The sequence below is a fragment of the Lolium perenne genome, chromosome 7 (genome assembly GCF_019359855.2).
Source record: "Lolium perenne isolate Kyuss_39 chromosome 7, Kyuss_2.0, whole genome shotgun sequence".
In the NCBI taxonomy this organism is placed as follows: domain Eukaryota; kingdom Viridiplantae; phylum Streptophyta; class Magnoliopsida; order Poales; family Poaceae; genus Lolium; species Lolium perenne.
In genome coordinates, this window is record NC_067250.2 from 210,837,543 (window position 1) to 210,909,300 (window position 71,758).

Below are 71,758 nucleotides of genomic sequence, written 5' to 3' on the forward strand. Positions count from 1 at the left end.
GATAAACAGCATGTTGGGTGAACGAATTACAGTTGGGCAATTGACAAATAGAGAGGGCATGACCATGCACATACATATTATGATGAGTATAGTAAGATTTAATTGGGCATTACGACAAAGTACATAGACCGCTATCCAGCATGCATCTATGCCTAAAAAGTCCACCTTCAGGTTATCATCCGAACCCCCTCCAGTATTAAGTTGCTAACAACAGACAATTGCATTAAGTATTACGCGTAATGTAATCAATAACTACATCCTCGGACATAGCATCAATGTTTTATCCCTAGTGGCAACAGCACATCCATAACCTTAGAGGTTCTTGTCACTCCTCCAGATTCACGGAGACATGAACCCACTATCGAGCATAAATACTCCCTCTTGGAGTTACTAGCATCAACTTGGCCAGAGCATCTACTAATAACGGAGAGCATGCAAGATCATAAACAACACATAGATATAAATTGATAATCAACATAACATGGTATTCTCTATTCATCGGATCCCAACAAACACAACATATAGAATTATAGATAGATGATCTTGATCATGTTCGACAGCTCACAAGATCCGACAATGAAGCACAATGGGGAGAAGACAACCATCTAGCTACTGCTATGGACCCATAGTCCAGGGGTAGACTACTCACACATCACTCTGGAGGCGACCATGGCGGCGTAGAGTCCTCCGGGAGATGATTCCCCTCTCCGGCAGGGTGCCGGAGGCGATCTCCTGAATCCCCCGAGATGGGATTGGCGGCGGCGGCGTCTCTGGAAGGTTTTCCGTATCGTGGCTCTCGGTGCTTTGGGGTTTCGCGACGAAGGCTATTTGTAGGCGGAAGGGTAGGTCAGGGGGCGTCGCGAGGGGCCCAGGAGACAGGTCGGCGCGGCCAAGGGTGGGGCCGCGCCGCCTACCCTCCTGGCCACCTCGTGGCCCCACTTCGTTGACTCTTTGGTCTTCTGGAAGCTTCGTGGCAAAATAGGACCCTGGGCGTTGATTTCGTCCAATTCCGAGAATATTTCCTTACTAGGATTTCTGAAACCAAGAACAGCAGAAAACAGCAACTCGCATTTCGGCATCTTGTTAATAGGTTAGTTCCAGAAAATGCACAAATATGACATAAAGTGTGCATAAAACATGTAGATATCATCAATAATGTGGCATGGAACATAAGAAATTATCGATACGTCGGAGACGTATCAGCATCCCCAAGCTTAGTTTCTGCTCGTCCCGAGCAGGTAAACGATAAACAAAGATAATTTCTGGAGTGACATGCCATCATAACCTTGATCATACTATTGTAAGCATATGTAATGAATGCAGCGATCAAAACAATGTAATTGACATGAGTAAACAAATGAATCATAAAGCAAAGACTTTTCATGAATAGTACTTCAAGACAAGCATCAATAAGTCTTGCATAAGAGTTAACTCATAAAGCAATAATTCAAAGTAGAGGTATTGAAGCAACACAAAGGAAGATGAAGTTTCAGCGGTTGCTTTCAACTTGTAACATGTATATCTCATGGATAGTTGTCAATGTAAAGTAGTATAACAAGTGCAATATGCAAGTATGTAGGAATCAATGCAAAGTTCACACAAGTGTTTGCTTCTTGAGGTGGAGAGAGATAGGTGAACTGACTCAACAATAAAAGTAAAAGAATGGTCCTTCAAAGAGGAAAGCATCGATTGCTATATTTGTGCTAGAGCTTTGGTTTTGAAAACAAGAAACAATTTTGTCAACGGTACTAATAAAGCATATGTGTTATGTAAATTATATCTTACAAGTTGCAAGCCTCATGCATAGTATACTAATAGTGCCCGCACCTTGTCCTAATTAGCTTGGATTACCGGGATTATCGCAATGCACATGTTTTAACCAAGTGTCACAAAGGGGTACCTCTATGCCGCCTGTACAAATGTCTAAGGAGAAAGCTCGCATTGGATTTCTCGCTATTGATTATTCTCAACTTAGACATCCATACCGGGACAACATAGACAACAGATAATGGACTTCTCTTTTATGCATAAGCATGTAGCAACAATTAATTTTCTCATATGAGATTGAGGATATTGTCCAAAACTGAAACTTCCACCATGGATCATGGCTTTAGTTAGCGGCCCAATGTTCTTCTCTAACAATATGCATACTCTAACCATTAGGTGGTAAATCTCCCTTACTTCAGACAAGACGAACATGCATAGCAACTCACATGATATTCAACAAAGAGTAGTTGATGGCGTCCCCAGGAACATGGTTATCGCACAACAAGCAACTTAATAAGAGATAAAGTGCATAAGTACATATTCAATACCACAATAGTTTTTAGGCTACTTGTCCCATGAGCTATATATTGTAAAGGTAGAGGATAGAAATTTAAAGGTAGCACTCAAGCAATTTACTTTGGAATGGCGGAGAAATACCATGTAGTAGGTAGGTATGGTGGACACAAATGGCATAGTGGTTGGCTCAAGTATTTTGGATGCATGAGAAGTATTCCCTCTCGATACAAGGTTTAGGCTAGCAAGGCTATTTGAAACAAACACAAGGATGAAGCGTTGCAGCAAAACTCACATAAAAGACATATTGTAAACATTATAAGACTCTACACCGTCTTCCTTGTTGTTCAAACTCAATACTAGATATTATCTAGACTTTTAGAGAGACCAAATATGCAAACCAAATTTTAGCATGCTCTATGTATTTCTTCATTAATAGGTGCAAAGCATATGATGCATGAGCTTAAACATGAGCACAACAATTGCCAAGTATCACATTATCCAAGACATTATAGAAAATTACTACATGAATCATTTTCCAATTCCAACCATATAACAATTTAACGAAGAAGAAACTTCGCCATGAATATTATGAGTAGAGCCTAAGGACATACTTGTCCATATGCTACAGCGGAGCGTGTCTCTCTACCACACAATGAATGCTAGGATCCATTTTATTCAAACAAAACAAAAACAAAAACAAACCGACGCTCCAAGCAAAGTGCATAAGATGTGACGGAATAAAAATATAGTTTCAGGGGAGGAACCTGATAATGTTGTCGATGAAGAAGGGGATGCCTTGGGCATCCCCAAGCTTAGACGCTTGAGTCTTCTTAATATATGCAGGGGTGAACCACCGGGCATCCCCAAGCTTAGAGCTTTCACTCTCCTTGATCATGTCGTATCATCTCCCTCTCTTGATCCTTGAAAACTTCCTCCACACCAAACTCAAAACAACTCATTAGAGGGTTAGTGCACAATCAAAATATACATGTTCAGAGGTGACATAATCATTCTTAACACTTCTGGACATTGCACAAAGCTACTGAAAGTCAATGGAATCGAAAAATCCATCGAGCATAGCAAAACAGGCAATGCGAAATAAAAGGCAGAATCTGTCAAAACAGAACAGTTCGTAATGACGAATTTTATTGAGGCACCAGACTTGCTCAAATGAAAATGCTCAAATTGAATGAAAGTTGCGTACATATCTGAGGATCACTCACGTAAATTGGCATAATTTTCTGAGTTACCTACAGAGAATTTTGCCTAGATTCGTGACAGCAAAGAAATCTGTTTCTGCGCAGTAATCCAAATCTAGTATGAACCTTACTATCAACGACTTTACTTGGCACAACAAAACACAAAACTAAGAGAAGGAGAGGTTGCTATAGTAGTAAACAACTTCCAAGACTCAAAATAAAAACAAAGTACTGTAGTAAAAAACATGGGTTTTCTCCCATAAGCGCTTTTCTTTAACGCCTTTCAGCTAGGCGCAGAAAGTGTGTATCAAGTATTATCAAGAGACGAAGTGTCAACATCATAATTTGTTCTAATAATAGAATCAAAAGGTAACTTCATTCTCTTTCTAGGGAAGTGTTCCATACCTTTCTTGAGAGGAAATTGATATTTAATATTACCTTCCTTCGTATCAATGATAGCACCAACAGTTCGAAGAAAAGGTCTTCCCAATATAATGGGACAAGATGCATTGCATTCAATATCCAAGACAACAAAATCAACGGGGACAAGGTTATTGTTAACGGTAATGCGAACATTATCAACTTTCCCCAAAGGTTTCTTTGTAGAATGATCAGCAAGATTAACATCCAAATAACAATTTTTCAATGGTGGCAAGTCAAGCATATTATAAATTTTCTTAGGCATAACAGAAATACTTGCACCAAGATCACATAAAGCATTACAATCAAAGTCATTGACATTCATCTTAATGATGGGCTCCCAACCATCCTCAAGCTTCCTAGGAATAGAGGCTTCGCGTTCTAATTTCTCTTCTCTAGCTTTTATGAGAGCTTTTGTAATATGTTTCGTGAAAGCCAAATTTATAGCACTAGCATTAGGACTTTTAGCAAGTTTTTGTAAGAACTTTATAACTTCAGAGATGTGGCAATCATCAAAATTTAAACCATTATAATCTAAAGCAATGGGATCATCATCCCCAATGTTGGAAAAAATTTCAGCAGTTTTATCACAGGCAGTTTCAGCAGTTTTAGCAGTTTCGGGCAGTTTTTCGCGCTTTGCATTTGAAGTGGAAACATTGCCAACACCAATTATTTTACCATTAATAGTAGGAGGTGCAGAAACTTGTGCAGTATTAGCATTACTAGTGCTGGTAATAGTCCAAAATTTAGCTATATTATCTTCTTTTTCATTTTCTTCTCTTTCCCACCTAGCACGCAATTCGGCCATCAATCTTATATTCTCATTAATTCTAACTTGGATGGCATTTGCTGTAGTAACAATTTTATTATGATGATTTTCATTAGGCATAACTTTCGATTTCAAAAGATCAACATCAGCAACAAGACTATCGACTTTAGAAGCAAGTATATCAATTTTCCCAAGCTTTTCTTCAACAGATTTGTTAAAAGCAGTTTGTGTACTAATAAATTCTTTAAGCATGGATTCAAGTCCAGGGGGTGAATTCCTATTATTGTTGTAAGAATTTCCACAAGAATTACCATAGCTGTTGCCATTATTATAAGGATATGGCCTATAGTTATTACTAAAATTGTTCCGGTAAGCATTGTTGTTGAAATTATTATTTTTAATGAAGTTTACATCAACATGTTCTTCTTGAGCAACCAATGAAGCTAACGGAACATTATTAGGATCAACATTAGTCCTATCATTCACAAGCATAGACATAATAGCATCAATCTTATCACTCAAGGAAGAGGTTTCTTCGACAGAATTTACCTTCTTACCTTGTGGAGCTCTTTCCGTGTGCCATTCAGAGTAATTGATCATCATATTATCAAGAAGCTTTGTTGCTTCACCAAGAGTGATGGACATAAAGGTACCTCCAGCAGCTGAATCCAATAGGTTCCGCGAAGAAAAATTCAGTCCTGCATAAAAGGTTTGGATGATCATCCAAGTAGTCAGTCCATGGGTTGGGCAATTTTTAACCAAAGATTTCATTCTTTCCCATGCTTGTGCAACATGCTCAGTATCCAATTGTTTAAAATTCATTATGCTACTCCTCAAAGATATAATTTTAGCAGGGGGATAATATCTACCAATAAAAGCATCCTTGCATTTAGTCCAGGAATCAATACTATTCTTAGGCAGAGATAGCAACCAATCTTTAGCTCTTCCTCTTAATGAGAAAGGGAACAATTTTAATTTTATAATGTCACCATCTACATCTTTATACTTTTGCATTTCACAAAGTTCAACAAAATTATTGAGATGGGCAGCAGCATCATCAGAACTAACACCAGAAAATTGCTCTCGCATAACAAGATTTAGTAAAGCAGGTTTAATTTCAAAGAATTCTGCTGTAGTAGCGGGTGGAGCAATAGGTGTGCATAAGAAATCATTATTATTTGTGGTTGTGAAGTCACACAACTTAGTATTTTCAGGAGTACCCATTTTAGCAACAGTAAATAAAGCAAACTAGATAAAGTAAATGCAAGTAACTAATTTTTTTGTGTTTTTGATATAGCAAACAAGATAGCAAATAAAGTAAAACTAGCAACAAATTTTTTTGTATTTTGATTTAGTGCAGCAAACAAAGTAGTAAATAAAATTAAGCAAGACAAAAACAAAGTAAAGAGATTGGATTGTGGAGACTCCCCTTGCAGCGTGTCTTGATCTCCCCGGCAACGGCGCCAGAAAAAGAGCTTGATACGCGTACAGCACGCGTCCGTTGGGAACCCCAAGAGGAAGGTGTGATGCGTACAGCGGCAAGTTTTCCCTCAGTATGAAACCAAGGTTTATCGAACCAGTAGGAGCCAAGAAGCACGTTGAAGGTTGATGGCGGCGAGATGTAGTGCGACGCAACACCAGGGATTCCGGCGCCAACGTGGAACCTGCACAACACAAACCAAATACTTTGCCCCAACGAAACAGCGAGGTTGTCAATCTCACCGGCTTGCTGTAACAAAGGATTAGATGTATAGTGTGGATGATGATTGTTTGCAGAGAACAGTAGAACAATTGCAGTAGATTGTATTTCAGTATAGAGAATTGGACCGGGGTCCACAGTTCACTAGACGTGTCTCTCCCATAAGATAAACAGCATGTTGGGTGAACGAATTACAGTTGGGCAATTGACAAATAGAGAGGGCATGACCATGCACATACATATTATGATGAGTATAGTGATATTTAATTGGGCATTACGACAAAGTACATAGACCGCTATCCAGCATGCATCTATGCCTAAAAAGTCCACCTTCAGGTTATCATCCGAACCCCCTCCAGTATTAAATTGCTAACAACAGACAATTGCATTAAGTATTACGCGTAATGTAATCAATAACTACATCCTCGGATATAGCATCAATGTTTTATCCCTAGTGGCAACAGCACATCCATAACCTTAGAGGTTCTTGTCACTCCTCCAGATTCACGGAGACATGAACCCACTATCGAGCATAAATACTCCCTCTTGGAGTTACTAGCATCAACTTGGCCAGAGCATCTACTAATAACGGAGAGCATGCAAGATCATAAACAACACATAGATATAAATTGATAATCAACATAACATGGTATTCTCTATTCATCGGATCCCAACAAACACAACATATAGAATTACAGATAGATGATCTTGATCATGTTCGGCAGCTCACAAGATCCGACAATGAAGCATAATGGGGAGAAGACAACCATCTAGCTACTGCTATGGACCCATAGTCCAGGGGTAGACTACTCACACATCACTCCGGAGGCGACCATGGCGGCGTAGAGTCCTCTGGGAGATGATTCCCCTCTCCGGCAGGGTGCCGGAGGCGATCTCCTGAATCCCCCGAGATGGGATTGGCGGCGGCGTCTCTGGAAGGTTTTCCGTATCGTGGCTCTCGGTACTGGGGGTTTCGCGACGAAGGCTATTTGTAGGCGGAGGGTAGGTCAGGGGGCGTCGCGAGGGGCCCAGGAGACAGGTCGGCGCGGCCAAGGGGGGGGGGGCGCTGCCTACCCTCCTGGCCACCTCGTGGCCCCACTTCGTTGACTCTTCGGTCTTCTGGAAGCTTCGTGGCAAAATAGGACCCTGGGCGTTGATTTTGTCCAATTCCGAGAATATTTCCTTACTAGGATTTCTGAAACCAAAAACAGCAGAAAACAGCAACTGGCACTTCGGCATCTTGTTAATAGGTTAGTTCCAGAAAATGCACAAATATGACATAAAGTGTGCATAAAACATGTAGATATCATCAATAATATGGCATGGAACATAAGAAATTATCGATACGTCGGAGACGTATCAAGTACCGAGTTTTCCGAGTCACGTAAACATTCTTTACTTCATCGGTTTCAGTTTCTGCAGGAGGGTCACCTAGCGGTGCATCAAGCACATATTGCAGATTTTCGCCAGCGAGGAAGATCCTCACATGACGAAACCAGTCGGTGAAGTTGCTACCGTTGCTCTTAAGCTTTTCTTTCTCTAGGAACTGGTTAAAATTGATTGGGGACGCCATCTCTACAACATATATTTGCAAAAGTTTAGACTAAGTTTATGACAAATTGAGTTCAAATTTTAATTCAACATAATTAAAAATCTAGGTGAACTCCCACTCAAAACAATATCCCTCGCATTGTCTTAGTGATCACATGAACCAAATCCACCACACCTAAGTCCGATCATCACGAGACAAGGTGTAATTTCAATGGCGAACACTCAAAGTGTTCATCATATCAACCATATGATTCATGCTCTACCTTTCGGTATCACGTGTTCCGAGACCATGTCTGTACATGCTAGGCTCGTCAGGGCCACCTTAGTATCCGCATGTGCAAAACTGGCTTGCACCCGTTGTATGCACTTGTTGATTCTATCACACCCGATCATCACGAGATGCTTCAAAACGACAAGTCTTGGCAACGGTGCTACTAAGGATGAACACTTTATTATCTTGATATTTTAGTGAGGGATCATCTTATAATGCTACCGTCGCGATCTAAGCAAAATAAGATGCATAAAAGGATTAACATCACATGTAGTTCATATGTGATATGATATGGCCCTTTTGTCTTTGCGCCTTTGATCTTCATCTCCAAAGCACGGACATGATCTCCATCATCTTCGGGCATCATCTCCATCATCGTCGGCGTAGCGTCAAGGTCCATGGCGCCGTCTTCATGGTTGTTCACCTCATGTAGCAACTATTACAACTACTTTGAAATACTACTCAACATGAAATTTAAAGACAACCATAAGGCTCCTGCCGGTTGCCACAATACAATAATGATCATCTCATACATATTCATCATCACATTATGGCCATATCACATCACCAAACCCTGCAAAAACAAGTTAGACGTCTCTAATTTGGTTTGCATATTTTACGTGGTTTAGGGTTTTCGAGAGAGATCTAATCTACCTACGAACATGAACCACAACGGTGATACTAGTGTTGTCAATAGAAGAGTAAATTGAATCTTCACTATAGTAGGAGAGACAGACACCCGCAAAGCCTCTTATGCAATACAAGTTGCATGTCGAACGAGGAACAAGTCTCATGAACGCGGTCATGTAAAGTTAGTCCGAGCCGCTTCATCCCACTATGGCACAAAGATGCAAAGTACTCAAACTAAAGACAACAAGAGCATCAACGCCCACAAAACCATTGTGTTCTACTCGTGCAACCATCTATGCATAGACACGGCTCTGATACCACTGTAGGGATTCGTTGCATAGAAAACAAAAATTTTCCTACCGCGAGAACGCAATCCAAGCCAAGATGCAATCTAGAAGACGGTAGCAACGGGGGGATGATCGAGACTCACCCTTGAAGATTTCCAAATCCTACAAGATGAGGCTCTTGTTGCTGCGGTAGACGATCACTTGCCGCTTGCAAAAGCGCGTAGAAGATCTTGATCACGGTGCCACGATCGGGCAGCACCTCCGTACTCGGTCACACGTTCGGTGTTGATGAAGTCGACGTCCACCTCCCCGTTCCAGCGGGCAGTGGAAGTAGTAGCTTCTCCTTGAATCCGGCAGCACGACGGCGTGGTGGCGGTGGTGGTGGAGAACTCCGGCGGAGCTTCGCTAAGCGTGCGGGAGTGGTGGAGGAGAGAGGGGGCGGCTAGGGTTTGGGAGAGGGGGGCGCCGGCCACTAAGGGGTGCGGCCACCTTGTGGTCTTGGGGTGGCCGGCCCCCTCCCCTTGGCCCCTCATTATATAGGTGGAACCCCCAAGTGTTGGACTACAAGTCTTCGAATAAGACCCCAACCCAAAACCTTCCATGTAGTAGGGAAACCTACCCAAGGTGGGAATCCCACTTGGGGTGGGATTCCCCCTTCCATGAGGGGGGGTGGCCGGCCCCCTTGGTGGAGTCCACCTTGGACTCCCCCCTCTAGGGTTGGCCGGCCATGGGGAGGTGGAGTCCCTCCGGGACTCCTCCTTCCTTAGTGATTCCTTCCGGACTTTTCTAGAACCTTCTAGAACCTTCCGTAAAATCTTCCGGATCATTTTAAATCTTATAAAATGACTTCCTATATATGAATCTTATTCTCCGGACCATTCCGGAACTCCTCGTGATGTCCGGGATCCCATCCGAGACTTCTAACAATACTTCGAACTCCATTCCATATTCAAGTTCTACCATTTCAACATCAAACCTTAAGTGTGTCACCCTATGGTTCGCGAACTATGCGGACATGGTTGAGTACTCTCTCCGACCAATAACCAATAGCGGGATCTGGAGATCCATAATGGCTCCCACATATTCAACGATGACTTTAGTGATCGAATGAACCATTCACATACGATACCAATTCCCTTTGTCACACGATATTTTACTTGTCCGAGGTTTGATCATCGGTATCACTCTATACCTTGTTCAACCTCGTCTCCTGACAAGTACTCTTTACTCGTACCGTGGTATATGGTCTCTTATGAACTTATTCATATGCTTGCAAGACATTAGATGACATTCCACCGAGAGGGCCCAGAGTATATCTATCCGTCATTGGGATGGACAAATCCCACTGTTGATCCATATTCCTCAACTCATACTTTCCGGATACTTAATCCCACCTTTATAACCACCCATTTACGCAGTGGCGTTTGATGTAATCAAAGTACCTTTCCGGTATAAGTGATTTACATGATCTCCTGGTCATAAGGACTAGGTAACTATGTATCGAAAGCTTATAGCAAATAACTTAATGACGTGATCTTATGCTACGCTTAATTGGGTGTGTCCATTACATCATTCATATAATGATATAACCTTGTTATTAATAACATCCAATGTTCATGATTATGAAACTAATCATCCATTAATCAACAAGCTAGTTAAGAGGCATACTAGGGACTCTTTGTTGTTAACATATCACACATGTATCAATGTTTCGGCTAATACAATTATAGCATGGTATATAAACATTTATCATAAACATAAAGATATATAATAACCACTTTTATTATTGCCTCTTGGGCATATCTCCAACAGGTGATTGGTGAGGAAAATTGCAATGTTGATATTGTGCTCAAGAGTGATGATTCTTCATCTCTATCCCATTGCAATGCTTCCTCTTTGGACTTAAACACATCTAGCATTGAAAATAATCTACATGCTTGTGTTGATAGTCCTTGCATATCATGTGTAAATTGCTTACATAGATCTCATGATGATATGCTTACCTTGTCTTGCTCCCATAATCAAAATTCTTCTATTTCCTCTAGTTGTTTGTTGACTAACAATGTAGAGGAAACCGAACACTCTATGGATCAAGACATGTTTTCAAATGAGGATTCAAGAATTTCTTCATCTTCATCCTCCGGTATGCACATGTGCCTTATGGCAAATGGATCAAAGGTATCTCTTACTTTGACTCCTAACACTTCCTCTAATGATGAGAGTGATGATGATGATAATGATGAAGACTATAATACCTTGGTGCATAATATGGCAACGGTATATGCTTCTCTTCATGGTAATAAAGTAGCTCGCGCTAATCTCGAACGGCTCCAACGGCCAATTCGCACTCTCGTTCCAGGACTCCGACACGCACACGGACGGGAGTTGAGCTGTGGGAGGAGCAGGACGCGACGTGGCGACGAGATCATGGTGCGTGAGGTTGTGAGGGAGGGAGGCGGCGGCGGGGCCGTGACCTACCATGATGCTACTCTCATGAAAACGAACTACTCTGGGTCGGCCGTCATCGTGCGTGTGCAGCTCCCGGTATCTGTGAGGCCATCCACACGGGCGAAAAGAAGGTGAGCCGTAAGGGCATCTCCAACGGGGCGACCCATCCCGCGCCCGCGCATCCGGATGGGTCGAGCCGGACAAAAACGCGGCCCAACGCGGGGACGCACCGCATAAGCGGACGGCCGCGGAGTCCGGAACGACGCAAACCCGGCCCAAATCTGGGCCGGGTTTGCGTGGCCGCGGATGGCACGCGGCATCCTCGCGTGTCCGCCTCGTCCGCGTGGCTGGCCCACCTGTCGGTGCCCCAGTCCTATTAAATGTGGACTGGGGAAGGGGACTGTCCCTATCCAGTCCCTACTCTCCACTCCGGCCGCACGCGCGAGCTCGAAGCTTCCGCGCCGCCATGGCCCCGAAGCGTGAGTTCCAGCCGTCCGCCAACGACCACGAGGCCGGCAGCAGCCGGCCAGTCGCCCCGGCGCCGTTTGCCATGGGCCCGCCGGCGACGCCCAGACGCGAGCGGATCTACGTCACCGTAGCGGTGGCGCAGATGTTCTGGGACGCCGGCGTCCCAATGCCGTGGGGGGACGTGCACCTCCCCCACGGCTGGCACCTGAGCCCAGATAGGGTTCCGGTGCCGCCCATCCCGGTCTCCGGCCGCGCCCGCGTCGCGGAGATCCGGAGGCGCCGCGCGCAGCTGCCGGCGGACCTCCGGCGAGACCCCGCTTACGGCGACGCAAGTCCCAAGCGGGACTTGTGGTTCGAGGTGGAGCACGATGCGCGCCGGCACACGTGCTTCACCTCCTCCGCGACGGCGCGGCCTCGCGCGCAGCCACGCACACCTGCAAGGCGGGCTGGCCGCCGCCCGGCGGCCTCTACATCGGCGAGCAGCCCCGGGCCCCGCACCAGCCCCGGGCCCGGGCGGAGGAGGACGACCCGGAGCTGCAGGCGGCGCTCACGGCGTCCCGCGAGCAGAGCGATCTCGACGAGCTGGCCAAATGGCCGCACCTCGCCGAGATGCTGCGCGCCTCCGCGCTGGAGGAGGCGGCCAGGAAGGCCCAGGAGGACGCCCAGGCGGAGGCGTGGGCCTTCCTCGAGCTGGCGCGCCGTCAGGAGGAGGCAACGCGTCAGGCGGCGCTCCGGGAGGAGGAGGAGCGCGCCGGGCCGCGCGCCCGGCGGAGGAGGAGCGCTGGCCACGCTCCGGCTACGGGCGGAGCTGCAGGCCGCAGCGGAGGAGCAGCTCCGGCAGGAGTCCGCGCGGAGGGCACGGCTGCGCAGGCCGGCGAGCCCGCCGAACCCGCACTCCGCCTGGGAAATGGCGCAGTGGTCGCCCTGGCCGGAGTCCCCGGTGCCCTCCGGCGTTTCGAGCCGGAACAGCGCGTCGCCGCCAGGGGGCGTCGTCGTCATCGACGCCGACGACGACGAGTACTACTAGGGGTAGTACTGCTGGCGGCCACCGTGTGCTCGCAAACCCTGTCTAGGGTTTTTTTTTTTGTTTAAAGCCCATATAGGCCTTTCTTTTGCGTAAAAATTGCCCAAAATAGGGCTTAGTTTAACTAACCAGTAGTTTAAATTTATTTTTTGTTGTTTTTATTTTTCATTTTCATTTATGTTTTTTTATTACATGTGCGGTGCGTCCGCGCGTTGTGCGCACCGTGCGACCCAAACGGACACGCGGACGCGGGCCGCTGTCCGGGTGTCCGCTTGGCCACCCAAACGGCCCAAAATGGACGGCCCAGCGCGTCCGTTTGGGTCAGGCGGTTGGAGATGCCCTAAGGACATCTCCGACGCGGATACACAAAACGTCCGCGTGCGTCCTTTTGGGTAAAACGTGTCCCAATGCGTAGATCCAAATGCAAAACGGATGGTCCGTGAGGTCCGGCACGACCCAAACCTCGACCAAATTTGGGAGCAATTTGGGGCGAGCCGGACGCGTTCGGGCGTCTCTGGTCATCCGCGCGTGTCCTCCCAAACCCCACATGGCAGCCACACTACTTAATCCACCCATACCTCACAGCCTTCTCTCTCCTCTGTCCTTCTCTTTCTTTTTCTGCCATGGATGTTGGCTTCGCTCCTCACCGGAATAGGGCTCGCCGGCCAACCGCCGCTGTCGAGCTCGCGTGGAGGCTCCCCGCTAAACACGACCCATTTTTTTTCGTCCATGCCGGAGGTCGCCGCAGCCGAAACGGAGCACATTGAGCCAGGCCGCGCCGCCGCCCGCCTGAGCCAGGCCGCCAGGAAGCTCCGCCGGCCGCGCGAGCACCTGCAAGCCGGGCGCGTCGCGGTAGCTCTCAAATGGCCAGCAGCGGCGGCTCGTCGGAGGCGGAGCTTCAAGACCCTAGCCGTGGCACGCCAGGACCCGGCGGCGGCGGTCTACGAGGTGCGCCTCAACCGCCCGGCCCGGCGCAACGCGCTCAGCCCGGAGGCCTTCGCGGACATCCCACGCGCCATGGCCCTCCTCGACCGCCTCCCCGCCGCGCGCGCCGTCGTGCTCTCGGCCGCCGGCCCGCACTTGCGCGGGCATCGAGCTCGGCGAGCCCGGGGAACCCGCTCGCCGCGCCCCGGCACCGACCCCGTCGCCGCCGCCGACGGGCTCCGCCGTACCATCCTCGACATGCGAGCCGCGCTCACCGCTGTCGAGCTCTGCCGGAAGCCCGTCATCGCCGCCGTGCATGGCGCTGCGTCGGCGGCGGCGTCGACCTCGTCGGACCGCGGCGCCGAGGAGCGGGGACGGAGGCCGCCGGGCCGAGGCGGGGACGGAGGTCGGCCCCGGGGAGAGGAGGAGCGGGACGAGCGGGCGGGGCCGGAGCTGGCCTCGGACGGCACGGGGCGGGCGGGCACGGCCACGGGCGGGGACGGAGGCCACCGGGCGGTGCGGGGACGGAGGCCGGCCGCCGGGCCGGGGCTCGACGGGGATGGCCGGAGCTCACCTGGTTCTTGGACGAACTAGTAGTATAAATAGGAAAGAAGAATAGAAATTTGGGTCTGACACTGCGTTGGGAACAAAAAAAACAACGGACATCCTCCTCTATCCGCGTCTTCGGAGCCCGACGCAAACAACCAAAATCGAACGACCCAACACGTCCGTTTGGGTCGCCCGATTGGAGATGCCCTAAGAGCGGCGCTACGCGTCATCTTGTGCTCCGTACCGCCAGAGGTGGTGTCGGTGTGCTCACACAACGGGAAAGGCTCGCTTTGGGCGAATTACTCGGCAAGACACTGCGAACTCAGTAAAGGCTTTGCGGCAAATCCTACGCGACAAACATCAAATCGGCAAACCTTTGCCGAGTGTACTTGCACCGAAGAGGCCGCAGTTTGCCGTGTGTTTTCTAACACACTCGGCAAAGACTTGTTTTCGCTAAACACGTTCTGAAGGCGATCAAGATGATGCGCGTCAGAGTAGACCGTGTCCACTAGGGGTGCCAATAAAAGCTGCGCAAGGGTTTCAAGAATAAGAACTGGCTACAATCCATTGGTTTGGTATGCACTGACACACTAAGCCAGCCAGGGTTCGAATTACATCGTGATCAACTCTGGCGACCACATGCGCTCCTTCCAGCCGCGGTGGACGCCATCGTCGCGAACGATCTAGCACCCGTGCCATCGGTGGCCCTCGTGGCAAAGGCGGCATCCCTTGTCGCGATGGAGCGCGTGTTTCTGAACGAAGAATGCGTCGTCACCAACTCACCATGTCATCCGTCGACGGTACCTAGCCAGCAACCACATGACCCGAACACACATTATTTTCACCAGCCTCGAGCCCTCGACGAGCGCGTGACAAGTACCGTAACATTTAGTGATGATTCTATATCGTGAAAGCATTGTCATCGATAAATGCAGCATGTCCAGTAAATTCCGAGAAAGCCCCATCTACATTAATCTAGCAGACATACGAGAAAAAACGCCCCCGTCGCTCTCGCCAAGGGCGATCTGGGGCGACCCTCCTCCCCTAATCCTAGCGCCGTCGGGACCTCCCCTCCCCCGAGCTGCTGCCGGGCAAAGCCCGGGTGGCCGACGGTGGCGGCCGGGCGATTCTCGTGGCTCCCTCGTGTCCTAGGCGACGGATCGGGGCGGGACCTGGTGAGACGCTGCCTTGCGCGCGGTTCTCCGAGCGTATGGCATCGCGGCCCGATGAGCGGTGGTGGGCGCCTCCGGCGGCGTGCCTGGCCGGCGGCAAAGGGACGGGTTGGGGCGGGCTGGATGGGGTCAAACCCTAGGCCTTCTCCTCCTTGTCTTCTCCGTGCTGTCGGCGGCCGGCGGTGGAGGGCTGGCTATGGGGCTGCGGCGTTGCCCCGGTGGGTGCGTCGTCTCCGGACTTCGTGTCTCCGGCCGACAACCTTGGCCAGCCTAGGATGGTCGCCGGCGTGGGGCCCGACCTGAATAAAGGCGGCGGTCCTAGGGTCTCTCTTGGGCAAAGATGAAGAACTGCCGGAGGCCTGCCCTTCATGATCTGCCCAGAGTGTTGAGTTCCGGAAGGCGCCGTCGGCGAATGTAACAGTGCTTCTATTGCCTGGAGTTTGCTGGATCAGTGGTATTCTGTCGTGCACACCCATGCTTTTATTCCGACCGTTTGGTTTTAGAGGTTGTTGCGCGAAGTTCTTTTCTGTGTTGACACCAAGTGACAGCTGATCCATGGTGAAGTTTGGAGTCTTACCTTTCAGGGTGAAAACCCAATGTCTGGCCTTAACTGGTTGTGCCTAGCAATGTCCTTGTTGAAGGCATTTTTTGAGAGCGCAGACCATCTTCAGGGTGAAAATCTAAGATATTTGATCGGACGATGACAGCGCTGGTGAACTGTTCCCTTCTTGGAGGCGTTGCTTTTGAAGAGTCTGAATTTCAGGTGTTATCTTGGTGGTGGATATATTACTGTTGCTAAGGCTGGGATACTGTAGCGGGACTTTTATTTCTTAGTTTTTTTTTCTCTTTTTTAGATGTGTGCATCCGTAATGTTATTAGGACATTGCGTTGTTGCAGAGGCTGGATGTAATTGGTATCTTCTGATATTAATATATTCCGTTTATCGGAAAAAAATCTACATTAATCTTCGGGTTACCTTCTGCTTGTGGTTGCCATGTGTTCTTGTTAGCTACCTAACCCCTGTCATCACCAGCTGTGTTAGATACACAAGTTCTAAATCAGCAGTTACCAACATGAGGTGAAATAGAGACGAGCAAGTTCTCTAGGTCCGTATCATAGCTTAGAAGAAACGCCACCGATCTAGCGATGGTTTCTTCACCTCTCCCGTGATTCACAACACAACGCAAGTGCCATGATCTCCACAAGATCATGAGAATTCTTGTACACTAGTTTTTTCCACAGTTTACATCAACTTGTAGCCATTCTGCCTCTGCTTTGTAGAAGCCGTGTTCTAGAGGGAGAACCCACTGAGTTCTCATTGCCCATCTTAAGGCTCCGGCTTTGGTGCAGTTAACAATGGCACGAAAGTTTTCCTATAGCTCTCTACCACAAATACCGCAGGTGCTATCTAATTCAAGGGACCTTCTATATTTGTTTGTTTTAGTTGCCAGATTGTCCGATGCAACTCTTCACCTAAAAATCTTCACTTTGCTTGACACATTTCGCATTTTAAATTGGTTTCCACACATTCCTACTATTTTGCTTGCTTGCACTGGACACATCCTTCCATTTGACTCAATGTTGCAAGTTGTAGGCTAGCCTGTATGCACTCTTGACAAAGAATTCACCAGTTATCTCATCAGCCACCCGCCACCAAAACAGTAGCCCAGCAACAACGACAAGGACCTCATGGAATACGCAGGCCAATAATAGTTTTTAGGTGTTTTTTCAGGGCTTTTTTAGATTTCATTACAAATTATGTAAGCAATCGCTTTTTAAAATAAAATTTGATTAAATTGCAAAGTTTGAATTTTTAGAGGGGGCGGGGGGGGCACTGCCCCCCATTTATGTGTGCTTGCTGACGGATTCTCCATACAGACCAAAAAACAACTGCGTCAGAAGCTATTTAAGGGGCATGAGTGAAGATGGTTTGAGGTTTTTCTTTCTTTTTAGATAAGGTCATCTCTAAGGGCGCGCATTCCAGACCGTTTTTCGGTTCGCCTGGATCCGGATGCGCCGGCCCGTGGACATGAACAAGCCCGTTCTCCGGATCCAGGTGGCACTGACCCCAACAACGGCCCCAGATATCCGCGGTCATTAGATGATTTAATATTTTTTTCCTATATTCTCACATGTAGATTGCTTATAAAAGTAATACATGAAAGCTAAAAAAACAAAGTTTATTATAACAACTAAACATGGTTTTACAACAAAGTACCATAGAACATAGTTTTACACAAATGGTCAAATAAACACTAGAGGACTAGTTGTTACCAAGATGAGTCCACATATGTTGGACCAAAATTTTTTGGAGGCCGTTGTGAGTTGCCTTGTCACGCAACTCATGTTGCACAACTAGAAAATCGACCAAGTTGGTGGTCCGGGCTGGGACGCAACATTCTCACCTTGGGATTCCAAGCCTTGATCAAACAAGCTTCCATCACACCCATCCTTAACGATCATGTTATGCATGATCACACAAGCAGTCATGACCTCCCACATAGTCTCATGTCTCCAAGTCCTACCAGGTTGTTGAACTATGGCCGAACGTGACTGCAACATGCCAAGTGCTCGCTCCATATCCTTCTTGCAGGCCTCTTGCTCTTTAGCAAACCTTGTCTGATCCTCTTTTGCAGGCAAACGGATTGTCTTCACAAGTGTGGACCATGCAAGATATATAACATCAGCTAGATAATATCCTTTGTCATAGAGATGGACATTGACTTCATACTGGTGAAAGTGCATGGACCCCCCATGTGTGGTTTTGGTAATTAATGACAATCCCTATGGACTAATATTTGCATTGAGTCATATTTTGTAGGAGTTGTCCATATGCAATGCTTGAAGCATATATTGGCTTCAAGGTTGCAATAAGAATAAATTGATGAAGAATAAGACTTAAGAAGAAGATTAAGTGATGTCTCATGTATATCTTCAAGACATCAACATGATGAAGAATGAAGAAATGAAGTGCAAGTTCAAGATAAGCATCTATAGGACATCATAGGCTTGAAGATTTCCATTCTTATGGTGGTCATGGATATGTGAAGACATGCCCAAAGAAGAGGCTCTCCCATAGGAGTATGGGGGAGCAATTTGCAAGTCTTCAACAAGCTAGTGTAATCAAGAAAGGTGTTCCATCTTGAGGTGGACAACATCGTCATCATCAACCTCAAGTGGATATGTGCAAGGCACAAGTAGGATCTTGATAGGTTTTGTTTCTTACCGGTTTCGTGGTGTTAGTTGTGAGATCGGGTTGTAGGATAAATAGCCGTACTATCAAGAGGGGCTCTCAAGTGAGTAACTTCATCGTATCGTTCGGAGAGAGCTCAAACCTTTGCATCATTGGAATCATCTTTCTTGGTTCTTGTTTAGTTATTATCCACGAGAGGAATTACAGCTTGTATTAATCTCCATGACAAGATCTAGTTTATCGAAAACGTATTTCATATGCATTCTCTATTGCGTTTTCGATATTGGTGGTTTTACCGGTTTGTCTCTTATAGATAGCTCAAACCTTTCATCATTTTTTTCTATCATCCTTTGTTGTAATATGATGGTTCTCTGCATGATCTTGTATATCTCGTTTGTATCTTCAAAACGATCCCAAGATCATCAAACTCGGAGTCCAGATGCAAAAGTTCTTGAAGTTTTCGTGAAGCAGTTTTTTGGCCGGAAGTTTGCCGGTACTTCCGCCCTACTTCCGGTGAACTTCCGGAAATGCTGTTTTTGCATGCAGAAAGTATACTGCGAGCTTCCCATGTGTGCCCTACTTCACCCGGATGTTCTCCGTAACTACCGGGGGGGGGGGGGGGGGGGAAGTACCGTCCCAAATGACCGGAAGTTCCGGTTTTGACGAGTTATGTGCATAACGGGCAGATTTCTCTTGCCATATTTAAGGCGGTCTTCTTCCCAAAAGTTTCCTATCCATTTGAGCTTGTTTTTCCCCCATTGTTGACCTTCTTTGAGCTTTCTATCTCCCTCTACCTCCAATTAATCTTGCATCTATTTGAGAGAAAATATAGAGAAGATCTAGATCTACACTTCCGCCAATCAACATTCCCTCTTTGTGAGAGAATCCATTTGGATCTAGATCTTGGAGAACTTGGTATTCCCTTCTTAATTTGTTCTTCCTCTCTTATTCCCCCAATAGTTTTAGTAGCTTTGTTGGAAATTGAGAGTGAAGTATTTGGGCATCTTTGTGGTGTTCTTGCCATTGCATTTGGCGCATCGGTTTGACTTCTCTGTATGATACGTGGAGGTAAAAGTTCGTGAGTATATTACTTTGGGAGCTTGTTCCTCTTGGGTATTTGGACCCTAGACGTCTTAGTGGTCTTTGTGGTGTTCTTGTGGACTCCAATTAATTTTTAGAGATTCTTCAAGGAAAAGGCCTTTGTGGCGATTTATTGGGTGTGGAGATAGCCCCAAACTTTTTGCGGTTTCAGTGACCACCCTTAAGGTTCTCAAAATGCTATATTGACATGTGCTAGTCCTATTAATTTATCCACTCATAGTATTACTAAATCTTATGATGAATTATCTTCCTTGCCTTGTCGCTCTAACAATAAAGGTTCTACTTCCTGTAGTATTTTTGTTATTACTAACCATGTAGAGGAAATAAATGAGCTCAAGGCTCAACTCACTCCTTTGAAGAATGACTTGAAAAAGGGTCATGAAGGGAAAAACAAACTTGACAAAATGTTGAGTGTGCAACAATCCCCCAATGACAAGAGTGGACTTGGATTCAACTCCAACAACAAGAACAAGTCCAAGAACAAGAAGAACAACAAGAAGAAGGGACAAGTACAAGTCAAAGACCCGACCAAGATTACTTGCTTCAAGTGCAAAATTGAAGGGCATCATGTTAGATCTTGCCCATCGAAGAAAAAGCCTCTTAGTGAGAAGCAAGAAGGGAAGCGTCCTCAAGTTCAAGGTCATGCCCAACCTCGGGTTGAAGAAAGGCCACTTCCCAAGAACAATCAGGCTAATGCTAGCTCCCATTGTGGATAAATCTAGTGAGAAGAAAGAGAAGATAAGAACTTGCTACATATTCCGTGAGAAGGGCCACATCTCCTCCTTTTGCACTATTGGTACCTCATCCAACCCTATCATCATTAATGATGTTTATTCTCTTCGTAAGGATGAGGCTGGCAATGTGTTTGCCAAATATGTTGGTGCTCAAAGTGATGTCAAGAAAAGAAACATTTGGGTTGCCAAACCTATTGTGACAAACCTCTTAGGACCCAACTTGGTTGGGGACCAACAAGCTAAAACTTGATCAATAGGTGTTGTTGGAGGGCATTGGAAATTTGGCTACATCATGAAGAATTAAGGGATCTTCATCATTTATATTATCTCAAGCCAAGTCATTTGGATAATCTTGCTTCTATCATATATCCAATGTTACTCCTTGCGGTAACATGTTCTCAACTTATTTACATTAAAATTTACTCGACCCTTTGCATGTCTTAGTTTTGTTCCTATCATGTGTTTATATATGTTGTGCTTCGTACTTAATTTATCTTGAGAAATCAAGTGGATGTATGATGGCTTGCACACCATGTATTTGTGTTCGTTTTTAGTCTATTTCATCTTGTTTGTATCTTATATGGATCTTGTGAGTGATTAATGGACTATCCCATTATGGGGTAGTGATATGCCTTTGGGCATGTGAAAGTGCATGGAGCCCCCATGTGTGGTTTTGGTAATTGATGACAATCCCTATGAACTAATTTTTGCATTGAGTTATACTTGTAGGAGTTGTCCATAAGCAATGCTTGAACCATATGTTGGCTTCAAGGTTGCAATAAGAAGAAATTGATGAAGAATATCAAGTGTCAAGTATGTATTGAAGATGAAGATGAAGTGAGCCCTCAAAATTAACTTCAAGACATCAACATGATGAAGAATGAAGAAGTGAAGCGCAAGTTCAAGATGAGCCAACTCGAAGAGATCATATGCTTGAAGCTTGTCATCCATATGGTGATCATGGATATGTAAAGATGCGTCGAAGAAGAATCTCTCCCATGGTGGATTATGGGGGAGCAATCCACAAGACTTCGTCAAGCAAGCACAATCAAGAAAGGTGGTCCATCTTGTTGCGGTCAAGATCGTCATCATCGAGCTCAAGAGGAATGCGCAAGGTTAAAGTTTTCTCTTTATAGGGTTTGTTTCTTACTGGTCTCATGGTGTAGTTGGAGACCGATTTATAGTTTAGTTGCCGCACTATCAAGAGGGCTCTCGAGTGGGTAACTCGATCTTATCCTTCGGAGAGCTCAAACCTTTGTATCCTTGCATCATCTTTCTTGGTTGTTATTTGTATCTTATCAATGAGAGGATTTAGAGCTTGTGTTAATCTCCATGACAAGCTCTAGTTCATCGAAAATGAATTTCATATTCATTCTCTATTGCGTTTTCGAAATTGGTGATTTTACCGGTTTGTCTTTTATAGATAGGTAAAACCTTTACTCATTTGTTTCTATCCTCCCCTGCTACACTATTATGTTTCTATGCATATTTTTGTAGAGCTTGTTATTGTGATTTTAACGATCCCAAGATCATCAAAATCAGAGTCCGGATGCAAAAGTTATTAAGGTTTTCGTATCAGAATATTTTGGGTATTTCCATGGGCAGAAGTGCCGCCCAGAAATGGCAGCACTGCCGCCCTTGGGGGTAGCACTACCACCTAGAAATGATAGCACTGCCGCCGAGACACAATTTTGGCCATAACAGTCAGTTTTCCGGGAACCTATTTAAGGGGTCTTCTTCCCCAAAGGTTCCCCAACTTCTGAGCTCGTTTTTGCCCCCATTGTTGACCTTATTTGAGCTTGCTATCTTCCTCTCCCTCCAATGAATCTTGCATCCATTTGAGAGGAAATATAGAGGAGTCTAGATCTACATCTTTATCAATCAAATCCCTCTCTTTGTGAGAGGAACCACCTAGATCTGGATCTTGGAGAAACTTGGAGTTCTTTTGTGGATTTCATTTGTTCTTCCTCTCTTATTCCCCCCAATAGCTTTAGTAGCTTTTTTGGAATTTGAGAGTGAAGGATTGGAGCATCTTTGTGGTGTTCTTGTCATTGCATTTGGTGCATCAGTTTGAGCTTTCCACGGTGATTCGTGGAAGTGAAAGTGATGAGCTTATTACTCTTGGGTTCTTGGAACCCTAGACGGCTTTTAGGTCATTGTGGTGATTTCTTGGCAGCCTCCAATTAAGTTATGGATGCGTGCCCCAAGCTTTGTGTAACAGTGTAAGGTCCGGTTTCTGCCTTGAAGGAAATCCCTTAGTGGAACCGTGACCTAGGACTTTGCGAAAAGGGTCACCAGAGAATAAGGTGAGACCTTTGTGGTGCTCGGTGTGTGGTGCGACTACCGCATCTTGAGGTGAGGCCTTTATGGAGTTGGTGTGCATCGAGCAGCCACACCTCAAGGTGGGGCCTCTTGTGGCGTTTGGGAGCACTAAGCCACTACACCTCTACAACGGAGATTAGTGCTCGCAAGAGTGTGAACTTTGGGATAAATCATCGTCTCCCGCGTGCCTCGTTATCTCTATACCCGAGCTCTTTACTTATGAACTTTACTTTGTGATAGACTTTGTGCTTGAAATTATATATCTTGCTATCACATAGTTGCTTGTTTTGATTAGCATAAGTTGTTGGTGCACAAAGGTGAACCATAGTATATATGTTTTGGGCTTGACAAAGTAAACGCTATTTTTAGTCCGCATTTGTTAAGCACATCTCGTAAAAGTTTTAAACCTCCTATTCACCCTCCTCTAGGTGACATCCGTGTCCTTTCAGCATGTCACAATCCTAAAAATATGTGTACATGAGAAATGCCACTTAAAATTGATATTGCGAGATTATCTAGTCTCTATGTGGTATGTCATTCTCATGAGAAATTCAAATTCTAATGTCCATTAATTATCTCTTGTTGGATCTTTTTGCCTCTTATGCGAAGAAATGTCTTATCACATTATGGGGGAGTATTATGCTTTGTGCATATTACAATCCATGAAAATATGTATATTTGAGGTGGTGTCACATAGAATTGATGTTGTAAATTATCTTGCTCATATGTGGCATATTTGCTCGAACAAGTTCCAATGTTCTTAAATGGCTTTATTACAAATAGTTTTGTGGATATTGTGTGTGAGATATTTTCTTGGTAAGGTTTTCCTAAAATGTGGAATTCTACATATAAAGTTGGAAAACCGTTTGATTTAAGTTATTCTAATCATTGCTTAGCATGGTTGTGTAAATATTTGAGACCATCAAGAAAATCTCTCTTGGCATGGTGTTTAATCCCTATATTTTTCCATATGCTTTATTTGTTGTAAATATGATCTTGGGTATACTTGCAAACTACCACCAAGAAATATTTGCTAATATATCTTGTCCTGGGACAATTGGCAATCTATCATGAGGCAAATAGCTATTGATCATCTTTACATTGGCACTTGTGTTTATTGCCTAATTTATTGCCAATAAATTGTGTTTGAATCCCATGTGTCTTCCTTGCATCTTTTGGATCTATTGTGTTTTATTGAACTTTGTTAGTATGTTATTAGATATGGGTAGAGTGATGATCCCACTTTCGTGCATTTTGTATTGAAATACAAAAACCTAAATAATGCACTAATCTTGGGGGAGCTCTCCTAGGTTTGTTAGAATACTACATTTACGATCCTATCATATCATGACTTGATCATTATCATGTATTTGACTTTGGGAAGAACAACATTTTCTTTTCAGTACTTTGTGCCATCTTGAAAAGTATTGAGGGTTTGGTTTATTTGTTGGAACCTTGCTCTCTTTGGGAGTTGGTTATCTCATTTCTTGTTTTTGGGTTTAATTAGATTCTTATAATGAGATAAGTCTTTGGAGTCAATCTTGTGTTGATTCTTTGATATAATTTGGATAACCATTATTTCTTGATTTAATTTTTTTGTCCAAATTGTATTTCCATTTGGTTCTTGAAAGTCTTATGCATGCATAATTACTATATGTATATCTTATGGCATGCTTTGCTTTCTATGTTCCAATATATAGGGTAAACTTCAACAAATTCTGAATTGGCTATATATGCATGAAATTAATTTCATATCGATATGCACATATTTATGTGGATTTTGTCCTATATGTTGTAGTGTGTCTAACTACTCTGGACCCAATTAGTTTGGGGACCATATTGTACTTACATTTGTGTTAGGTACAATGGATATGCATTGGATGCTTGTCAAACTCATAAGGAAGAAGTGGTTACTAAATGATTATCTGAGGCAAGTTAGGATGATCAACGAACTCATATCTACTACATCCCCACCAATTCTATCTCGGTAACAAGTATCTTCTCATGCATACTTTTATTGTATATCCAACCTTGTGGTTCCATCTTGGCATGAAACTCTCTTATTTGCAAATATTGTGCTTCTTGAAAAAGTCATAATGAAACCTTTTTATTGCAAATGTGAGTAATTTGAGATGAGTGCATATGTTGGGTGATGTCTACGGGTGCTTCTATTCTTGTAGACAGTGTTGGGCCTCCAAGAGCAGAGGTTTGTAGAATAGCAGCAAGTTTCCCTTAAGTGGATCACTGCTGGCGTGTAGTTGACGTGGGAGTTAGAAATCTTTGTGGTGTAACTTTTCTTCGTTCCCCGGCAACGGCGCCAGAAATTTGCTTGATGCGTGTAGTTGACACGTCCGTTGGGAACCCCAAGAGGAAGGTGTGATGCGCACAGCGGCAAGTTTCCCTCAGTAAGAAACCAAGGTTTAATCGAACCAGTAGGAGTCAAGAAGCACGTTGAAGGTTGATGGCGGCAGGATGTAGTGCGGCGCAACACCAGAGATTCCGGCGCCAACGTGGAACCTGCACAACACAACCAAAGTACTTTGCCCCAACGAAACAGTGAGGTTGTCAATCTCACCGGCTTGCTGTAACAAAGGATTAACCGTATTGTGTGGAAGATGATTGTTTGCAGAAAACAGTAAAACAAGTATTGCAGTAGATTGTATGCGATGTAAAGAATAGGACCGGGGTCCACAGTTCACTAGAGGTGTCTCTCCCATAAGATAAAAGCATGTTGGGTGAAAAAATTACAGTCGGGCAATTGACAAATAGAGAGGGCATAACAATGCACATACATGTCATAATAAATATAGTGAGATTTAATTGGGCATTACGACAAAGTACATAGACCGCTATCCAGCATGCATCTATGCCTAAAAAGTCCACCTTCAGGTTATCATCCGAACCCCTTCCAGTATTAAGTTGCAAAACAACAGACAATTGCATTAAGTATGGTGCGTAATGTAATCAATAACTACATCCTTAGACATAGCATCAATATTTTATCCCTAGTAGCAATAGCACATCCACAACCTTAGAACTTTCTGTCACTGTCCCAGATTCAATGGAGGCATGAACCCACTATCGAGCATAAATACTCCCTCTTGGAGTTAAGAGCAAAAACTTGGCCAGAGCCTCTACTAATAACGGAGAGCATGCAAGATCATAAACAACACATAGGTACTAACTTGATAATTAACATAACATAGTATTCTCTATCCATCGGATCCCGACAAACACAACATATAGTATTACAGATAGATGATCTTGATCATGTTAGGCAGCTCACAAGATCCAACAATGAAGCACAATGAGGAGAAGACAACCATCTAGCTACTGCTATGGACCCATAGTCCAGGGGTGAACTACTCACTCATCACTCCGGAGGCGACCATGGCGGTGAAGAGTCCTCCGGGAGATGAATCCCCTCTCCGGCAGGGTGCCGGAGGAGATCTCCAGAATCCCCCGAGATGGGATTGGCGGCGGCGGCGTCTCAGTAAGGTTTTCCGTATCGTGGCTCTCGGTACTGGGGGTTTCGCGACGAAGGCTATTTGTAGGCGGAAGGGCAGGTCAGGGGGCCACACGAGGGGCCCACACTATAGGTCGGCGCGGCCAAGGCCTGGGCCACGCCGCCCTATGGTTTGGCCACCTCGTGGCCCCACTTCGTCTCCTCTTCGGTCTTCTGGAAACTTCGTGGCAAAATAGGACCCTGGGCGTTGATTTCGTCCAATTCCGAGAATATTTCTTTACTAGGATTTCTGAAACCAAAAACAGCAGAAACAAAGAATCGGCACTTCGGCATCTTGTTAATAGGTTAGTTCCAGAAAATGCACGAATATGACATAAAGTGTGCATAAAACATGTAGATATCATCAATAATGTGGCATGGTACACAAGAAATTATCGATACGTCGGAGACGTATCAGCATCCCCAAGCTTAGTTCTGCTCGTCCCGAGCAGGTAAAACGATAACAAAGATAATTTCTGGAGTGACATGCCATCATAACCTTGATCATACTATTTGTAAACATATGTAATGAATGCAGCGATCAAAACAATGGTAATGACATGAGTAAACAAGTGAATCATAAAGCAAAGACTTTTCATGAATAGTACTTCAAGACAAGCATCAATAAGTCTTGCATAAGAGTTAACTCATAAAGCAATAATTCAAAGTAAAGGCGTTGAAGCAACACAAAGGAAGATTAAGTTTCAGCGGTTGCTTTCAACTTGTAACATGTATATCTCATGGATAATTGTCAACATAGAGTAATATAATAAGTGCAATATGCAAGTATGTAGGAATCAATGCACAGTTCACACAAGTGTTTGCTTCTTGAGGTGGAGAGAGATAGGTGAACTGACTCAACATAAAAGTAAAAAGAATGGTCCTTCAAAGAGGAAAGCATCGATTGCTATATTTGTGCTAGAGCTTTTATTTTGAAAACATGAAACAATTTTGTCAACGGTAGTAATAAAGCATATGAGTTATGTAAATTATATCTTACAAGTTGCAAGCCTCATGCATAGTATACTAATAGTGCCCGCACCTTGTCCTAATTAGCTTGGACTACTGGATCATCGCAATACACATGTTTTAACCAAGTGTCACAATGGGGTACCTCCATGCCGCCTGTACAAAGGTCTAAGGAGAAAGCTCGCATTTTGGATTTCTCGCTTTTGATTATTCTCAACTTAGACATCCATACCGGGACAACATGGACAACAGATAATGGACTCCTCTTTAATGCATAAGCATGTGGCAACAATTATTATTCTCATATGAGATTGAGGATATATGTCCAAAACTGAAACTTCCACCATGAATCATGGCTTTAGTTAGCGGCCCAATGTTCTTCTCTAACAATATGTGTGCTCCAACCATTAAGGTGGTAGATCTCTCTTACTTCAGACAAGACAGACATGCATAGCAACTCACATGACATTCAACAAAGAATAGTTGATGGCGCCCCCAGAAACATGGTTATCGCACAACAAGCAACTTAATAAGAGATAAAGTGCATAAGTACATATTCAATACCACAATAGTTTTTAAGCTATTTGTCCCATGAGCTATATATTGCAAAGGTGAATGATGGAATTTTAAAGGTAGCACTCAAGCAATTTACTTTGGAATGGCGGAGAAATACCATGTAGTAGGTAGGTATGGTGGACACAAATGGCATAGTGGTTGGCTCAAGTATTTTGGATGCATGAGAAGTATTCCCTCTCGATACAAGGTTTAGGCTAGCAAGGTTATTTGAAACAAACACAAGGATGAACCGGTGCAGCAAAACTCACATAAAAGACATATTGTAAACATTATAAGAATCTACACCGTTTTCCTTGTTGTTCAAAACTCAATACTAGAAATTATCTAGACTTTAGAGAAACCAAATATGCAAACCAAATTAGCAAGCTCTAGGTGTTTCTTCATTAATGGGTGCAAAGTATATGATGCAAGAGCTTGATCATGAGCACAACAATTGCCAAGTATCAAATTATTCAAGACATTTTAGAATTACTACATGTAGCATTTTCCAATTCCAACCATATAACAATTTAACGAAGAAGAAACTTCTCCATGAATACTATGAGTAAAGCCTAAGGACATACTTGTCCATATGCAACAGTGGAGCGTGTCTCTCTCCCATACAGTGAATGCTAGGATCCATTTATTCAAACAAAACAAAAAACAAAAAAAACCGACGCTCCAAGCAAAGCACATAAGATGTGACGGAATAAAAATATAGTTTCAGGGGAGGAACCTGATAATGTTGTCGATGAAGAAGGGGATGCCTTGGGCATCCCCAAGCTTAGACGCTTGAGTCTTCTTAGAATATGCAGGGGTGAACCACCGGGGCATCCCCAAACTTAGAGCTTTCACTCTCCTTGATCATATTGCATCATACTCCTCTCTTGATCCTTGAAAACTTCCTCCACACCAAACTCGAAACTACTCATAGAGGGTTAGTGGACAATAAAAATTAACATGTTCAGAGGTGACACAATCATTCTTAACACTTTTGGACATTGCATAAAGCTACTGGACATTAATGGATCAAAGAAATTCATCCAACATAGCAAAAGAGGCAATGCGAAATAAAAGGCAGAATCTGTCAAAACAGAACAGTCCGTAAAGATGGATTTTATTGAGGCACCAGACTTGCTCAAATGAAAATGCCCAAATTGAATGAAAGTTGCGTACATATCTGAGGATCACTCACGTAAATTGGCTTAATTTTCTGAGCTACCTACAGGGAGGCAGGTCGAAATTCGTGACAGCAAAGAAATCTGAAACTGCGCAGTAATCCAAATCTAGTATGAACTTTACTATCAAAGACTTTACTTGGCACAACAAAACACAAAACTAAGATAAGGAGAGGTTGCTACAGTAGTAAACAACTTCCAAGACTCAAATATAAAACAAAAATACTGTAGTAAAAACATGGGTTGTCTCCCATAAGCGCTTTTCTTTAACGCCTTTCAGCTAGGTGCAGAAAGTGTAAATCAAGTATTATCGAGAGACGGTGAATCTTCAGCGGGGTTTGGAGTTTTCTCAACCATGCATAGTATATTGGATACATAAGTTTCAGCGGCTCCCTTTTCATTAGTCTTGGGCTTGCTACTCTCATCAAACAAATTTTCAGGAACAAGCCAAGCATAGTTATTTTCTAGCGCTTCATTTATCGCTAGGAGCTTACATGGTATCGGCGCTTTGATCTCCCCACCATCATTAATATTATTAGTGTACCTCACTCTCTCCATGTCCATCTTTTCAAGGATACTAGCAAAATTGGTATAAGAACCAAGCATCTCATATTTACTAAAGACCTTTCTAGCTTCTCTTGCTATACCACCAAATTCTCTAAGAAGGGTTTCTAAAACAAAATCTTTCTTTTCCCCTTCTTCCATATCACCGAGTGTAAGAAACATGTGTTGGATTATAGGATTGAGATTAACAAATTTAGTTTCCAACATGCGAAATAAAGCAGCAGCAGCAATTTCATAAGTAGGAGCAAGTTCTACCAAGTGTCTATCTTCAAAATCTTCAACGGTACTAACATGATTGAAAAATTCTTCTATATTATTTCTCCCAACTATAGACCCACGTCCTACCGGTATGTCTTTCGTGATAAAATTAAAAGGAAACATGATGAATCAAGTAAAGTAAATGCAAGTAACTAATTTTTTTTGTGTTTTTGATATAGAGTGCAATAAAGTAAAACTAGCAACTAATTTTTTTTGTGTTTTGATATAATGCAGCAAACAAAGTAGTAAATAAAATAAAGCAAGACAAAAACAAAGTAAAGAGATTGGGAAGTGGAGACTCCCCTTGCAGCGTGTCTTGAGCTCCCCGGCAACGGCGCCAGAAATTTGCTGCTGGCGTGTAGTTGACGTGGGAGTTAGAAATCTTTGTGGTGTAACTTTTCTTCGTTCCCCGGCAACGGCGCCAGAAATTTGCTTGATGCGTGTAGTTGACACGTCCGTTGGGAACCCCAAGAGGAAGGTGTGATGCACACAGCGGCAAGTTTCCCTCAGTAAGAAACCAAGGTTTAATCAAACCAGTAGGAGTCAAGAAGCACGTTGAAGGTTGATGGCGGCGGGATGTAGTGCGGCGCAACACCAGAGATTCCGGCGCCAACGTGGAACCTGCACAACACAACCAAAGTACTTTGCCCCAACGAAACAGTGAGGTTGTCAATCTCACCGGCTTGCTGTAACAAAGGATTAACCGTATTGTGTGGAAGATGATTGTTTGCAGAAAACGAGAAACAAGTATTGCGATGATTGTATGCGATGTAAAGAATAGGACCGGGGTCCACAGTTCACTAGAGGTGTCTCTCCCATAACATAAAAGCATGTTGGGTGAACAAATTATAGTCGGGCAATTGACAAATAGAGAGGGCATAACAATGCACATACATGTCATGATAAATATAGTGAGATTTAATTGGGCATTACGACAAAGTACATAGACCGCTATCCAGCATGCATCTATGCCTAAAAAGTCCACCTTCAGGTTATCATCCGAACCCCTTCCAGTATTAAGTTGCAAAACAACAGACAATTGCATTAAGTATGGTGCGTAATGTAATCAATAACTACATCCTTAGACATAGCATCAATGTTTTATCCCTAGTAGCAACAGCACATCCACAACCTTAGAACTTTCTCACACATCGTCCCAGATTCAATGGAGGCATGAACCCACTATCGAGCATAAATACTCCCTCTTGGAGTTAAGAGCAAAAACTTGGCCAGAGCCTCTACTAATAACGGAGAGCATGCAAGATCATAAACAACACATAGGTACTAACTTGATAATTAACATAACATAGTATTCTCTATCCATCGGATCCCGACAAACACAACATATAGTATTACAGATAGATGATCTTGATCATGTTAGGCAGCTCACAAGATCCAACAATGAAGCACAATGAGGAGAAGACAACCATCTAGCTACTGCTATGGACCCATAGTCCAGGGGTGAACTACTCACTCATCACTCCAGAGGCGACCATGGCGGTGAAGAGTCCTCCGGGAGATGAATCCCCTCTCCGGCAGGGTGCCGGAGGAGATCTCCAGAATCCCCCGAGATGGGATTGGTGGCGGCGGCGTCTCAGTAAGGTTTTCCGTATCGTGGCTCTCGGTACTGGGGGTTTCGCGACGAAGGCTATTTGTAGGCGGAAGGGCAGGTCAGGGGGCCACACGAGGGGCCCACACTATAGGTCGGCGCGGCCAAGGCCTGGGCCGCGCCGCCCTATGGTTTGGCCACCTCGTGGCCCCACTTTGTCTCCTCTTCGGTCTTCTGGAAGCTTCGTGGCAAAATAGGACCCTGGGCGTTGATTTCGTCCAATTCCGAGAATATTTCTTTACTAGGATTTCTGAAACCAAAAACAATGAAAACGACAGCGGCACTTCGGCATCTTGTTAATAGGTTAGTTCCAGAAAATGCACGAATATGACATAAAGTGTGCATAAAACATGTAGATATCATCAATAATGTGGCATGGAACACAAGAAATTATCGATACGTCGGAGACGTATCAATCACCCAAGGTTTATCGAACTCAGGGAGGAAGAGGACAAAGATATCCCTCTCAAGCAACCCTGCGATCATAATACAAGAAGTCTCTTGTGTCCCCAACACACCTAATACACTTGTCAGATGTATAGGTGCACTAGTTCGGCGAAGAGATAGTGAAATACAAGTGGTATGAATGAATATGAGCAGTAGTAACGGCGCCAGAAAAGTGCTTGCTGGCGTGCAGATGATGGTAGTAATATTGCAGGAAGTAAAGATGCAGTAAAACAGTAAACAAGCGATGATTGCAGTATTTGGAAACAAGGCCTAGGGATCATACTTTCACTAGTGGACACTCTCAACATTGCAATCATAATGGGATATAAATAAGCACTTCACTATGCTATTCCGAATTACTCTCTGGCAAGATAACGAACTCTAATTCATCATGTAGGCAAACCTTAAAGATGTATTCCCAAGTACTAATGAACACCCCACGCTGTCACTTTGAGCATTCATAGGAGGTACTAACACACCACAATTTCATAGAGACATCCAACTCAAATCATAACTCAGTGAATAAGTATTCTGTGAAATATAGCCTAAGAGACCCACACGGTGCACACACTGTCACCTTTACACACGTGGGACAAGGAGTCTCCGGAGATCACATAAGTAAAATCCACTTGAATAGCATAACGACATCTAGATTACAAAACTCATCATATGAATCTCAATCATGTAAGGCAGCTCATGAGATCATTGTATTGAAGTACATGGGAGAGAGATTAACCACATAGCTACCGGTACAGCCCTTAGCCTCGATGGAGAACTACTCCCTCCTCATGGGAGACAGCAGCGTTGATGAAGATGGCGGTGGTGTCGATGGAGAAGCCTTCCGGGGGCACTTCCCCGTCCCGGCGGCGTGCCGAAACAGAGATTCCTATCCCCCAGATCTTGGCTTCGCGATGGCGGCGGCTCTGGAAGGTTTCTCGTACCATGGCTTTTCCGTATCGAAGATTTAGGTCAGGGAGCTTTAAATAGGCGAAGAGGCGGAGTCGGAGGGGGTCTGGGGCCACCACACAACAGGGCGGCGCGCCTGGCTCCTTGGCCGCGCCGCCCACACGTGTGGGGCCACCAGGGCTCCCCTCTGGTGCCTCTCGGGTGTTCTGGAAGCTTCGTGGAATTCTAAGATGTTGGGCGTTGATTTCGTCCAATTCCGAGAATATTTCCTTACTAGGATTTCTGAAACCAAAAACAACAGAAAACAGGAACTGGCACTTCGGCATCTCGTCAATAGGTTAGTTCCGGAAAACGCATCAAAACGATATAAAGTGTGAACAAAACATGTCGGTATTGTCATAAAACAAGCAGGGAACATAAGAAATTATAGATACGTTGGAGACATATCAAGCATCCCCAAGCTTAGTTCCTACTCGCCCTCGAGTAGGTAAACGATAACAAGAATAATTTCTTAAGTGACATGCTACCAACATAATCTTGATCAACATTATTGTAAAGCATATAAGATGAATGAAGTGATTCAAAGCAATAGTAAAGATAATGATTAAACAACTGAATCATATAGCAAAGACTTTTCATGAATAGTACTTTCAAGACAAGCATCAATAAGTCTTGCATAAGAGTTACTCATAAAGCAATAGATTCAAAGTAGAAGGTATTGAAGCAACACAAAGGATGATTAAGTTTCAGCAATTGCTTTCAACTTGTAACATGTATATCTCATGGATAGTTATCAACATAAAGCAATATAACAAGTGCAATAGGTAAACATGTAAGAATCAATGCACACAGTTGACACAAGTGTTTGCTTCTAAGATAGAAAGAAGTGGGTAAACTGACTCAACAAAAAGTAGAAGATAGGCCCTTCGCAGAGGGAAGCATGGATTACTATTTTTGTGCTAGAGCTTTTCATTTTGAAAACATAGAAACAATTTTGTCAACGGTAGTAATAAAGCATATGCGTTATGTATAAGATATCCTATAAGTTGCAAGCCTCATGCATAGATTACCAATAGTGCTCGCACCTTGTCCTAATTAGCTTGGATTAACATGGATTATCATTGCATAACATATGTTTCAACCAAGTGTCACAAAGGGGTACCTCTATGCCGCCTGTACAAAGGTCTAAGGAGAAAGCTCGCATTGGATTTCTCGCTTTTGATTATTCTCAACTTAGACATCCATACCGGGACAACATAGACAACAGATAATGGACTCCTCTTTAATGCATAAGCATTCAACAACAGTTAATATTCTCATAAGAGATTGAGGATTAATTGTCCAAACTGAAACTTCCACCATGAATCATGGCTTTAGTTAGCGGCCCAAAGTTCTTCTCTAACAATATGCATACTCAAACCATTTGATCATGAAAATCGCCCTTACTTCAGACAAGACGAACATGCATAGCAACTCACATGATATTCAACAAAGGTAAAAGTTGATGGCGTCCCCAGAAACATGGTTACCGCTTAACAAGCAACTTACTAAGAAATAAGACACATAAGTACATATTCTTCACCACGATAGTTTTTAAGCTATTTTGTCCCATGAGCTATATATTGTAAAGGTAAAGAATAGAAATTTTAAAGGTAGCACTCAAGTAATGTACTTTGGAATGGCGGAGAAATACCATGTAGTAGGTAGGTATGGTGGACACAAATGGCATGGTTATTGGCTCAAGGATTTGGATGCATGAGAAGAATTCCCTCTCAATACAAGGCTAGGCTAGCAAGGTTGTTTGAAGCAAACTCTAGTATAAACCGGTGCAGCAAGACTCACATATGAACATATTGTAAGCATTATAAGACTTTACATCGTCTTCCTTGTTGTTCAAGCACCTCAACCAGAAAATATCTAGACTCTAGAGATCAATCATGCAAACCAAATTTTAACAAGCTCTATGTAGTTCTTCATTAATAGGTGCAGAGTACATGATGCAAGAGCTTAAACATGATCTATATGAGCACAACAATTGCCAAGTATCACATTATTCAAGACATTATACCATTTACCACATGCAGCATTTTCCGTTTCCAACCATATAACAATGAATGAAATTGTCCAACTTTCGCAATGAACATTAAAGATGAAGCTAAGAACATATGTGTTCATACGAAACAGCGGAGCATGTCTCTCTCCCAAACAAAGAATGCTAGGATCCGATCTTATTCAAACAAAATGAAAATAAAAACAAAAACAAACAGACGCTCCAAGTAAAGCACATAAGATGTGACGGAATAAAAATATAGTTTCACTAGAGGAACCTGATAAGTTGTCGATGAAGAAGGGGATGCCTTGGGCATCCCCAAGCTTAGACGCTTGAGTCTTCTTGAAATATGCAGGGATGATCCACGGGGGCATCCCCAAGCTTAGACTTTTCACTCTTCTTGATCATATTGTATCATCCTCCTCTCTTGACCCTTGAAAACTTCCTCCACACCAAACTCGAAACAAACTCATTAGAGGGTTAGTGCATAATTCATATATTCAGAGGTTACATAATCATTCTTAACACTTTTGGATATTGCACAAAGCTACTGAAAGTTAATGGAACAAAGAAATCCATCTAACATAGCAAAACAGGCAATGCGAAATAAAAGGCAGAATCTGTCAAAACAGAACAGTTCGTAAAGACAAATTTTAAAGTGGCACCAGACTTGCTCAGATGAAAATGCCCAAATTGAATGAAAGTTGCGTACATATCTGAGGATCACGCACGTAAATTGGCATATTTTTTTGAGTTACCTACAGAGAATTCTGCCCAGATTCGTGACAGACAGAAATCTGTTTCTGCACAGTAATCCAAATCTAGTATCAACCTTGCTATCGAAGACTTTACTTGGCACAACAATGCAATAAAATAAGATAAGAAGAGGTTTCTACAGTAGTAACAACTTCCAAGACTCAAATATAAAACAAAAGTACTGTAGGAAAATAAAACATGGGTTATCTCCCAAGAAGTGCTTTCTTTATAGCCATTAAGATGGGCTCAGTAATTTCAATGATGCACTCCCAAGAAATAAGAGTTGAAGCGAAAGAGAGCATCAAAAAGCAAATTCAAAACACATTTAAGTCTAACATGCCTATGCATAGGAATCTTGTAAATAAACAAGTGCATGAAGAGCAAAGTAACAAGCATAGGAAGATAAAACCAGTGTAACTTCAAAAATTTCAGCATATAGAGAGGTGTTTTAGTAACATGAAAATTTCTACAACCATATTTTCCTCTCTCATAATAACTTTCAGAGGCATCATGAACAAACTCAACAATATAAGTATCACATAAAGCATTCTTATTCACATGCATAAAAGCATAATCAATTTTATTAGTTGTAGTGGGAGCAAATTCAACAAAGTAGCTATCATTATTATTCTCATCATCAAATATAGGAGGTATAGTATCATCATAATAAAATTTACTCTCCATAGTAGGCGGCACCAAAAGACCATTATCATTATAATCATCATATATGGGAGGCATATCATAATCAACATAAACTTTCTCCTCAATACCCGGAGGGCTAAAGAGATCATTTTCATCAAAACCGACCTCCCCAAGCTTAGAATTTTCCATAGCATTAGCAACAATGGTGTTCAAAGCATTCATACTAATAACATTCCCATTAGCATACATATAAAGTTCCATGGGTTTTTTAATTCTATCTTCAAACACATCATGTCCTAATTCAAGATAAAGTTCATAAAGATCTCTCATTGTGTTGTTGTTTTCCATTAAGCCTAACTAGTGTAAAACAAGAAACAAAAAGATGCAATTGCAGGATCTAAAGGAAATAGCTTCGAGCACACACACAACGGCAACAGAAAAGTACTTAGTTACCTGGGACCGGAGTATGAATGCCTTTTACCTTTCCTCCCCGGCAACGGCGCCAGAAAAGTGCTTGATGTCTACGAGTGCTTCTATTCTTGTAGACAGTGTTGGGCCTCCAAGAGCAGAGGTTTGTAGAACAGTAGCAAGTTTCCCTTAAGTGGATCACCCAAGGTTTATCGAACTCAGGGAGGAAGAGGACAAAGATATCCCTCTCAAAGCAACCCTGCGATCACAATACAAGAAGTCTCTTGTGTCCCCAACACACCTAATACACATGTCAGATGTATAGGTGCACTAGTTCGGCGAAGAGATAGTGAAATACAAGTGGTATGAATGAATATGAGCAGTAGTAACGGCGCCAGAAAAGTGCTTGCTGGCGTGCAGATGATGGTAGTAATATTGCAGGAAGTAAAGATGCAGTAAAACAGTAAACAAGCGATGATTGCAGTATTTGGAAACAAGGCCTAGGGATCATACTTTCACTAGTGGACACTCTCAACATTGCAATCATAATGGGATATAAATAAGCACTTCACTATGCTATTCCGAATTACTCTCTGGCAAGATAACGAACTCTAATTCATCATGTAGGCAAACCTTAAAGATGTATTCCCAAGTACTAATGAACACCCCACGCTGTCACTTTGAGCATTCATAGGAGGTACTAACACACCACAATTTCATAGAGACATCCAACTCAAATCATAACTCAGTGAATAAGTATTCTGTGAAATATAGCCTAAGAGACCCACACGGTGCACACACTGTCACATTTACACACGTGGGACAAGGAGTCTCCGGAGATCACATAAGTAAAATCCACTTGAATAGCATAACGACATCTAGATTACAAAGCTCATCATATGAATCTCAATCATGTAAGGCAGCTCATGAGATCATTGTATTGAAGTACATGGGAGAGAGATTAACCACATAGCTACCGGTACAGCCCTTAGCCTCGATGGAGAACTACTCCCTCCTCATGGGAGACAGCAGCGTTGATGAAGATGGCGGTGGTGTCGATGGAGAAGCCTTCCGGGGGCACTTCCCCGTCCCGGCGGCGTGCCGGAACAGAGACTCCTGTCCCCCAGATCTTGGCTTCGCGATGGCGGCGGCTCTGGAAGGTTTCTCGTACCGTGGCTTTTCCGTATCGAAGATTTAGGTCAGGGAGCTTTAAATAGGCGAAGAGGCGGAGTCGGAGGGGGTCTGGGGCCACCACACAACAGGGCGGCGCGCCTGGCTCCTTGGCCGCGCCGCCCACACGTGTGGGGCCACCAGGGCTCCCCTCTGGTGCCTCTCGGGTGTTCTGGAAGCTTCGTGGAATTCTAAGATGCTGGGCGTTGATTTCGTCCAATTCCGAGAATATTTTCTTACTAGGATTTCTGAAACCAAAAACAGCAGAAAATAGGAACTGGCACTTCGGCATCTCGTCAATAGGTTTGTTCCGGAAAACGCATCAAAACGATATAAAGTGTGAACAAAACATGTAGGTATTGTCATAAAACAAGCATGGAACATAAGAAATTATAGATACGTTGGAGACATATCATTGGGAAGTATATAAAATCATGTTCATGGTTCACCCATCCCAAATATGTCTATCTAGCAATTTTATTGCATATAAATTCCTCAAGCTTCTCACATGTGCAATATTGATGAAAGTGAAATTTGAGTTATTTTTTTGGTATCCTTATTTGTGATACTTGTTGCCTTTCTCAAAGCATCCCAACTATCTTCTACCCCTTGTTGATATTTGTGATGTCTTTGATGTGTTTGTGGTTGAAGTTCATTAATGTACAATAAGATAAAATTGAGCCTTTGGCCATACTTATGCAAAAATCTTATTGGTATATTGCATGACTTCATGTTGGATATCATGTTCTATTTCTTTTGTATCAATTTTTTGTGTACATGTTTCTTTGTGAATAAATATCTTCGTGATATTGTCTACTTAGAGAAACCTATATACATGAGAGATGATACATCTCCAATTGATGTCTTCTTCATTTATTGTGTGTTGATATGTCATGCTAAGCAAAATCATTCATTGAAGACTATGGTGACGCGCTTTTCTCATTCTTGTATTAGTCATATAATATGCTTGGTCATACCTCTCACATATCCCGTTGGTTGAGCCTTGTATTATGATGTATCTAACTTGTTGCTCAACCACTCGCTTGCTCCAAGTGTTAAGCCTATTTCTTATCTATGGTATCTTGCAATTGCGTGTGTTTTAAATGGTAATGAGGGAGTGAGGATTCCATGCTGTGCATATTGTATTCAAATGCAACATTCTAATTTATGCACGTACCTTGGGGAGCTTCCTCATTTTATTTAAAGCATTAGTTTGCGTTAATCATAATATTTCATTTCACTTGGTATCTTTTGTTTTGAATGATATTATAGGAGTGATGATTCCATGTTTGTGCACTTTATACTCCAATGCAAATTATATATTTTGTGCACAAACCTTGGGGATCTTCCTCATATTATTCAAAGCACTCTTCTTGATCTTATCATAATATCTATCTTTCATTTGGTTCCGTTTTGGTTCATTTGATTGCTTTCTTCATTTGTTCAAGTTTCTTGACTTTGTTATATTTTTGCAATATTTGATCCTAGATATAATTTGAATCCCTCCGAGTATTCATCATTGGATACGTGCATTTGATTCCACTCACAATATGAGAAATGCACACCTTATGGAGGAACTCTCACCATATTGACCTCTCTAGATTTTTTCGTCCATTTCAGCAATTGGTGCCAATGGGAGAGAAGTTTGGAGGGTTTAAGGAAATTTGGTGTTATGCTTGTGTTGTGTTCTTAAGCATTTGCCTTTCATAGTTTGCATCTTGTTGCTTTGCATGGTTGAATATTTAGAGGAAACTCCACTAGGCTTTTATTGCCAATATATGCAATGAAATTAAAGTTCACTCACACGTGCATATATTATGGGGGGTTTTGCTCTATGTATTCAACTTGTTTGTTACTTAATTCCTTATATAAACCGTCTCAAAGATATCGTGTCATCAATTACCAAAATGGGGGAGATTGAAAGTGCATGGAGCCCACATGTGTGGTTTTGGTAATTAATGACAATCCCTATGAACTAACATTTGCATTGAGACATATTTTATAGGAGTTGTCCATAGGAAATTCTTGAAGCATATGTTGGCTTCAAGGTTGCAATAAGAAGAAATTGATGAAGAATATGTCTTGAATAAGAAGATTAAGTGATCTCTCATGTGTATCTTCAAGACATCAACATGAAGAAGAATGAAGAAATGAAGTGCAAGTTCAAGATAAGAATCTATAAGAAATCATAGGCTTGAAGCTTGCCATTCTTATGGTTATCATGTATATGTGAAGACATGGCCAAATAAGAGTCTCTCCCAGAGGAGTATGGGGGAGCAATTTGCAAGTCTTCAACAAGCTAGTGTAATCAAGAAAGGTGTTCCATTTTGAGGTGGACAAGATCGTCATCATCAACCTCAAGTTAAATATGTGCAAGGAACATGTAGGATCTTGATAGGTTTTTTTTCTTACCGGTCTCGTGGTGTTAGTTGTGAGACCGGGTTGTAGGATAGATAGCCATACTATCAACATTGGCTCTCAAGTGAGTAACTTCGTCGTATCATTTGGAGAGAGCTCAAACCTTTGCATCATTGGCATCATTTTTCTTGGTTCTTATTTGGTTCTTATCCATGAGAGGAATTATTGCTTGTATTAATCTCCATGACAAGGTCTAGTTCATTGAAAACGGATTTCATATGCATTCTCTATTGTGTTTTCGATATTGGTGGTTTTATCGGTTTGTCTCTTATAGATAGTCAAACCTTTCATCCATTTGTCTATCCTCCCTTGTTGGAATATGATGGTTCTCTGCATGATCTTGCAGAGCTCGTTTCTAGCTTCAATACGAGCCCAAGATCATCAAAATCGGAGTCCAGATGCAAAAGTTCTTGAAGTTTTCGTGAATCATTTTTTTGGCCGGAAGTTGTCCGGAAGTTCTGGTGGCCGGTACTTCCGCACTACTTCCAGTGAAATTCCGTAAATGCTGTTTTTGCACGCAAAAAGTATAATGCGAGCTTCCCGGGGGCGCCCTACTTCACCCGGAAATTGGCCGGTACTATCGGGGGCGGTAGTACCGCTCTAGATGACCGGAAGTTCTGGTTTTGATGAGTTCTGTGCATAATGGGCAAATTTCTCTTGCCATATTTAAGGAGGTCTTCTTCCCCAAAGTTTCCTATCCGTTTGAGCACTTTTTTGTCCGTATTGTTGAGCTTCTTTGAGCTTGCTATCTCCCTCTCCCTCCAATGAATCTTGCATCTATTTGAGAGAAAATATAGAGAAGATCTAGATCTACACTTCCACCAATCAACATTCCCTATTGTGAGAGAATCCATTTGGATCTAGATCTTGGAGAACTTGGTGTTCTCTTCTTTGTTCCCCCTCTCTTATTCTCTCAATAGCTTTAGTAGCTTTGTTGGATTTTGAGAGTGAAGTATTTGGGCATCTTTGTGGTGTTCTTACCATTGCATTTGGTGCATCGGTTTGAATTCTCCGTGTGATACGTGGAGGTGAAAGTTCGTTAGTATATTACTTCAGGAGCTTGTTCCTCTTGGGTCTTTACCCTAGACGATCTAGTGGTCTTTGTGGTGTTCTTGGGAACTTCAATTAAGGTGTGGAGATTTTTCAAGGGCAAGGCCTTTGTGGAGATTTATTGGGAGCCTCCAATTAAGTTGTGGAGATAGCCCTAAGCTTTGTGCGGGTTCGGTGACAACCCTTAAGGTTCACAGTGGATCGAGGTCTTCCCCTTTGGTGGGAAGGGCCGAGGAGAATACGGTGAGGCTTTCGTGGCGTTTGGAGTGCTTAGTCCTCCACACCGCTCCAACGGAGATTAGCACTCGCAAGAGTGTGAACTTCGAGATACATCGTCGTCTCCGCGTCACCTCGGCTATTCCTATATCCGAGCTATTTACTTATGCACTTTACTTTGTGATAACCTTCGTGCTTGAAATTATATATCTTGCTATCACATAGTTGCTTATCTTGCTTAGCATAAGTTGTTGGTGCACATAGGTGAACCTTAGTTATATATGTTTTGTGCTTGACAAATTAAACGCTAGTTTATTCCGTATTTGTTAAGTTATATTCGTGAAATTTTAAACCGCCTGTTCACCCCCCTCTAGGCGGTATTTCAACTGGACCGATGGAGCATGACCTCAGCAAGACCTGTCAGCATCAGAGATTGTTGAAGCACACTAATGTAGTTGTTTGAGCCTACCATGGTAAAGAATGAGTGCTAAATCCAAAGATCTTGAGACGCAACCGCCTCAAGTATAATTGTGCACCCTTCCATGTGGCCATGGTACTGATCTTGCCACCCAAATGGGCAGTTTTTCCATTCCTAGTGCATGCAATCTATGCTTCCAAGCATACCAGAAAACCCTCTTACTGCGTTGATTGACAATAGCCTGGCAATGTTAGCAACATTTTGTTGCCTCAAGTACACTGTACACTTATGCGAAGACCTCAACCACAACCCTGCATAACCCGTACGATTCCTCTAGGAAACCTGACTCGCTCATGCGGATGTACCCGGCCACTAGGTCACCAACAACTCCATACGCTAGCATCCTAATGGCCGCAATGCATTTCTGGTAAGAAGTGAAGCCAAGTTTACATGTAGCATTCGCTTTCAAATTTAAGTAGTCATTGTAGCACCTCACGCTGTGCATGATCTTCAGAAACAGATCCCATGATATCAAAAAACGTCGATGAAAGCATGTTGTCTTGTAAATGGGGTTGGTCCATTGAAAGTAGTCCCTCCATAGTTGAGCATGGCCCTCCTCTCGGCCGTGCTCAGCCACCGGGAGCCGACCCTTCACCGAGCCCCTGTACTTCGGCAAGCGTTGCTCCTGATCTTGGAGGAGAAAGGCCATGGCCATGATGATCTCAGAGTCGTTGCCGGACTCGTCGGAGGATGTGTTGATGCCATTTTTGTAGAAATACTCGTCTGAGTTGTCGGCCATGATCTACAAACGGTAGACCAAAAATGAGGACCAACGAGCATCTATGGGTAATGAAAAAGAGTGGTCAGCGAGCCAAAGTCACCTTGACAACCGGCTAGGAGTTCGGTCGAACAAGTTGCGGGTAGCACAGACCAGAGGGGCAGTGGCGAAGGACGGAAAAAATTTGAGGTCGGGCGTACTTTAGAACGTAAAATTGGTGCAATTTTTTTTTGTTCCTCCCCCTAGCTGCAATGTTCTTCCCCTTCCGTTCATCTTAGCTCTTCTCGAACCTCGACCACAATATCACAGCGATAAACATAGAGGCAGAGCTCTAGATGGCTAGCTGCCGGCGGTGTCTGATCTGCATCGGGGCCAGAGTCGGAGGGATGCAGTCAGGACTTGGGAGAAATTAAGCAGCTAGGGCAGGGCGTCGGACGGCCCGCCGGCGGCGCAATAAAACTACAAGTCCGGAGCCCGTACTCCCATCGTGTGGGAAGACGAACAGCGTTGGCACAACTGACGAGTCACGATCAGATCGATCGACGAGGACTCGTACAGTGGGGCAGGTTGTTTTCCTGGCCACGATGCCCGGCCCGGCTAGGCAGCAGCCCAGTTCGGCTTCTCCCCCTACGGCCTAGTTTCTTTTTCTCTTTTGTTTTTTCCTTCATAAACGTACATAATTTATACAAAACTGATTATATCTTCAGAAATGCATACATATATGCGATTTTTTGCCGAAAATCAAGGTAGGGCAGCTGCCATACCATGCCCAAAGAGGAGCTTCGCCCCTGCAGAGGGGGGCGCGCGAGCTAGGCGTAGTGCTCTACATCGTTGGATGGTCATCCGCCTACTTTGAAAAGGGTGGCTGACAAGGGTGGCCCTCCGAGCGGGCGAAATTGGTGGCCAAATCAGCGATCAAGGCAGAGGCGGCGAGGGCAGTGATGGAGGGGCGCGTCGGGGGTGGGGGAAGAGGGAGCCTTTGCTTGTCTGCCTAGCCGGAAGCCCAGAGGCATACAAGTAACGCCTCGCCGCGGACTAGCGGCCTGTCCACGCTATCGTAAATCCGACATAAATTTGAGCTAGGTTTACTTCAAAACGAACACCTCTACGGTGCAGATTCAAATATAAGAGGCGTTGGACCACATTTTCAACGGCGACGGACAGAAAACGTCACTTGGCCGGCCTCACCTTGGGCTTGGGCCACCATGGGCGGTCTGTTAGATAATCTTTTCGGACAACAGCCAGTGTAGCCTCGTCTGAGCTTGGGCCTCCATCGGCTGTCGTGCGTCACGGGCTTGGGTAGAGGTCGTGACAAGGTAGGACCGTAGGAGCAAAAGGAAGACGGCGGCTGGCGGCTGCCATGGACGGGGGTGGAGAACGGGAGAGCACCAAGCACGAGGTGGAGGCGGAGTACCACTGCCACGACTTCGACTGGGAGGACCTCCGGGCGGATGTGGAAGCTAACCCTTCTTTCTCCTATCACCTGTGCCCTTTCCCCACGACCACGACCACCGACTCGCCGCCAGCACCGCCGTCGGAGGCCTGGAAAAGCTTCCACCGTCGCCACGCCTCCGGCAAGTTCTTCAAGGTTCTCCCCCCCCCCCCCCCCCCCTCTCTCTCTCTCCCTCCCTCTCTCTCCTTACCCCTTTTCGTCGACATACCTTCTTATTTATTTAACTTATGTGTGATGTGGGCATGAAGTAGGTAAATATGTGTGATGTCGGCATATCATATGGACATTAGAGACCTCGTTAAACTATTCTGCTGCATTTTGTTAGTATGCATCAAGAAGGTACTTTAGTGTTGTTATCGACAGCAGACCGAACTTACAATTATTCCAATATGTTTCTGACTAGGGATGTGATCTTGCATCCTATCTGTTAGACAATCTCCTTTTTCCTTGGTACATTCTCTTGGTTTGCTGCTTTTGTTCTTTGGTAGAATCGAATTAAGTGAATATCGTTTGCCTCGCTGATTATTACGCGAAGATGCCTTCGAACCAAATCAACCAATGTTGTAGGACTTTGAGTAAGAAGAAATGAAGAATTCATACCATTAGAAGTTGTTGCAAGACAATTAAGATCTCGTTTACTTTGTTAGGAAAGGAGATATCTGCTGAAGGAATTTCCTGAACTACTTAAGAGCAAAGAATGTGCAAAGGTTCTAGAGGTGGGGTGTGGGAATGGAAGCACCGTTGTATCAATTCTACGGTAATGTTCTCCAAATTTTCATTTCATTTCAGTAAGTTAATTTATTAGTAATAGGGTCTCTCAGTGCAAGAGTTTGATTGTATCATGTTGCAGTAGGCTTATGGCGGCAGGACCGCAGCTAGCTTTGAATATGAGCACTCATAACCATAGGTAGGGATGACCTTGGGAAGCGGGGGAGATCAAAGTGGAGCTTTGGGAAAATTAGAGTAGTTTGGAGAGGGAAAGGAGGGATTGCGGATTAGATTGCGATACTCTTAATTGGTTCAGTCCAATACAACAAACCATCCTTAGCTTATATATCCAAGTAATCACTGCCTATCCAATGGGCTATGCATTCAGTCTACATCGTAGCTTAACTGCTCACATGGCCTTTTCATAGCTCTGGCTCCTTGTTCTGCAGCCTAGCACCGTGATACTGAACTCACAAGGAACTCTATTACTAATGATGACGACATGGCTATTTCCGCAGATGTAGTCCAAGCATCACTGTCTATGCTTGTGATTGTAGTGAAGATACTCTACAGAAAGCAAATGAGATTGTGTTCAATACACAAGGGGTTGATGCCAAGGATAGGTTCCACCCTTTTTTACTGGATGTTTCTAAAGAAGCATTTCCAGATTGGCTGTTCTGTAATTGGTGTCAAAGTTTAGGTGCAAAGGCTGTTGACCTCTCACTAGGTACTTGGTTTGTTTTGTATATTCTTCTGTTAACTTAAGCTTAATACAATGACGTGCAGAGCTCCTGCGTGTTCTCGAAAAAAAAATCTTTTATGAAATTTTGGTTTCACCTAATGTTGAATTCAATCATATGCCGTTTCTTCCAGATTCAGGTCATCATAATATAAGGAATGAACAACCAATTGTGCTGAAGGAAAATCAGTGTTGTATTCACGGCATAGATGTTATTACTATGGTTAGTGAATTTTGCTATGCTATCTATCATTCTCCCTCCTTTTGGTCAGAACATCCGCATAGTCATTTGAAATTCAGTCCACTGGTACTTTTAAGTTTGACATCATGGTGTGACTGCATTTGTATTTTCAAAATTTGTGGTATTTTTTTTTGGTTGTAGATGTATTTATAGCGACAATCAAGCCTTCCCTGTTAGTGCTTACATACCTAGTCAGTATGCTTTCCTTTTTTGATTGGCAGATATTTACGTTGTCAGCCATACCATATGACATAATGTTAGCTACTCTACGGCGGTGTGTTTCTGTTCTGAAACCAGGTGGCCTTGTTCTATTCAGGGATTACGGTAACATTTCAGACATGTTAATATTTCGTCTAATTTATAAGTAATCGCTTGCTGACAACTCTCCTCGTTTCATATTAGGCATCTATGACATGACGATGCTTCGATTTTTGCCTCACCAAAGAGTGGGGTTTCGGGAATATATTCGTGCTGATGGTACCTTCTCGTACTACTTCTCGTTGGACACTGTGAGAGAACTCTTTGATGCTGCTGGACTACTGGAGGTAACTCTAAAATCTCAATGGGTTGATATGGCAGATTACATTGAACAGTAGCGCACTATGAGTCAGTAGCAGCTGCTTCTGGCATGTCAGGAGGCCCATATCCAGTTTCTAAGTTCATCTCATATATTAGTTTTATCTTATAGAATTGTCGCATTCGGTTTTCTTAGAGTCTTCTAGATATCTGTTGTTAGGTACTAAATATGGTCCCTAGGGTACCGACTCAGAGACTAGTTGTGACTAGTACTAGTCAGCATGTAGTCCTGTAGCTACTAGAAAATAACACAGTACTTAATTACTGATACTAGTATACTACATTAAAATTTGGAGGCATGTGGAGTGGAGAGAAATCTGAGATAGGCCACTGCCCAGGAAGGTACATCTTAATTCTTGCAGCGCTTGTGGAGCAGCAGCAATTTGTTATCAATATCTGGCAGAGGAGCAGACTTGGTGGTCTGCTGCAGCCGGCGGAGGAACATATTGATGGTTTGCTACAACTGGTTGAGGAGCACAGCTGAGGTAGGAACAGAGCATCGGAGAAGAATAATCGGTGGGAGGAGTGGAACCAGGTGGAGGACCAGAGCAGCGTGGCCACCGGTAGCGGCAGCTTGCTGTGGAGCCTGGAGAGGGCTTGGTCTGAAGCTATGGACCCACTTCATGGGCTGAGCCCACTGGTGGGAACTCCACTGGTCGCTCGATTCAAACTTCACGAGTAGTTGTCGACTACTCGATTGACCGCGCTGGACTGTACCCATGAGTCGAGTCGGTCAGCCGAGTCGACATGCAAGTAGTGGCTTCAAGACTTGTCGCTCAACTCATAATCCTTGCTTCTAGATATCCGTTTTTAGTTACTCGCTATTTGTCTTGATTGCTATATATGTTCCTTGAGAGTTTGTTTTGTGTAGATTGTAGTTAAGCAGAATAATTATACATTAAAGTTACTCTTTATGTTTTAATTATCATTAATTTAGATTTATAGTAAATTACTACTCCCTCCGTCCTAGTACCCAAGTCACAATTTTTGAATATCTTGGCCCAAGGTACTAGCATATTGGGTCGAGTTTTCTCACGTAAAAACCGTCTATAATTACTGCCATTAATTGCCAAAATAATTACTCCCTCCGTCCTAGTTCTCAAGGAACAATCCCAAAAACTATTTGTCCCATAAACCCCCACCTCCTAGGCATAATTCTATTTAATGTGGGAGTAATAGCACTTGGGAACTCGATCAATTTTTCTGCATGCACCGTGTAGAAACAGCCATGGACGTTTCAGTCTTTTGCATGTAGAAACTGGCCATGCACTTGGTGTGAAATCATTTCAGTTTTTTGCATGTACAAACTGGCCGGGTCCTCTTCCTTAGAGTATAAAACTTCAGCCATTGCCTCCTCTTCCCACAACAGCCATGGACGTGGAGGCGAAGCAGGAAGGCACCATGGAGGTGGAGCAACAAGTTGTCATGGAGATGGAGCAGCAAGGCGAGGTGGAAGAGGCCCATGGCGAGGTGGAGGGCGTCCGTGACGTAGTGGAGGAGGTCCATGGCGAGGTGGAGGAGGTACATGGCGAGGTGGAGGAGGTCCATGGCGAGGTGGAAGAGGTCCATGGCGAGGTGGGCGTCCATGGCGAGGTGGAGGGCGTCCATGGCGAGGTGGAGGAGGTCCATGGCGAGGTGGAAGAACTCGAGGAGGATTTCCAGAAGGTTCATGCAACCATCCAAGGCCTTTTTGAGAAAGTTGATCGTCTATTTGTTGGGCAAGACAATATCTCGGCCAGGTTTAAGTACATCCGCATCAGTAACCTGGCGATGCTACCCAAAGCTATGGTGCAATCTTCACGTAAGAGATGCATATTCCCTGCAATGTGCCGAAGGTGTGGTGTGCGTGGTGAGGCCTCGATATTTCTTTGTCTTGCTTGCAGTCTGCAGGTGCCAAAGGACTTGGTTCCTTGTGAGCTGTGCGGAAATCCGCTTGTGTGTGATAATTATTGGTGCAAGGACTGTGCAACGACGGTTGGAATTGGTGAAGATGGTGTATGCGATCGTTGTGGTCGCAACACCTCTACCATTGCCGAAGATGACAGTGTGTTTGTGCTTGACACCGAGGTGAACTAACCTTCATGTTGAGGATGAAATAGCCATCATGTTCCTATGGATCTTGATTTTGGATGCAAATTATGGAATGTAATAAAAATATCTGTTGCAGTGGACCAGTGGAGTTTATTTGCATTTTAAGATAATTTGTTTTGTTTTTCTCAAAATGCAAAAACCAAAGGTGATGCGATTAATAGATCAAAAATAGTCCAAATATTACATTGAAAACTAGAAGTCCAACTATTACAGTGATCAACTAAAACATTCATTCCTCCTAAGGTGAGTTTAAATACTCTATCGCACCATCAACATAATCCTTGTCAACCGTCAAACGAACCGGAAGGAGACCTAGCCGTGTTTTTTTCTTCAAGTGAGGTGGATCATAGTGTTGCGACCCCTTGTGCTTAATAATCTGCCTTATGCAAACTTGATGACTTAACCAGATTCTATTAAGCTTACGATGTGGATACTAAGCAAAGTTTCATTAACCTGTGGAAAAAATGAAAAAATGAAGGGTTTAGCTCGTTGTGGGAAAAAATTAAGAAGTTGCATAACCAAAACTGCAAAATGAAGGAGTGGTACCTTCTGAACAATCTCAGGAAGGGTCTTGGGCATTTTCCTATGGAACATAGATTGAATGGAGGCAAACCACCCAAGATCAAGTATGTTGCAGTCTGGTGAGTTTGGTGGTTGATTTACAATTCTAATATCCCAACCCCCCTTGCCGCTTCCATTGCAAAAATGGGATCGTTTGCTAAAACGTGAGTTATTGCATTGTCCTGCTGAATGTATATGGTATTCCATATATCACTCTCAGGCCATTTCTCCTTTATATAATGTTCTCCCTACTTTTGTTCCTGTCCACCGAAGTTGAAGGCTTCATCTCCCATTCTCCTCTTAATCTACATTGAAACAAAGAAATCATGTTACTTTACCTAACAAACGAAATGTACATTGATATAGTTCATGTTTACAAGATGTACCTGTTAGCACTCCTCTTCTTAGCTTGCACCCAATCAACAAATGCCCACACACCTATCTTGCCATCAAACACACAATTTCCTTGAGCATCATACCTTGGCCTTGCCATTGCCGATAAGAACGTGATATGCTGGATGTGGTTTTTATGTTTGCGTTCTTTTTGGTGCTTCCTCTCTATGACTCAAATACATATTCCGTGTCTTCCTTGTGCAGTAGAAGATCTTCTCATCCAAATGAACCTTATTAAAACTAGCTTTAAAAGTGGGATTGTCCTCCAATGAACTTGGCTCCAAATTCTCAAGGCAATACTTCACACGTGCCTTCTTGTTGGCTTCTGTTAGTGCAGGTTTCAGTTGACTGAAACCTGCACTAACAGAAGCCAACAAGAAGGCACGTGTGAAGTATTGCCTTGAGAATTTGGAGCCCTGAAACCTGCACTAACAGAAGCCAACAAGAAGGCACGTGTGAAGTATTGCCTTGAGAATTTGGAGCCAAGTTCATTGGAGGACAATCCCACTTTTAAAGCTAGTTTTAATAAGGTTCATTTGGATGAGAAGATCTTCTACTGCACAAGGAAGACACGGAATATGTATTTGAGTCATAGAGAGGAAGCACCAAAAAGAACGCAAACATAAAAACCACATCCAGCATATCACGTTCTTATCGGCAATGGCAAGGCCAAGGTATGATGCTCAAGGAAATTGTGTGTTTGATGGCAAGATAGGTGTGTGGGCATTTGTTGATTGGGTGCAAGCTAAGAAGAGGAGTGCTAACATGTACATCTTGTAAACATGAACTATATCAATGTACATTTCGTTTGTTAGGTAAAGTAACATGATTTCTTTGTTTCAATGTAGATTAAGAGGAGAATGGGAGATGAAGCCTTCAACTTCGGTGGACAAGAACAAAAGTAGGGAGTACATTATATAAATGAGAAATGGCCTGAGAGTGATATATGGAATACCATATACATTCAGCAGGACAATGCAATAACTCACGTTTTAGCAAACGATCCCATTTTTGCAATGGAAGCGGCAAGGGGGGTTGGGATATTAGAATTGTAAATCAACCACCAGACTGCAACATACTTGATCTTGGGTGGTTTGCCTCCATTCAATCTATGTTCCATAGGAAAATGCCCAAGACCCTTCCTAGAGATTGTTCAGAAGGTACCACTCCTTCATTTTGCAGTTTTGGTTATACAACTTCTTAATTTTTTCCCACAACGAGCTAAACCCTTCATTTTTTCATTTTTTCCACAGACCACAGGTTAATGAAACTTTGCTTAGTATCCACATCGTAAGCTTAATAGAATCTGGTTAAGTCATCAAGCTTGCATGAGGGAGATTATTAAGCACAAGGGGTCGCAACACTATGATCCACCTCATTTGAAGAAAAAAAACACTTGAGAGGTTTGGTCTCCTTCCGGTTCGTTTGACGGTTGACAAGGATTATGTTGATGCTGCGATAGAGTATTTGAACTCACCTTAGGAGGAATGAATGTTTTAGTTGATCACTGTAATAGTTGGACTTCTAGTTTTCAATTTAATATTCGGGCTGTTTTTGATCTATTAATCGCATCACCTTTGGTTTTGCATTTTGAGAAAAACAAAACAAATTATCTTAAAATGCAAATAAACTCTACTAATCCACTGATATTTTTATTACATTCCATAATTTGCATCCAAAATCAAGATCCATAGAAACATGAAGGCTATTTCATCCTCAACATGAAGGCTAGTTCATCTCGGTGTCAAGCACAAACACACTGTCATCTTCGGCAATGGTAGAGGTGTTGCGACCACACCGATCGCATACACCATCTTCACCAATTCCAACCGTCGTTGCACAGTCCTTGCACCAATAATCATCACACACAAGCGGATTTCCGCACGACTCACAAGGAAAGTCTTTTGGCACTGGCAGACTGCAAGAAAGACAAAGAAATATCGAGGCCTCAGCACGCACACCACACCTTCGGTACATTGCAGGGAATATGCATCCCTTACATGAAGATTGCACCATAGCCTTGGGTAGCATCGCTAGGTTAGTGTTGCGGATGTAATTAAACCTGGTAGAGATCTTGTCTTGCCCGGCAAATAGACGATCAACTTTCTCAAAAAGGCCTTGGATGGTTGCAGGAACCATCTGGAAATCCTCCTCGAGTTTTCCACTTCGCCATGGACCTCCTCCACTACGCCATGGATCTCTTCCACCTCGCCATGGACCTCCTCCACCTCGCCATGGGCCTCTTCCACCTCACCTTGCTGCTCCACCTCCATGGTGCCTTCATGGTTCGCCTCCACGTCCATGGCTGTTGTGGGAAGAGGAGGCAATGGCTGAAGTTGTGGGAAGAGGAGGCAATGGCTGAAGTTTTATACTCTAAGGAAGAGGACCCAACCAGTTTGTACATGCAAAAAGCTGAAACGATTTCACACCAAGTGCATGGCCAGTTTCTACATGCAAAAAACTGAAACGTCCATGGCTGTTTCTACACGGTGCATGCAGAAAAATCGATCGAGTTCCCAAGTGCTATTACTCCCACATTAAATAGAATTATGCCTAGGAGGTGGGGGTTTATGGGGCAAATAGTTTTTGGGATTGTGTCTTGAGAACTAGGACGGAGGGAGTACCTTTGTTGCAAATTATAAGAGCCTGCCAAAAATGTCTTATAATTTGGAAGGGGGGTAGTACTTTGCATCGTACCAATCTTCCATTGTTAGTTCCGCTCCTAAAATTCATCGCCAGGCTTGTAAATTGTCATGCTTAATCTAATGCTTTCACTTTATTTTCCTAGGTGGTTTGCTTCATTCATTCTTCACTAGGATTCTACAAATTACGAAACACTCACAAATATTTTCTTATCTCTGTGCAGTTGGAGCTCGAATACTGCTGTGTGAGATCAGTGAACAGAAAGAATGGGAAGAACATGCGACGTGTATGGGTGCACGGCAAATTTCAAAAGCCCACAAGTTAACGCCGTATTGAGATGCTGAGGTAAGTCAAGTAAAGTATACAATGTACCAATGGTTTCAAATTTCAGCCTAGTAATATATATCTATTTTACATGACTTGCCTCAGTATCTCAATATGTCATTAACTATCATAGAATCTTTTTTTAATCTCTCAAACCGCTGACCAGATTGATGATCCGTTTTCACCGTTGGCTTAGTCGTGGCGAGATCTTCAAAACTAGATCCCATGTTGACATGTTTCAACAACTTCTTTTTTTTCGTCGGTGTAAAATACTTAGCTACCATATTATAATAACTTGATCGGTAGGTACATTATGCACCAATGCACGGCTAGATGATATTACTTTGTGTGAAATAATACCATCTCTTAGGTCTCGGACACACTTGTACACCCTCTCTCTAGCTGTACATATCATTGCAATGACTAAAAACTTGTAAAAAGTTATCCGATAATCATGTACAGTTATCGTGGTAACTGTTTGCTACTAATCTGATAAGCCAGGCGTACACCAGCGAGGGGTGGTGTATTTCCTTTCTTAGAAACTTTGGTCATGCAGAACTTGAACAATGGCATCAGTTGGTCACTGAGACCGAGGTGTTGGAGCCTCGGAGACTCATGGCAGTTTGTCATGGGCCTTGGAGCCCCCAGGTCAGTTCTCCACCCACTCCATGTATTGAAAGCTCTGCCAAGGTGTTGTGGTGGCGCATTCAGAGGATATATGGAAGGCTTCCATTCCCCTTAAGATCAAGATGTTTACTTGGCAATTGGCGAATGGACGCCTACCATCTAATGATTAGATTCATAATGCAGGGGCCCTTGGATGCAAACTGTGCTCCGTGCAGCTAGCATGAATGCTGTCCATAGCCCAGTTTATGTGGAGTGGAGTGTCTCCATGTTAGGTGTTTTATGGAACCCCTCTAATTTTTTGGAGTTGGTCGCCATTCTCCATGAGTTCAGGGGCAACATGCGATGTTTTCTCTGGATCTTCTTTGCCGCGCAGTGTTGGGCTTTGTGGCTTATTCGCAATAAGTACACTATTGAGTCTAAATTACCACGTCATGTTATTGTGTCTTCAAAACTCTGATCCTTTTGCAGCATTGGCGCACCTGCTAAAGCCTAAAGTTGTGCCGCTGCTTGAGAAACTCTTCTCCAACACCTCGCCGCCGTCGCCATCTGCCCAAGACCTGAACTTCGTAGTTTCCCTGGCCCCTGTGCCTTTTGTGTTCCCTTGGTGTGTGTAAACTGTGTTTGTTGGTTTGGCTCTTGGGGCTCAGTCCGTATCCTAAGATGGTAATCCTAGCATAACCTTGTTACAGTTTCAGCTGTGGGGTTTTATTAATTTGAAGACGGGCATGTAGTGCCTTCTGTCTAAAAAAAGGGAGGAAGGGAGCTGAGCAAACGCGTATCTCCATTTGGGCATAGGTATATTTAACATCAAAAGTCTGAATTCAAATTGATGAACAGTATCTCCGTATGGGCATAGGTATATTTCACTTAATGGAACAGAAAAAACGCCTGGAAATAACCAAAACCTGCCAGGAACCTGTTTCTAGCCAAGGTCCATGATTTATTGTGAATTCAGAATTCGTATGTATGTTTCTAATTCAGTGTTCTTGTAGTTATGTGATGATAAACTAATAATCAGTAATTTACTAATTATCTACAACCATTTGGATTACATTAGTTGCAATGTGGTTATACTTGGAAGAAATGAAAGTTGTGGACTGAAGTACGTTGCTTGTTTGTGTCCAGCTGGCTGGAGTAGTTTACTTGGTGGGTGAGGAAGCGAGGCCCTCCAGCTCAGAGCGAACACACGGGACGCCACAGTTTTAGTGAAGCAACTTCCAGTTGAGGTCATCTTTGAGACTGACATGCTCAAACAAAGTGCAGCGATGTCTGTGGACACGAAAAGTTGGTTATTGGAGAAGGACCCCAAATGTTCCTTCAACTTCTCATTATTTGGATCTCACAACCTGGTCGTTTTGGTCTGGCCTCCGGACCAGTTATTCCTAATTGCAGCACATGTAGCTCTCTTTTCTTTTTTCTTGACAGACATGTATCATTTGTTTTGACAATCATGTAGCGCATTTGTTAATTAATGACGGAACTTTGGAAACAGTACAACATGCATCTTGAGTTTGCGCACATCCTCAACAAATTTATGCTCGGGCCAATGTTGTTCCTTAATAATATTTGTTTCACCCACGGTTGCTAAAAAATGGTCGCAAATTAACTCATTTCTTGTAGTGTCAACCAACATTGGCAACAATACTAACACCTGTATCTTTTAGGAAAAGAACCAAAATTAACATGGCTAGAAAGTTGAGAGTAGAATCATCATTGATGAGGACGTAGCAACGGAAACAAATATTGCAAGGGGGGTTCTCACCTGAATCTTTTCATTCGAAAAAGGCTCGAAAGCCGGCAGAGGTTTAATAACAGAGGTACAAGGGGTAGATATAAAAGAGGTACTGAATGGGAGAGAGTACATGCAATATCAGCTAGCAAAATGTGCGCCCCAGGCGATCACGAGGACTATCCTCCTTGCTGCAACCACGAGAACAACTCCAAAATTAATTTGGTGAAGCAAGATTTGAAGGACCATACCTAGAGAAAGTTAATCTTCCAAAACCAACATTGGCATCGGAAGGAGATCTTGTCGTCGAATAAAGGGGCCGATGATCACTTATTATAAACGATGGCATCTTCGCTGACACGGAGGCCAAGCAAAATAGGCCTACCCAAACTCTAACCTAATTTTACTAAAAACACTACACACCCACTACTCATAGGTCTGGCTCCCCATCCCTTCCTAATGCCGATGAGGCTGGCCGAAAGAGGGGGAATCGATGTAGGGTGGATGTGAAAGTGGAGATGACAAGACTATATTTTCTTAGAGAGGCAACATGAGGTTAGTATTACCTGTGTTCCAAAATATCAGGAATAAATGGAAGTTTCTCTTTGAAAATAATTTCAACTTGCTACTTTTTTTTTTTTTGAGAAACTCTTGCTACTATTTCTGAAAAAAAAGAAACGAAATGTGGGCTTTTTAACTTCAGGTTTTCAAAAGCCCAGTGCAGCCCAGTTCAACAGTTGCACTGAAACGTGATCATGCCCCTAAAAATGCAACGTGATCATGGATCTAAAAAGACATTACCTAAAGGACCCAAATATAAAAAAGTCCTCAAATAAGTGGAACCCCAAAACCCTAACCAGACTCCTACCACCACTCGCGCCTCTCTCGCCCTTCCCGCCGCCGCCGCCGCCGCCCGCCGCCGCCACTCCCGAGCAGCAACCATGGGGCGCATGCACAGCCGCGGGTAAAGCCTCATCGCCGTAACTGTACCGCAATCCGGTGATCTTTCTAGTCTAATGGCGGCTCCCCGTCTCTGTGACGCAGGAAGGGCATCTCGTCGTCGGCGCTGCCGTACAAGAGGACTCCGCACAGCTGGGTCAAGACTCCCGTCGCCGATGTACGGACCCTCGCCTTCTCTCCCCCTCTCGATTCTACGTGATATGGTTGGCTGATGCGTGCGTGCGTCTGGCTCTTCCGCAGGTGAACGAATTGATCACCAAGGCCGCGAAGAAGGGCCAGAAGCCGTCGCAGATCGGCGTCCTGCTCCGTGACCAGCATGGTATTCCGCTCGTCAAGAGCGTCACCGGGAGCAAGATCCTCCGCATCCTCAAGGCCCATGGTGAGAGTAGATTTGATCTCCCTCCTCTTTCCGGGATTGCTCTGTTTGTTGGTGAGTGGATTGATTGTGCCGGTGTTCGTGTGCAGGTCTGGCGCCAGAGATCCCGGAGGACCTCTACTTCCTGATCAAGAAGGCAGTGGCGATAAGGAAGCATCTGGAGAGGAACAGGAAGGACAAGGACTCCAAGTTCAGGCTCATCCTTGTGGAGAGCAGGATCCACCGCCTCGCCCGCTACTACAAGCGCACCAAGAAGCTCCCACCCACCTGGAAGTAGTAAGTCACTCTCCTCCAGTGCGAGCAATCCTTTTGATATAGCTTTGGTGAAGAATGCTGGATTAGTCAGTTTAGTTGGCAATTAATCTGTACTGTGAATAAATGTCCAATTGCTACATATGAGCTGTAGAATGTGTGCTACACGTAGCTTGTTGACTAGCAGTATGTGTTTGGTATTTTGGATGCTGCTGCTTAAATACGATGACTTAGAAATGTGTGCTAACTGTAGTTTGTTAAGTAGTAGTATGTGTTTAGTATTTTGGATGCTGCTGCTGCTGCTTAAATGCAATGTCTCATAAATGTGTGCTGTTTGAGACTGTATTAGATGCTATTCTGATGGTTGTTCTTGGACATAGGAATTTTGCAGAGAAATGAGTCCCTAAGCTAGTTAGTCATATTTGTGGTTCTTGTGCTACTAATGTGGCATTAGTTGCACATTCTTTGCTATATGCTGGACACCGGTGTTTCCTTGTGCTGCACCCCAGAATCATAAATACAAGATGCAGAAACAAATTGATTTGTAAAGTTTGATGTTATGTAGTGATAGAACCACAGTAGACAGGATTCTAAATTTCTATTATACATTATGCATTTTGAGTGCTATTAGATAACTTATATGGGTTAGTGTGACAATGTAGCTTCCTTGTATATCTGGATAGGAAATAGGAAGTCGATTTTATGAGCTTTCATAATTAGTGGTAGGATCCACACAACCGAGAAGGCTACAGTTTTGAGAAGTCAACTGAAAAGGCTACAGTTTTGAGAAGTCAACTGGCTCTGATACCGACCCATGTCTGTCCCTAACTCCCTATCCCACTTCGTGGGTAATACGGACATGACATTTTCCCAAATTGCAACCTTATAGCAATTGTGTTTATCTTGTTTAAGTGCGTCTTCATTCATATAGTTGTTATCTCAGTGGCGATTTATTCTGTTGATTTTTTTTCTGAGGCCTACCAAATCTTTATAGAAGGATATCAACAGAATCGACACACTGCTATGAACAGCAGAGCCTGCAACTCTACACTCAATCAAAAGCCTACTCTCACAACACTATTGGACTCCCTCCTACTCTAGCTAGTTTCCACAGGGTGAACTCCTTGATATGCCCAATAAGTTGTGAAGTGTTACATTGCTGCGATGTTACCAAAAGCTCTAGCGTTTCTTTGCTTCCACAGGGACAATGCCGTGAGGATGATTAGGGTGTCAAAACCTCTTCTGTCCCTCTTGTGCACCCGCTCACAAGCTGCATCCCACCAAGCCTCCAAGGTGCTATCTCTTCGCGGATATACAATGTTTAGCCTGGCCGCAATCAGACAGCTAAACCACACCTGTCTAGCACAGGGACATTGCATCAAGACATGATCAACAGTATCTTTCTCCTGCAATCATGAGAAGCATGCCTCTGCGCTCCTGCAACCCATGTCTTTGTCTTCTATAGTTCTATCCGAGGTCCAGAGACGGCGTCTTAGAGCGAGCCAGCTGAAAATTTTGCATTTGAGAGGTGCAAAAGATCTCCAGACTGGCTTGTGCATTTTTAACTCGATCTCTCCCACTTCCGTTGGTTCAACTATGCCTTCCTGAAGCAATTTTGTAAAGCGTAGTTGCATCTAAATGTATAAGAATTTAGCTTAGTACGAATGTATACCATAGCAAAGATCAGCGAGTTGGAAAAACTCATAAACCTTTGGTTATCTGATGGTACCTAGCAAGTTCCTCCATTGGAGGGTGCATTTTAGTATACCAAACTAGGTTTTGGTAGCTCAGGACAATGGTACTAACTAAACCATGAATTTGTGTCTGTTATGTAAAAATCACTGTTCTTGCACTCGCACTGAAGACAGTTCAATTTATTGGCCTCACTTATCCCAGTATTTTTGATTCATGTTGATAATTATATTTATCTTGCACAACAGTTTTATGTAATAATTGTATGCTAACAAACTCTTTTTGTCTCTGCAGTGAGTCTACCACCGCCAGCACTCTGGTGGCTTAAGGGAGCTCTGCATCTGGTGTGCTCTTAACTGCTTAAAGCGTGATTGTTCTAGAAACCATTCTTATGTAATGCTTTATGAGTTTGGAGCCAATTAGAAGCTGCAATTTTTCTATGTACCTGGAGGTTCCCGTAAAACTTTTCTGGATTCGCAATTCTGTCTGTTAAACGACTCTGTTGTCATGTATCCAGATTTTGTCAGTTATAATTGACGGTTACCATACAATGTGTGATCTCCATACACGGTTGCTGTTTGCTTTTATTGTGATAGCTGCCCTCAGGTTCACATACGTAAGTTTTGTTACATTCAAATGGCATACATATTTTCTAATGACATACATATTTTCTTGACATAAAATTTAGTTCAAATTTTAATGCATGAAGACACGAAAGAAATCTTGTACTCCCTCTGTCCCATCAAACATATCTAATCTTTGATGAAGTTAAGACATCCTTTATAGGAAGGAGGGAGTGCATGTTAGAGCATCTCCAGCCGCGTCCCCAAACCGCGCCGGATTGAGTGTTTGGGTCCTCAAACCGCGCCGGATTGAGTGTTTGTGGACGTGTTTTGTTCGTGCCGCCTTTAGGGGACGTCGCTCCCCAGCCGCCTCCCTCAAACATTTAAAATACTTTTTTTTGGCATTTTTATTTCAATTTCCACAAACTAATACATAATTGGGTACGTGGTTTCCACAAACTAATACATAGTTGGAACCGTGGTGGACACAAATATAAAATATTGCAAATAAACTAAACCTAATTAGGCCGTGCATCGAAGGTTTCCTGTGTTCGCTGCTAAGAAAGAACACTCGAGGGCACACCCAGTCACCCAAACTGGAAAATCTAGCGGGAGGATGGTGCCCTTGTTGGTTCTACCGATGAGGCGAACAGGCAGAAACCTCCGTGCACGTATTCGCTGCGAAGAAACAACACTCAGTCGTCCTCCTCGTCGGTGCTGTCGCCGTGGTAGTCCCTGTCGTTGTGGTAGTCCCGGCGGCAGCGCCTCTCGTCGAAGACCTTGACGCTCATGTCCCTGTTGCCGAAGTAGGAGAACAGGAGGATGAAGCCGGCATTGAGGCTGTGGTGGCGCGCGAACTTCTCCCAGCCGATGTTGAGGTACATCTTGCCAAGCGCGTCGTAGATCGCGTCGACGATCCACCGGTAGTAGCCGCACGAAGCCTCCCGCAGATGCATCGTGCGCGGGCGTACGGCGCCGACGTACTCGGCGAAGGAGTCCGGCAGCCTCTGGATGCCGCGCGGGTCGCCCTTGAGGACGAGGACGAACTCGAACAGCACGTCCGGCTCCACGTCCTCCGACAATGAAGACGACGGCGCGGGAGGCGACGGCGAGCGTTCAGCTATGCCGCGACCACGACCACGGCCGCGGCTGCGAGGTCGGCCTCCGCCTCTACCAGACATAGCATCGAGTCTTGTTGAGATGGTGGCGGCTAGGGTTTGGGAGAGAGGCGCTAGGGTTTGTGTGTGAGAGGGACGATGAGAGGCGCCCCTTTTATAGGCCGGAGGGAGGCGGAGGAGCGGTGGCGCTCATTAACGCCAGCACGCAGAGCTAGGCGCGATGGGACGTGTCGCTGCGCCTCTGCGGGAACTGCACCGTCGCTGCGGGAACTGCACCGTCGCTGCGCGCCAATAACTTCCGTCGCGAGGTAGGCGACGGTTAGGTTAAAATTTATTGTGCCGCTGACGGCCGGTCGGCCCCGCCACTCCCCGCCTCGCTTTTCGTTGTGTCCGGCGCGTCCCCTGTGGGACGGGGACGGGCTCGGGGCGCCGGACACCGTATCGGGGCGCGCCGGACAAAAATGGGCTTTGAGGGACGCGGCTGGAACACATTTTTTGTCCGGCGCGCCCCAAATTGCTTTGGGGGACGCGGCTGGAGATGCTCTTATAGTTCACATGTTGAGTTGGTGATATGGGATGCTTGTATTTTGTTTATTATACTTTTTTTAATGGTGACCTTGGGAGATAAGGGAACAAAAGTCACCCTCAATTTCTCTCATTGATTCATTTGCATTATCTGGCGCAAAACATATTTGCAAACTCTGCAGGAATGTCCTGAATTGTAAAATTAAGAGCATCTCCAGGCGCGACCCCCAAACAGCGCCGGATTTAGCGTTTGGGGGATGCGTTTCATTTGTGCCGTGTTTAGGGGACGTTGCTCCCTAGCCGCGTCCGCCAAATAGAATTTGAGATTTTTTAAATTTAATCGAAAACAATTGAATTTAACTTGCTATATATTACATAGATTCGAACGAATTTGGATGAAATTACTTGCAGCGGTCAGAGGGGTCGTAGTACTGGTGGAAATTGCGTCGACGACGACGTCCTGCTTGCTGGGCTCGTCGATGGGCTCGTCCTTCACCGCGCCGCTTGGCCTAGCTTCGCCGTCGTTGGTGAGGTCGACGAGCGGCACCCCAGCGTCGCGAATGGACATGGCGATCGCCGCATCGAGGTCGCCCCTCCAGGCATCCTTGTCGTTCAACAACGCCATGCATGTCGCGCACAAGCCTGGGCAGTCCTCGGGGTTGTCGCTGCTGGCGATGAGCCGCTAGTGCCACTCGTACTCCGCCAACTGCACGGCTTCCTCGTCGTCCTGCTCCTCCTTCACCTTCGGCTTCGGGACGAGGAGGGCGCCACCGGCGCGCCTATGCTGTTGCCGCGCTGGTTCACGGATGTTGACGCTGCTGCCGCCGCGCCTCCGAATGACGGGCGACGTCGCGTACTCCGGCTCTTCCTTCACCTTGCGCTTCGGCACGCTGTACGGCGTGGGCAGTGCGAGGAACGAGAAAGAATAGTTCGAGGAGGAAGAGTACGTCCTCCTCAGCTGCCAGCGCGTCGCAGACGAAGGAGATGGTAGCGGCGAAGGCGGCATCTCCAGCCTTGGGGCGCCTTTATGGATGCCGTCAACGACGTTCAGGAGGCTATGGCCGGGAACGCCCCAGAAGCGGAGGCGCCCCTCCCTGTTCCAAGTGTTCCTCCGGCCGACGAGGCCGTCGGTGTTGTTATCTCGGCGTCGTGCTGCGCCTAGAAGAAGTTTGCCCACCAGTCGTCGTTACCAGTGGGGGCCTAGGTGGGATCTTCTCGCTCCTCGACGCTGAGGCGAGCACGCTGGGTCCTAATCGCGTCCCTCTAGAGTTCGGTTCCCGCCGATGGCGGCGGCTGACGACCATCCTCCAGCCGCCGATGCTTGGCAGGCGCATGTCCGGCGGGACAGGGTACCGCGCGCGGTACAGCGCCCACGCCTCCGCCGCCATGAGGTTGCCGCGGCCGAAGCCATTCGCCGCGAGGATGTTCTTGCGGGAGGACGACATTGGCGCCGAGGAAGGAGGTGCGGCGAGAGGAAGGCGGTGTGGCGAGATTGGAATGGGGAAGGAAGGGGGCGCTCTTTATTGTACAACGACGGCAGGCGAGGCGGCAGCGGGGCGTTGGCCGCAACAAACGCCGACGCGGATGGCCACGCGGCCATGCACTATGAGATGCGTTACTGCGTCGCCTGGGAAAGCTGGGCGCCATTAATATCGCTTGACCAGAGGTAGGCGACGGGGTTTTAGACTTCCGTGTCACTGACGCGTCGGGCCCGCGTCTCCTCGCCTCGCTTTTCGTTGTGTTCGGCGTGTCCCATGGCGCTGAACACCGTATTTGACCGTGCTGAACGGAAAGAGTCTTTGGAGCGCGCGGCGCGTCCTAGTCCCAAATACCTCTGTGGGTGCTTTGGGGAGGCGGGAGGCGGCTGGAGATGCTCTAGGCGTGCCAAAGCGTTTCCCAAATGCAACAATGTTGCTGTGTTCGAATGCTATTGATTGTCTCAACTGAGGCAGCATAGAGGAGGGTAGTTCAGACTGATTCCACTCGTAATAGAGCACATGAAAAAACTGAAAACTGGAGTTTACATGTTTAGCTCCAAATTGAACTGAAGATGTGAAGAAACATAGGCTCAACCAGAGCATGAAATCAAACAAAAGTTGTCCTAGAAAACCAGTAGAGCAAACGGTAGTAAAGCAATATCCTCTCTGTCTCTTTTCTCCCAAGAAGAAGACCTCACGGACTTGGCATCAAGTGAATGCACACATCCTTGACAACGTCCTCGTGTGATACATTCGTGGAAGGCACACAGATATTGTGACTGATACCAATAGGGCAAAGAAGGAAATTCAGTCGCTTGCTTCTGACTAAAATGAATCGTCAATATATGGTTCGACTCAGTCAGGCGATTCATGTCAATGATTGTGTTTGAAAATTTTGCGATGGTACATCACGCTCAATTACTTACCAACTAATACAAAAAGATGTTAGCTAGTTGTGCCGCCTGTGCCTGAGTGAACTCAATATGCAAATAAGCTAGACAAAAACGCAGGGGCTTGCATGTCTAACAATCAGGGCTTAGCTTCTCTGAGCTTGCGTATCTGGCGTTTGTACATGAGCTTCTCTGACAATAATATCCCGTCCTTGAAAATTCTGTTGCAAAAGTGAGAGTCGATATAAGATATCATAGTCGTGAACATAGATGAGATATCATCAAGGATGACAGCAAAACAACTCTACATAGCAGAACTCATCAAAATTATATGAAAATGTGTTGCTAAGATATCATGGAGCTACCGGTAAGCTTAGTTAAGCAGAGACTGTCTGTTACAAACTTTACTTATTTAGGCTTTTCTTACACAAAATTATCCCAACAGAAATTAGTTTCTTGAAATAAATTCAAGTGTGAAGTACAACTTCCATTTTAATATCAAACTACTGGAGGATGGAATAAGTAGCAAAATGAAGTTCAAAAACTGTACCGTGTTGTTAAGCTTTAACGCAGCCTCAACCTCTTCGGTTGAAGAAAACGAAAGGAACCCATAGACTCTGTGTTTCCCTCCTTTGCGATCTGACAGCAGCCTTGTACTGACAATAGTTCCGCACTGAGTGAAGTATTCTCTTAACTGTTGAGGTTGAAGAGACCATGCAAGGTTGCCGACATATATCTTGTACGGGCTTTCAAAGATATGGTCCTTCATGGGTGGCGTATGGGTCAGGGTGGGATTTCTCCTATTGGAAACGACGTGAGCCGCTAGTTTTACAAGCATGTCACGCCCATCCAGGTCCTGTAAGAGAAACATGGCAGTAAAGAGAGCGGTATGTAAATGGTTTACTCCACAGAACAATTTCATTTGTAGAAAAATGTGCGAGCAAGTAATGAAGAAACTACACGGTAAGTGAAGGCTATTGTGTGACTCACAATTCCATCTAGAGCGTTGACGGCTGTTCTAGCTTCTGCAAAAGAACGCATCGTAACAAAACCGCATCCTCGACTAATTCCGGTCTCGGCATCGCGTGAAACCTGCAGGTTGTTCACAGCTTCATACATTAACATCAGTGAACCTCTAGGGTCTTAATCCGAAGCAGTAGTAGCAACGAACACGGCGCCATGAGAAATATGTAAACGTGAAGTAATTGGTATGGATCCCATCCAATGTTCATCGGTAGTTTCCATTAAGATACCGTGGAAGCATAAACGCAGGAGCTGCCAATATGGATCCTATGTACAAAGAGAAATAAACTACAGTCTGCAGTTTTCTTTGCAAAACTGAAATGAGATTTCAGAGTTGCTAGCCTTGCTTTTGAGATTCCAGACATGCGCGTAGCAGGTGGGTCAGAGCATCCATTGAGATTTCAGACTTTCAGAGTTGCTAGCCTTGCTTTTGATGAGTAACAACAGGTGAGTTAATTCTATCTGTGAGCCTGTAAGGTACCAAATCTCAATACGCACATTGTATATTCTTCTATGAATGAACTCCCAAGAGCCAGGGGGGGCGTCACTTGTGTTCAGGTGGTCCGTCCAGTTTTTCATGGATATGGTATCGTCTAGAGTGGCGGAGCTGCTCCTTGTTTGTGATGTCAACTGAATTTTGGTTAGCACCATCATGCTAGCTATTGAGTATTGATACACAACCTTTGACCCAACTGATACTAAATATTGACGTCATTAGCCTCATCTATCACTTAATTTGGGCTCTTACATCACTCAACGCCAATCCTATCTCCGCCACTATAATGTGACGCAACGAATTTGAGAGACCGCGTGGAAGGAAGGTGTCTGTTTGTACCTCGACGGAGAGGACGGTGCCGTGTGGCCCGAAGAGCTGGAGCAGCTCGTCGACGCCGTACCTGCGGGGCAGGTTGCACACGTACAGCTCGCACGGCCGCGGCTGCCGCTGCGTCCGGCCGCTCCCGTCGTCCTCTCCCGCCGGCCCCTCGCCGGCATGCTCCTCCTCCCCGTGCGCCGCGGCGCCAATGCCGCCCGTCCAGCCCTGCTCGTCGTCATCGTCTTCCGACTGCGCCTCCGTCTCCTCTGCTTCGAAAGCGAATGGGCTCTCGCTGGCTCGCAAACGAGAGAGCGCCGCGGGAGCGGAGGGGTTGGAGAGGCGCGCGGCTGCGGAGGAGAGCGCGGGGCGGCGGCGGCGGCGGGCGGCGGAAATGGAGAGGCGGCGGGAGTGGGTCGGGTTGGGCAAGTGGAGGAGCGTGCGATACGAGGCGGAGGCGGAGGCGGAGGCGGAGGCCATGGTGGTCGGATAGGGAGCTGCCGAGCCGAGAGAGCACGGGGAGAAGGAAAGCGGCGTGGAGCGGCGAGAGCTCTCGGACAGGGAGGAGATGAGCGGCCCGATGTTTGGCCACGAAAGCAACTTGCACGCTGCGTAATTGTGTTGCGCTCCAAATAAACCAAAACAAACTATAAGCAGCGCTATAGGGAGTGGAGTTTTGGCTCCCGGGTTCAAATAAACCTGATATCTGGACCGTGGTATTACGCCTGAAGATTGAGGACACAGCAAGAAATAGATGGGGTAGGCACGCTAGTAAATGAATAATACATGGGGTTGTCACGTAAGGTTGGTATACGGGCCCGCATCATTAATCTGGACCCGCGGTACTTTGCACTGGCAGCTTCCTGTACCACGGGCCAGATTTGTGTGTCCGTGCGGCCGTCCGTGTGTGTCTCCTGGATAGGCGCACAAAAATCGGCACACTAAACGTCTCTTCCGTCACGCTGTAAACGGTTGGCGCGCTTGGCCGAAATTTGCCCTGCCGGACGCGCCAAAATGCAGTCATCCGCCGAATGCGCCAAAATACAGCGCGCGCGGCCACACGAACAGCTAGTTTGATCGTATATGGTTCGAAACGAATCAAACAAATCAAATAAAACACGAAAATTTAACTGAAAATTATGAAATATATTAAAAGTGCGACAGACACCGACATTTTATTTAAACTAAACTAAATCTACTCAGAGTCCTCCCACTCGAAGTCCGACGATCCGCTAGTCGGAGTCGTGTCGGAGACCGGAGTGGTCGTCCACTCGAAGGAGGAGGAGGAGGTGGGCATGTTCGTCGACGGCCCGTCGCCTCTCTTCTTCTCCTCCGCCCTCCGTGCCACCTTCTCCGCCCTCTCCGCCTTCCTCGCCTTCGACTCAGCCCGGCGCTTCTCGCGGTCGGCCTTCTTCTTCGCCGCTGCCTTCGCCTTCTGCTCCTTCTTCTGAGCGTAGAACATCTCCATGGCGGCGGCGTCCTCCGGGAACGCGCGCTCCCACTCGAGGCGGAGGCGCACGTCTTGCTCTGCGACGCGTAGGCGCTGCTCGAGCTCGCGGCCGCGCCGCCGCTCGGTCGTGACGGCCGGCGATGGCGGCGCGAGCATCTCCACCGCTCGCACGTCCAAACATCGTCGAAGTTCATGTCTTGGCGGGCGGCAAAGCGCCAGCGGCGGCGGAAGCTGCGACACGGCGACGGCTGCGGCGGGAGGCTGCGGCGGTGGAGGCCGCGACGGAGGTGCCTTAGGGTGGCGACAGCGGAGGGGGCCGCGGCAGGGGAGCCTGCTGGATGCCATGGCGGCGGTGCTGCTCCGGGAGGCTGCGGCTTTGGGCGGGCCCCGATCTGGGCCTGTCGGGCCATGCAGGCCGCAGCCGCTGTTGGCGTTGGCGGCGTCTCCGTCTTGTCGCTGGGGTGGCCATGGCTTTGGGCCGGGTTGGCAGTGCGGTGGTGGCTTCGGGTGGTGCGGGGAGTTCATGTCTGCGGACTTCGGCTTTCATCCTCGAGCCCCGTGTCGGTGTTGGTCGGCGTCCCCTCTATGTGGCGTTCCGGCGGCGCCCACGGCGATCTTCGGCGGTACTCCGTTGGCTTCGGGCTGTGCTGCCCTCTGCGCGTAGGCGGCTACAGGTTGGCTAGGAGGTTGCTCAGCGGTTGCAGGTGGTGGTTTGTGCCGGTCCTTGTTGGCGGGCGCGAGGTCTTGGAACTCTTCGCTGGGCGAAAGCTCTATCTTGGTGGCCGGCCAGGACCGACGACGGTGACACCTGTGGGCGCCGCATACTTCTTGAAAGCGTCGTCGAAGCGGGTGTTTCTTGTTCTCCGCTTGGGCTCTCCGGGGGAAACCCTAGATCCCTCGCGGGATCGGGCGTGGGCGGCGCTCTTGCGTCGCTTTGCCTCTTGGGGCCTCGCTTTGGATGTCCACCGGACAAAGGGACTTGTGGAGTGTTTTGGTGGTTTCGGCGGAGGCGGGTTCGTCTTCGGCCAGGCGGGGCGCGGCCTCGGGGCCGGCGTGGTAGTTGAAGCGGTGGCTCCGGTCTTTCGCCTCCGCCTGTTGCGTTGAGGTGTGGTGTCGACCTGGCTGGTCGTCGATCCGTGTGGAGCGCAGCCTCGGGGCCGGCGTGTGGTGTCGTGTTGTACGGTTTTTCGGCCAGTTTTTCTTATAAACGGGCCAACTCTTTTTTTCTATATCAATGAAAGGCAAAGCTTTTGCCCCGTTAAAAAAAATGAAAAGTTCATTGAAGACAGACATGCATGCAAATGTTCGTGAAGCCATACATGCACGTGTTGTTCTCCCAGGACACATACTAAAACTATGAAGAGAAACGGACAAAGCTGGTAAGTGATAAAACTTGTAGATCAGTATCTTGCTTTTCGACAAGGATGTATAATATAGATTGTTGTTGCAGGGCGGAGTGGTTGTGCATCACAATCTAGGCGTAGAGAAGCATGCCAGCAAGATTATACACGGGCTATGTTTTAGAGAAGTTTGAACATAGCATCTACAAGGGATTTGATGACATCTGGGCTTTGTCTTAACCACCGCGTGCGGTCCAAGACTCTGGACGTTGGTCTAGGACGTGAGAAAAAAGTTTGTACCGATATCTATAACTACTAATAAAGGAAGGAAGATTTTTAGAGATCATTTATTTTTTACTGAATGGAGATGTATGGCTGGTTCGTCCGTATCGCTAGATGGGCCAACGGGCTATCGCTGGTTCGTCCGTATCGCCATCGATGAAAGCCTGCGTTCTCTGGTGCATTCATCGTCGTCCATGGGCCTGAAGGAATCCCATGCGCTTCTTGTTGGTCACTTCCTAATTTCCTATCGCTGGTATGGGCTGATCTACACGTTAAAGATATTTTACATTGTCCCACCTCGCTCCCTTGTATAGAGTACCACCGGTTTATATACGTAGTTTTTTGGGTTGTAACAAGCCACCTTGGAAACGATGGGCAGCAGTATCATTATATTATCCAAGATCTATTGTGGGAGCAAATTTACAGGCTTGTGTGGCATGAGAAAGGAAAGCAAATTAAAGGAAGGATAAATTGCACAGTCAGCTCCATGGCAGGCCAAGGAGAAAAGAAGACGGAATTACGCATACAACTCACCGACCGCCGCCGCCGCCAAGTCCATCTTGCCGCACTCCTCGAGGGAGTTAACCGTGCGCGGCTCTGGGAATTCCACCTCGCGCCTTCATTGCGACCGGGATGCGCTCGCGGTGGAAGCGGTAGAGCGAGGTGCGTATAGGGGACGGTCTTGAGGTCCTAGCGATGATGGAGAGGCTGGCGGGGATTCTTTGACGACGGTGGAGAGGTGCTGTCCACGGGAGGACAGAGAAGGAGGAGCCGCGTGCGAGATCAGAGTACTAGAGAAGGCGACTCCCAGCGAGGAAGGGCGGTGGCAGCCGGTGAGTCAAGGGAGCCAGCGGCGGCAGAGGATTCGGCAGGCGTGGGACGAGAAGATGACGCGATTTGGGAATTTTTCTTTCGGATGCTCGATGTGGTGCTAACGATAGAACAATGTGAATTAGCGCTACTGGGCTAGCTTTGGTACTTTGGCTGGTTGGGTTAGCACGAGTGATACGGCGGTACAGCCCAACGACCATGTGCTACCAACGTGAAAAAAATAGCTGGACTGTACGTACGATTACATAGTTCTCAAAAACTCTGAATGTAGAGGTTCATAAAATTTACCTATAAGAGTTCTGTTACTTCAGAAACCGGCCGGCATTGTTTAGTCTGTTAGACGATCATACTATATTATATTAATACAAGTTTTAAAAGGTAATCTATTAATTAATTTTGTTACATTGGATAAGCTATATGTATCGGTGTTTGTTTACTTGTACGATTTTTTATTGACCAAATTTAGCTCATGTTTAATTTGCTTTAAAATTTCCAGTCTTTGATTTACGTCATTTCGTATTGTGGACTTTGTTACTATCCTAATTGATACATCGTTAACCGACAGTTATGCAAAATGCCACACCTAGGTTCTTGATTAATATATTGAACACGGCTAGGAAACACACCGTGTTCTACGATCATACGGCGTGTTCGGTCAATCAGAGGAAATGTTGCGGAGCCACAAGCAAGTAATGGTTGCAGCTCACACACGTTATGAGCTCCTCGCAACAGAGGGTCATCATCATGGTACAACGGATAAATTACATAGGCAACATTGTATATACGCATATTTTCTACCCATTGCGACGCATGAACATATTTTCTAATTTATTTTGGGTAGTGACGAGCGTCCCGAGATTGGAAGCCCCGATCCTCCATCTCCTATGCTTGACATGTATCCATTTCCATCCTGCTCGGGGGATCACGGACCACACACGCGTACATGGAAAATGATCCCCACGTCCTAGAATTTGAATGTCGCCCTTACGTTGTCAACGCTAAGCAACAAAGGGTTGTATGTGCATGCTTCAGCGGTCGGATACCGGCGCCGCGGGCGTGCTCACAATGGTGAAGATCGACAGCGGGCGAGCTCACGTGTTGTGGGAGGGGGAGCCGCCACTCCACCGTAGGGACGGTTGTGCGGTATTGGTGATCTCAGAGCACAATTTCCACCACAGTGGTGGGTCGCTCACGCCACCGTTTTCTCCACACAAAAAAGAAATGTGTCGCGTTCTCGAGTAGGATGATGTGAGCCTAGAATCATTTGTCCGGTGGAATCAAAGTGTTTCACATTTATTATCCGGGTATCTAAGTCGGTGGTGGCAACACACATGCATTTTTCCTATTCAAGCCGGTCGAAAGTTGGTCGCGCTGGGCAGGTTTAGGGAATATGGGAGGTTTGCATTATATATTTATTTTTCCGGTGCAACGCACGGGCACTTTTGCTAGTCTATACCTAATAATAAAGGAGTTAAGGTTTCTGCCAAAATTTTCGTCCAACTTTTTTTTGGACGATTTTACCCTCCCACGAAAACACATAATACTGAGGCTGCCACCATACCGGTTCGCGCAATCGCGCTCCGTCCGCATCTTTTCGAGCGTATCACTGTCGAACTCTGCCCCCTTCCCCCATCCTGCAGGGACTCCTCCGTCCGCACGGTAAATAAATAGCAAACAGATCGGTTCCTAGCTTATACGGCAGCGCGCCGGCGGTCGAGTTCGTTTCGGGAGGCGATGGGTACTGCGCGCAACAATGGTTCAACCGAAAAAAGGCCACCCATCGGCCATCGCCCGTGTGGGCAGGAGTGTTTCGGATGCTGGAGGGCAGGACAATCGGGGGCAGAGGACGGCGATGATGCGGGACACGCAGACCGCATACAGCGCGTGCACGGACACGAAGACGACCCCAACGTGGCAGCGTCGACGGCGGTTCCACGCGCGCCGGCTGCAAGGCGAGGTCCCTCGGCGCTGAGATCGGAGGGATCCTAGATCCGAGTAAGATACCGGACAATTTTCAGAATCGAACCGGAGCGGTCCGATTGCCGTCTCTCCGAAAGAAGAGTTCGAGCGCCGGGTCACTAGATCGGGGGCGGAGCCGACGGATCCGAACCAAGGGCGACTTGGAGGCCAATTGCTGGTTGATTGATCGATTTTCTATCTTCCCCGCGCGCCTACGAGTGAACTTTCTTTTGTTGGTGTGCAGCCTCGCCCACGCTTTTCCTGCAGCTAAGGTGAACTGCGCTTTCCGGTTCAGATCTCTAGCAAAGTTGATTTTTCCAGCGTCACCGGCACCGAGCGTTTCGAGTACAAGCTGGTGGCGCTGCTCGAGCTCGCGGCAGCGGATGAGGATGGCAGCATGAAGGAAGCGCTGGCGGGGGCGGGCGAGGAGCTGGCCGATGATTCGGCCTCTGCTATGGCCACAGCAAGGCGAACGAGCCACAAACGCCGCTCATGATGGCCTGGCGACGACAGCTTCACTGCACTTAATTGGGCCGCCTTTGGTGTAATTTCTTGCACAGATAGCACATGCGGCTGTAGCTCGAGGAATAATCACATCGACCCTGCTTCATAGTTGGAATCCTCTACGTACGTGGTCTAAACTTATATTTTTTAATACCCACTTTGATCCATATTAATTGTCAATCTCTATTTTTATACGAAATCAAGAGCACTTAATATGATTGTGTTCTACTTCTATGTAAAGTGTCTGTAATATTGTTTGCAATTTCTGAATAATGAATTGTCGAGGTGCGCACATGTAACTAAATAAAAGATTAATAATGATGGGTAACAAGTAGATAAAAAATCAGAAAAAATAAAGACTTAAGATGAATGTGTGCACTGATACCGGTTGGACATAGATTGATTTTGGCCAAAATTTAGGTCGCATCAACTATTTTAGTCTTAATATTTGACATCTTTTTCATCCCGCTGCAACGCACGGGCACTTTTCCTAGTATCAAGAAAAAGGACTGTGGCAATCAATGAGTCTACATCTACCGCAGACCCACTGTACAATATTCCGAGTGCGCAGCCATATACAACATGGAATACAATGCTTCCTATCAATCTGTCTGTTTCTGATTGGTCTAGCTACTGTGTGCATCTACACCCGGGAGCCAATATGGATTTCCGCTATAA

The 71,758-nt window shown here is 45.2% G+C and overlaps 3 protein-coding genes across 9 annotated transcripts; 2 read left to right on the forward strand and 1 right to left on the reverse strand.

The window, feature by feature from the left end:
• The first annotated feature begins 44,227 nt into the window (after positions 1–44,227).
• LOC127314316 (uncharacterized) lies at positions 44,228–54,788 on the forward strand. Of its 7 annotated transcripts, XR_007859568.1 has the most exons (10): positions 44,235–44,529; positions 45,042–45,151; positions 45,621–45,829; positions 45,976–46,064; positions 46,304–46,406; positions 46,485–46,627; positions 52,570–52,691; positions 53,766–53,901; positions 53,987–54,092; positions 54,423–54,788. XR_007859568.1 is itself a non-coding variant. In XM_051344770.1 (8 exons), the coding sequence occupies exons 1-7, from the start codon at positions 44,302–44,304 to the stop codon at positions 52,669–52,671; spliced, it is 984 nt and encodes a 327-aa protein (XP_051200730.1). In that variant the 5' UTR covers positions 44,237–44,301; the 3' UTR covers positions 52,672–52,691; positions 54,423–54,788. The 7 variants fall into 7 exon arrangements, 5 of the variants coding, with proteins under 5 accessions (XP_071679272.1, XP_051200732.1, XP_051200731.1 ...); XR_007859567.1 differs by having other exon boundaries at positions 53,766–54,092; XM_051344770.1 differs by lacking the exons at positions 53,766–53,901; positions 53,987–54,092 and having other exon boundaries at positions 44,237–44,529.
• A 1,039-nt stretch (positions 54,789–55,827) lies between these two features.
• On the forward strand, positions 55,828–58,857 carry LOC127314318 (small ribosomal subunit protein uS15z). Its single transcript, XM_051344774.2, has 5 exons — positions 55,828–55,990; positions 56,071–56,143; positions 56,227–56,365; positions 56,452–56,638; positions 58,601–58,857. Exons 1-5 carry the CDS (start codon positions 55,968–55,970, stop codon positions 58,632–58,634), a joined length of 456 nt encoding a protein of 151 aa, XP_051200734.1. The 5' UTR covers positions 55,828–55,967; the 3' UTR covers positions 58,635–58,857.
• Positions 58,858–62,786: 3,929 nt separating this feature from the next.
• LOC127314315 (28 kDa ribonucleoprotein, chloroplastic) lies at positions 62,787–65,265 on the reverse strand. The gene is made up of 4 exons (XM_051344769.2): positions 64,739–65,265; positions 63,871–63,972; positions 63,431–63,736; positions 62,787–63,101 (listed from the first exon to the last, which is right to left on the reverse strand). The coding sequence occupies exons 1-4, from the start codon at positions 65,192–65,194 to the stop codon at positions 63,027–63,029; spliced, it is 939 nt and encodes a 312-aa protein (XP_051200729.1). The 5' UTR covers positions 65,195–65,265; the 3' UTR covers positions 62,787–63,026.
• Between the last annotated feature and the right edge of the window lie 6,493 nt (positions 65,266–71,758).

Bases quoted from the DNA above. Each gene is read 5' to 3' on its own strand.
- LOC127314316 (XM_071823171.1), top strand. From the start codon at position 44,302: ATGGACGGGGGTGGAGAACGGGAGAGCACCAAGCACGAGGTGGAGGCG. The intron at 44,530-45,041 runs GTTCTCCCCCCC...TTACTTTGTTAG, and splicing joins CCTCCGGCAAGTTCTTCAAG to GAAAGGAGATATCTGCTGAA. The intron at 46,065-46,303 runs GTTAGTGAATTT...TTTGATTGGCAG, and splicing joins GCATAGATGTTATTACTATG to ATATTTACGTTGTCAGCCAT.
- LOC127314318 (XM_051344774.2), top strand. From the start codon at position 55,968: ATGGGGCGCATGCACAGCCGCGG. The intron at 55,991-56,070 runs GTAAAGCCTCAT...TCTGTGACGCAG, and splicing joins GGGCGCATGCACAGCCGCGG to GAAGGGCATCTCGTCGTCGG. The intron at 56,366-56,451 runs GTGAGAGTAGAT...GTTCGTGTGCAG, and splicing joins CCGCATCCTCAAGGCCCATG to GTCTGGCGCCAGAGATCCCG.
- LOC127314315 (XM_051344769.2), bottom strand. From the start codon at position 65,194: ATGGCCTCCGCCTCCGCCTCCGCCTCCGCCTCGTATCGCACGCTCCTC. The intron at 63,737-63,870 runs GTGAGTCACACA...TTTCTCTTACAG, and splicing joins TCAACGCTCTAGATGGAATT to GACCTGGATGGGCGTGACAT. The intron at 63,102-63,430 runs GTACAGTTTTTG...CTTTTGCAACAG, and splicing joins CGTTAAAGCTTAACAACACG to AATTTTCAAGGACGGGATAT.